Here is a 56,845-nt window from a genome sequence, read left to right on the forward strand (position 1 = left end):
CTAGTTGCATGTGGACGTTAAAGCAGCACCGTGCAATCACAATCAAAGACCTTATCTTATTCCCTCGAATTTACCTTAATCTCATCTTATTACTGTATTCAGAGGTAGAAAATAGAAGGTCTCTAATGTCCATCAATCAGAGCAACAATCGTGCGTAGATAGATATAACTAGGAGATGACAGCACATTCTATTAACCAATTAGTGCCAAAATCCCACGATCAAGACTTATAAATACATCTCCCATCTAAAGGCTAAACCATCAGTCATAGCATCAACAATATATAGTCATTATCCAGCCAGTTAATTCAATTTCCCTAGAAAAAAGTCATCCTCAGAACCATCATCATGGCGGAGGAGGAGAAGCACCACCACCACCACCTTTTCCACCACAAGAAGGAGGGGGAGGAGGAGAATATAGTTGATGAGGCAGCAGCTCATAAATATGAGAAAGAAGAGAAGCACCACAAGCATCTTGAGAAGGTTGGGGAGCTCGGTGCTGCTGCTGCTGGAGCCTACGCCTTGGTAATTAACATTTCCACATACTCAATTCATGAATGCTTGTCCCTTCTTTTTTTTTTTTTCTAAAAAAAATCATATACAACTTCCCCTCCCTTTTTTTTTGAATTTCGTTTTTGGGTTTTTTGTTGTCTGGGTTTTTAATAAAACCATATGGGGATTGATCATGAATTTTACTTAATTTGATAATTTCTTACTTTAAGAAATTTTTAGTTTTTTAATATTTAATCTGAGAGACACAAGTATATGGGATTGTCCAAAGAAATGGTGATGGGATCCTGTTGTTAATGAAATTGCGCCTAGCTTGTAATATGATCCTCTTTTTATTTTATTTATTTATTTTTGTTTCATGATATTTTTTAATTTTTGCCATTTATAGTAAAGTCAAACTCAAATATATTGATTGTATTAGCAGCAACCAAATATTTCATGATCTCTTTCTCGGTCAATCTACTGGATGCTAGGGTAGCGCAGGTTGGAATTTGTAACAGTTCTAAGAGATACATATAACAGATCAGTTAATTAAATGGGGAGGATATAACGAATTCATATACTCCTTCACAAATTTGGATCCTCTTTTTAACTTAAGATCCAAAATTTCCTTAATGTTGAATTCACCTTTTTCTTTCTTTTTTTCTCAATTGTTTATTGGTCTTAAAAATTGGATTTTCAAATTGACAAAAAAAAAAAAAACAAAGGAATTGGGGAGCGCGAAAATAAAGTGATAACTAATCGGGGTAGTAAACTCTAGCTGAAGATCAAAATTCAACCCCATTTTCCAATCAATTGATCTGACAATATGTGTGTAAAATCATTAAGAACTCGGTAAGAAAATTTTTTCGATTCTTGGTTAATTAATTCCCCTTGATGATTTGTAATTGATTAAATTAAATGGCAGCACGAGAAGCACGAAGCAAAGAAGGACCCTGAGCATGCCCACAGGCACAAGATAGAGGAAGAGATTGGTGCATCACTTGCAGTTGGTTCTGGTGGATTTGCACTCCATGAGCACCATGAGAAGAAAGATGCCAAAAAAGAAGAGGAAAAAGCCGAGGGAAAGCACCATCACCACCTCTTCTAGCTGCCCCGCCCCCCTTCTCAAAATATGCATTTCCTTTTATATTCCAATGTTATGTGTGTTTTTCTTGAAGAGGGATCCTGGCCTGAATAATTCCGTGTGAATATGCCTTGAGAATACCTTTATGAATTGGCTGAAATCTTTGGATTTTGGTCAATTTGATCTTAACTATTGTTGCTGCTATATATTTATGTGATGTATTGTTGTTCAGATTTCATACTTGTGATGGATTATCATCTCAACTATTGGACATGGTTTTTCTGCACTTTGTGATGACAAGCTTGATTAGCCTGTTTGATCTTTCTTTCAACTTTCTTTTTTTGGGTGAAAATATAATTCAATGGATAAGATATCTTAATACTAGAATTTTTGAGAAAACCATTTTCTTTGGTTTGATTAACCGTTTAACTTTTATGGCAAAAAATAAAAAACTTTTTATATGTGAAATTTGAACTCTAGTTAATTAGACATCATAACACTAGAATTTGACAATCTCAGCAGCTATTTGAAATTTTATTTTTATGTGTAAAAAACATCCCTATTTGTTAGAGAAAAACAAAAACTATCAAATACGTTTTGATTATGGTACTTTCTACAAGAGAATTCATATTCTCCTCCAATTTTTCTGACATCCTACAGCTTAAGCATATTTCTCCCTGTTTGTAATTAATTTTTTCATACTATCAAGGTTATGGAAAAGATGGGTTTTGGAATTCCCACTGTCTGAATTTTTGTTTTGGGTCTCTATAATACCTTCGTATCCGAAAATTAGCAGTTCCACTGGTTAGTCCTCCAGCCTCCAGGCCCCAAATAACTCAATTTTTCTCCCACGAAATTCACAATTTGGTTCTGTGGTCGACTTTTATCTGTGAATTGACAATATTTGAGAAGCCACGTATAAGGCTCTTCTTCTTTTGGATCCATATTTATGTCCATAAAAGTTGGATGGTCATCCTAATTGAGTGGTCGTAGGCTCATTCCCTTGTAGATGTCTAAGCTAATCTAGTGGCCCATAGATAGTACATAACTATTTTTATGTCCTTCAATTTTCTTTGACCAAAAAAAAAAAAAAAAAAAATTGTCTTGAAAGAGGGTCTTTTGTTGTCAATAGATTGTCCTATTTCTTTGTGCTTAGAAGAGATTGTGATTTATTTAATTAAGCAAACATGACAACAAGCAACAAAATGAATGTGGGCTGAGGAATGTCGTCAAGGCACTAATCAACATTGCTTGACCATATTTAACTAGTCAAGACTCTATTTACTTTTGAGTTCCTCGCGCGTTATTATGCTTATTGATGAGTATGATTCTCAAGTAATCACCAACCAGCCGCTACTTAGGCCTTGTTCTTGGTTGATTTAGATCTTACAAAATTTGATTATAGAAACTGATTATAGAGAATTATCAGAATAAGTAAAAGCTTTTCTTTGAATGATTATATAGATTTTAGCTTTTTTATCATTAAAAAAAAAATCTACAATTAGAATACAAATGTAATCGATAACACCAAAAAAAAAAAAAAACTGATTATCTAAAATTAAAATTTACAATCAGTTAAAATAATCAATCGAGAAAATCAGATTCACACAAGGAGTTACAAAGACATTAAGATGACAACGTTATTAAAGGATATGTACCATAGTTATTAAATCCGGTCCGATCCGACGGTTCAACCAGTCAACCCAGTGAACCAGCCATAAAACTTCGTTTCTACATTCAATTGACTTTTCAAGTAATTCTTGTCACAGTTTTTTGGGTAGGAGTATTTGATCATTAATGTGCATAGCTTACAATCTGAATTTGTTGAAGGATATGTATAATAATCTGAATTTGTTGTTGTTTCCTATGTTCCCTCAGAGTTTAAAGATAATAGTGACATGAATTGTAAGTTCGGCGTCTATACTTTTGAGCAGTTATCTTGATGAGAAATAAATTAACAGTGTTCCCATTTTGTGTATTGTAATTGGCCTTTGTTCAATATATATTGCAAAGTTTTACTGATGTTAATACAGAGTTATCATTTCGGAAAGAAAAATAGAGTATTATTTCTCAAGTAATGAATTCCTATTGGATAACATAGCAAGTAAACTCTTATGAATGGTGATCATCAACAATAAAGCTCAAAATCGAATCAAGGAAACCCGTGTTCAAAGCAAAATCGATTCCAAAGAGATCATCTAAGACTGGTTCATAAACCATTAATTGAAATAGAGTCGAACAATATTTGTTGTTCGTCAAGGTTTTAAACTGAACTTGATTACAACATGATATGCACAAAATTTGAAGTTTAGGCCTAAATAATACGACAATCCAAGTTCTGACTCTGCAAAATTGCAGTGGTATAGTGGTCAGGACCATGGGTCCTCTTTCAGCAAATCGGCTATGGTCCATAAGAAACAAGATATCCTTTTTTTTTTTTTTGATAAAACAAAATATCCATATTTGAACCCTATCCCAATAGATTTCACAAGCATTAAAGTAGTATGATTTAAACAATCATCCCATGCCAAATCTTAGCAGCCACAGACTTTAACCAGACTGGCCTACTCAAGTCCAATCATGCCTGTAGAACTTGAATGTACAACCAATTTTAATTTTTAAACCTCAATTTTGGTGGCGTTTCATCATTGGTGCAAAGATATTTTTGGCTCAATGTTTATATTCGTACAAGATAAATACGGAGTGGGGTTTCAAAAAAAAGAATCCGAATGCACGGTTGACAAGATGAGAATACCTGCAAAGCATTATTATAAGGGTTATTATCACTTTATCTCCTTAAACTATATTATATTATCAATTTCCCCCCTAACGTTATCTTTTAGTCACTTCACCCCCATAAGTAATTCAACTCAACATGTTAAGAAATTTTGGACAAAAATATCCTTTTATTCTATAGCATTACTACATTGTTATTATTACTCTATTCCTTTAAATTATAGTGATATAATTGCTTTAATTCCTAATATTATTTTCTAAGCATTTTATTTCATCGTTAATCTAACTAGTATGGTCAAAAAATTTTAAACATATTTACCCTTCTATATATAATTAAAAATAAAAAAGTTTGAATGATTATTCTTCTTTTTTTTCACTTTAAGAGATCCAAAAATATAAAAATAAAATATTTTTTCAAATTTATTTTTCACACTTATTAATACTAGGAAAAGAAAAAGATATAGGAAAGAAGGAGATAGCAAATTAGATTTTGCAAAGAAAAAAATAAAGAAAAATCTAACATTATTGCATTAATTTAAGATTATTGGGATTAGAATTGAAATCTGGTGGTAAACAGTAAAGTAAAATAATTTTAAAATAATAAAAGTATTTAATTCTTTCTTATTTGTATTTTTAAAAAAAAAAAGAATTGAGCTCTCTCTCTATCTCTCTCTCCCTCCACCTCACCATCTTTTTTTAAAAAAAATATTAATAAGATTGCCAAGAAGAAAGAAATTAGTACTTTGACTTTTTTTCTTGATACTAAAGAGGAGAAGAGCCACTCTAAATTTTTTATTATTTTTATTATACAAAGAGGAGGGTACTTTTTTCTAAAGTTTTTTAACTTGCTAAATTGGTTTAATGGTGGGATAAATTGTCTAAAAAATAATTTTACGGGTAAATTGATAATGAGACCATAGTTTATGGGGGTAAAGCGATAATAACTTTAAGGGCTAAACTTATCTTTTCACTTTAATTAACAAATTTCGTTAAATTTGACCGTTAGTTTTGGGGGTAAAGTGACTAAAAGATAACGTTAAAGAGAAAATTGATAATGGCATCTAACATTAAGGGGTAAAGTAATAATACCCCTCATTATAAGAACATTTTAAGCAATTGAAAAGTTCTGTTCGTCCCAAGAAAAAAAAAAAGTAATGTATTGTAAAGTATTGAGTTTGGATGGACCAATGATCAAATGAAACACTACTACCCAAGAAATTGTAATTTGTATCATCAATGCACATTATTTCTTGGTCACTGGTCAGGACCATCGGTCCTCTTTGCGCAAATTGGCTATGGTCCATAGGAAACAAACTACGTATATTTGAACGCTGTCCCAATTAGATATCACAAGCAATAAAATAGCAGTAGTATGATGTTACTGGCATTATACATACAGGCTTACCTAAATACATCGTTGAAGCATCGATTTAAAGTTTTAAAGACGCATTTCATGCCACATGTTAGCAGCCACAGCTGTGCATGACTTTAATTTAAACACATCGACCTAACCAAATAAATTATGAATAACATACCTAAATCCCATCTAATCTATCATATATACACACACATTAACAACTACTATCATTTCTTACATTTATACACTTTTTCTAATTAATTTTATTTTTTAAAAAATCTAACATTTGAAATACATCTTAATGAGTGCTCTTTGACACACCTAAATTCCATATCATATACATACACACATTAATAATTATTAGCCTTCTTTACATTTATACACTTTTTTTAATTAATTTTATCTTTCTAAAAATCTAACATCTGAAATACATTTTAACAAGTGTTCATTCAACACTCATTAGACAGAACCATAATAAATCATTGGTCATGCGTAGGAATTGGAGTAACACATAACATGACAAATCTTGACAAAAAGGAAGATAATTGAATAACCCATAAGTGCTATCAAATCATGCCTTAAAACCAATTTGTTTTGCACTGATTGAACACAACTTTCTTTTTCTCTGCAAAGTGAACACCAGAATCAAAGAAGAACCTTCCTCCCCTCCAGCAGTATAATCCTGAAACCTGATGATTGCTGTAGTATGTAGGCCAGGCTTATCTATAGATGTCAGTATTTAATTGCTTATATAGCATGCTATCTTGGCCGACACTTGAATTCGGACGCCTGTGGTCACTAACTGAGTAGGTATGATTAGATGATTTGGAATCATACGATCTGTAAGAAGCCTAGTTTTGGCCTTTATAATTTGTAGATGCTTTTTACTCTAATAATTTGTAGAATGAAAGAAGTAACAATAACTGCAGTTGGGTTTTAAGAAGATTAAGAACTAAAACCTCTTTGATCCGGGATGAGCCTTTCCTTCTAACCTATTATATAACTCATCATGAGTTGCTGGATTCCCTCCTTGTGGCCAATTTTTAAGTCTGCTCACAAATGACATAAGTAATAACTTCCTCTACAAGGGCACTCTAATTAGTAAGAACTATACCTGGCAATTGGGCGGGTTGGGCGGATTTTGGGCGGGTTAATGTTGGGTTTTCATTTAAATGGGTTACACCCAACTCGCCCAACTTTAGAGTGGGTTAATTTTGGGTTGGGTCATATTGGGTTATCTCAAACCCATGACCCAAATATGACCCAATATATTAATTAATATATTTTGATGCATAAACTCTCTCAAATACATTTTTACATACAAAAAAAAAAAAATTCACACACATAAACACATTTTCACATAGATACACATAATTTTACACACTAAAACACTCATAGACACAAAATATACTCACTTCTTAAGCTATTTTGAAATATGTTATTTTTACACATACAAACACATTACAATACACACTAATATACTTTCACAAATACACACACATACTAACTATTTAAACTACTTGGATGAACTCACTATTTTTTATACAAGTAAGGATTTTCAAACTGGGTATAGCTTTGGTCCAAACTAAGAGATATTTTAAAACTCAAATTCTTATTTATTATTGCATGGGACACATGTCAATCAACTAAATAATGTAACGAGTGTAACGGAAAAAATTATAACAAAGAATCTCTTGTCAAATAATTAGCTTTCAATAAACCATATCTTTATAATTTCAACATTTAGCATAAAAATCTTTAGTGAAAGGATTAACAAAAATTTGGCTATTACTTCAATATTTAATCGCTCCATAAACGAATTTTTACAACACTTGTCTCAGAAATGTTTATTGATATATATTTGCCATAGGGACGACTCTCGGTCAACTAGTCATAGGCTGATGATTCTTGCTCTACAATAGCAGAGGTCAAATTACGTTTAAATGATAATTGCTAACCCCTTTACTAAACCATCAAAAAGTCCAACCAAAATACAGGGAACTTACTCCAAAAATTAACACTTTTTTTTTTTGCCCCGGTTTTTTTGGGGGGGGGGGGGTGGTGGTAACACTTTTGTACACAAGAATGTCTTTTTCCATGTGTCAACAGGATGGGTTATACTTGCATAAAAAACATACAAAGAAGGAAAAGTTGGGTAATGGGTGCCCAACACAAATACCCAAACCGCCCAAAATATATATGGATTTTTATTACCCAACCCAAAATTTACCCAATACCCAACTTACCCAACCCAACCTCTTAAATTAGTGGGTGGGTTGGGTGGGTTGTTGGGTTTTGGGTATAATTGCCAGCTCTAGTAAGAACTGTGCATAATAATTAATAAGGTACTGGCATTAATAGAAGACCAAAAGAAGAAAATAAAAAAAAAGGAAAAAGAAGCAGTAAAAAAAAAAAAAGAACTATACAAACAGTTAGCAGCAAGCTTCATTTCATTAAATAATTAGATAAAACTTATCAACCCCTATAAATATGGCTTTCCATTTACAACCTAAACTACCAATTGCATGGTAGAATCAGGATATCAATCACCCCCATAATTGAGTTGCTGCAGTAGCTGTTAGTATATCGCTTTTTTCTATCAATCCCATGGCTGAAGGGCGCCGCCGCCGCCGCCGCCACCACCACCACCTTGGGGAGGATTTTGAGACCGTTGAGGTGAAGCACGATTTTTAAAGTCTTTCATTAACGAGTTCATAATACTTATTACAACATCTTAGAGATCAAATCATACGTGGATAATTACAACTCTAAATTAAGTTACCCATCTCTTTCTCCACCAGAAGTGGTGTCATTTTATACGATTATTAAGAACTGAGGATAACAATATAAATTAGAGTTCTTGAATTTCAGAGGTGAGATTTGCCGTCAAGTGACTATGTACGTTTGCAACTTTTATATGAGCTTAATTGCTATTCACATGTAATTTTTCGTCCCACAATAGATGACATTACCTCCGCCGATAAAATCAGAAGTTCCCAGCCATGGTGCTGGATTCCATTGTAATGTTGGAGATATGGATGTTACAGGCGAAAAGGTATCTAACTTATGAATACTAATATCGCATTCCCACTCTGATTAGAACTGGATATCTTATAAACAACTTGTCTTTGCAAATTCCATGTTTTTTAATCTATTATTTGTTCGTTTCTTTACCCTGTGGCCTGCGTTTATTTGCTTATAGTTGCTTATAATTTCTTACTGGCATCTAGTCACTTCAAGCTTGTCACTTGAACTTCTACCCTGTCGTTTCTTTAATTGGCTTAATTTTGAATGTGATTAATTGATTTGATGCTACTACAGAAATAGGAACCGAAAATCCAAAAACCTGGGATGCCTTGTGGGAATTTCCTTCTTTTCCAATTTCTCTGTTTCCACAAATATGATTAGATAAAAGGCAAGATAACAAGGATTTGTGTAGCTTACATTAGCGTTAGCGTTTTGCTTATAGAACACTGAAAATGTAAAACTTGGTTGAATAAAAATTTGAGCTAATCGGAAAAAGTGCTTCATGTTTAGATACTAATGCTTAGTCCAAAATCCAAATTCACCCAGCAATAGTCACTCATTTGGGAAAGTTCTGCTCAATCTCCATTGAGTAATGCAATTGTTTAAAAAAAAAAAGATCTTTACATTCGAAAAGAAAACCAAAAAAAAAAAAAAAAAAACACTTTTGTGACAGATCGTTTTATAGAGCACAGGACCTATTGTAACTTGTATTGCAAAAAAATGAACTTTTATTGGCGAAACTTTATAGGTGGGTGTGGTAACCTCGAAATTTTTAGTGTTGGCAAAGTCAACCATAGCTAGAATCAATTTTGCTTTCCCCAAATACCGATCAAAATGCAATCAATCATACTAACCAACTAATGAAAAAAAAAAAAAAATACTACTAAAGCAAAAACCTGCCCCAGTAAAATTATATCTAGCAGTAAAATAAAGGTGTTTATGGATCACCCAGAAGACAACGAGATATTATCACCATCACAAAAGGGGATGTACTACAGTATCTCTCTCAAAAGCTATGAGTTCAAGAGAATTGGGCTTCGGTTTAAAAGGATTTTACCAAATAAAAAAAAAATTTGTGGATATCAAAGGATAGATGTAAAGAGCTTGTTGAAGGCTTCGAAGTAGTCACAATTCTACCTTACATTATTTGCTTCTGTGGCCCTGAATTCCTATCAATACTCCTGCTTTTCAGTGTTGGCTAACGTTCTTGACAATTTTCTTGTATGCAACATAAAGATGCGTTCACTTATCCTTGCCATTGTTGATTCTCACTAATTCCAATCATTGTTGTATAGGGAACATTTTTTTGGTGAAGGAATTAGCCACGTTGAGGTACCAAGCACCCATCCTCACCAGTTACACGAAAGATTTGTTGGTGTATTATGTGGAAAATTTTTATTGTAGCAATAATCAGTTTAGATAGCGTGTTTTAGAAAAATTTTTGTGAAAACGATGTTGTAACATTTTTTATGACGTGATATGCTTGAGATTAAAAAGTCGTTTGAAAGATAAAAACAGTAATTTAAAACCTTGTTTTAAATTTAACGAATTAACCATCCTTCATTGCTTTCTAGTGAGATTATCTCTTCCTATTTGCAAAAGAACTTAATTTTTTATATACCCCTTCATTCTGGCCAGGCAAAAGATTATGATTATCGAGGGCGTGGACAATTTCCTGGAGTTTTTACAGTTCAACCGAGTCTGGAAACTTATGACAAGGTATTTAACATATCAATACACAGAAGCAGTAATTTATTCTTTACTGCAATTGCTGATTAATTAGAATTGCATTGTTATACACACCTTTTCTTCATTAATTTCTATCTTTTCGATCTATTGTTCATTTCTTTACCCTGGGTTACTGCACTTGCTGATTGATTAGAATTGCGTTGTAGTTTCCAACTTTTTAAAATTTTATGTTGGCCAAATTGTTAAGGATTTGTATAGTCAATCTAGCTGCAAGATTTCACGAATAGTTCTCAAGTGAACATACAGGTCACTGGTCACCATGACAATTTTGATAGTCTTTCTCAATTACCCCATTTTATTGACTGCTAATTAAAATATCAACAGGGGAAAGACGAAGCAGAAGAAGAGACAGATAATGGAGAGCACCAGTACAAAATAGGAGGAGATAATGTGAGCCCCAATATTAGCTTAACGTGTTTATTATTTTTATGAATTAATCTTTCCTACACTGCCAGTATATATACTCTCAGCATTGGATGAATGATAACTATGCAAAATTTGAATTTGAAATTTAACTTTTGCATACATATCATGAATCAAATGGTGATAGTGTATACACGGTCAGTGTATATAAGATTTACTCTATTTTTATTGCTTCACACACACACACATATATATATAAACAGGTTAGCTCCTCCATTTAATGCCTCTAGAAAGGGAAATTCAAATATTAAAGTTATTTCTTTCCAGCATTTTTGAATCTGTAAATCACAATTGCCTAGTTAAATTCTAGCACTATTCTCCTTTCAATTGTGAAACTGATACTTAAATTCGCTAAATCATGGTTTTAGCTTAATCAGACAGTCATCTTTTCATATATTCATGCCTTAGATTGACTTAACTCGTGGTGCTTCCGGGACTAGAACAGCAAGCCTCCCTTTTCATTAAGAAAATAAAGAAGAATATCAGCAACTTAATGGCTAAACATGAATTTTTCAAACCCAAAAATTATAGAATTAATCTTTTATACACTGACAGTGTATACACCATTATTATTGGATGAGTGACAACTCATTTGAATTTAAATTTAAAATTCAAATTTTACTTATGTGTCATGCATCCAACCGTGACAGTGTATACGCTGTCAGTGTATATAAGATTTACTCAAAATTATAAGGTACTCAATTAATTTTAGAATGGAAGTTACGTTTCTGTTCCACACCACCAATCAATCACTAGTATATTAAAAACGTTTTATTTGAATTTTAAGTATCAAATGGCATATTTTCTACTTTTTTTTTTCATTTTGATTTAGCAGTCTGAGAGCTGGTCATTTTCAATGTTCAATTTTAGACTTTTCTTAGACAGCCAAGTGTATATCCATGTAGCTAGGTCGCTAATATGGTCTGTTGGTGTATTATCGATTATGAGGATAAAAAACATAAAATCAGAATCTATAATCCTTTACTGATTTACTAGTAAATAATGTCTTCTAGTTACAACAAGAACTCATATTCTCCACATATTTTCGTGTCCTCCACCAGGTATTTGCATCTGGGCCGATCAATCCTCCACCGGATTTGTATACGTATGTAGAGGGTGGTGGACTTTCTGGAATAGACGCCACATATGCCGCTGCAACTCTAGACCAGAAAAAGGCAATTCTATGAGATCACCCACAAAATTTCTTCCTAAATTGAAAGCAATAAATGGCTGCTTCTGTTCGAATTTCGTTTTGTTTTCTCAGCAGCTCAGAAATTGTTCCTTGAGCTTAAACCAAACATTTATTCCAAAGACAATCTTGTGATAAAAGCCATCATGTCCTTTTTAAAACTTCCTTCTTCTTTTTTGTGAAATCTCTAAAAATGGAAAATTTTTAGATTTTTTTGAACTAATTAATCCCACAATTATTAAATTTTCGTCATCCTACTTGATATTCTTGTGTTAATTTATCTCTTTTGATCTATTTTAAAATCTAGTTCAAGCCCTGTCTTAATATGATTAGATTTGGTCACTTATTGATATTTCAATTCCTGTCATTTCCATAATATGAATCATGATAATTTCAACTTCCTCCTGGACTATCTTCCCTGATAGATCTTCTAGTTCTTGCTAATTTCCTTTCGCTGATTGAATTTTCACCAAAATTTTTGCAGTAGAAGGACGAAACAAGTGCAGCAGAAGGAAACCAAAAATGTACTTAGAGGACGATGCCGCATTAGTCTGCTAAGTTACCTGAGTAATGGGTGTGGACTTGGGAAGTAATATGGTATCGACTATTGTACTGCCAAGATATGTAACCAGGATGATGATGATATGATGTAGTGCTTTTATTTCTTGTCACGAATAATTATCTCTACTACTTCTAGTAAGTTTGTAGAGCTTCTGAGTCTTGATAAGTTATGCATGAACCTCGGATTCAAAGCAAATGACTGCTTTCGAATAAGAGTTGTAATTTCTTAAAATTGGCATTAGTAACTTTCCTTGATATTTTTGGGGGCCATTTTTTGTGGAGAATCGCCATTTTCATTTTGCAAGTGTTAAAATTTATGAATTAGTCTTTGTGGAGAATCACCATTAACTTGATAAGTTAAAGGAAATAATACCAAGTTATAGATAATTTCATGAATAAAAGGACAATATTATTATTGCACTCATATTTTTTTAGGTATTCCTATCCTTAATTAGTTTTTGTAGGGGATGAAGTGTATACATTTAAGATTGAGTGGCGGGGGATGGGGTAAACGTGACTACCTGAAGTTCACGGGGAAAAGTGTTGTTAACCTTAAAGAAATCTTTTCAGTTTTTCTCATACTATGAGTTGATAAATTCACTAGCCTTAAACTGGCTTCAACAAACATATGGATTACCATTTTTTAAATTTTATATATAAAAATATATTATAATGATTTGACATATATGAAATGTAAAACGGTATTTGAAAAATATAATTACGAAAAAAGTAAAAATCCTTCTTCCAAAAACCTCAATTCAAACGAGACCTTAAATTTCTGCAAAGAAGAATCTTCCACCGGCAGGATGCCCTTGAAAGTTGAAACTTGAGATGATCATTGTAGCCCTGGCCTAATCTTTTTCTTAAATATCTATTTCCTAATATAGCAGTCTTTGCCGACAGTTGGAATTGGCACTTGTGGCCCCAAATTTAACTACGTGCGCTTATTTGGTTTTGTACACACAGACAGACAAGGGGTCCAAACAGTTATCAGAAAACCGTTCGAAACGATTTTGTATAAAATATAAAAGATGTAACTTTGTACGCACATAGTGTAATTCACTTTCAACAATGTGTAATTAAAGAATAAAATTTTGTGAATCTCACACATGATGCGAAAAACGATGTACAAGATGAAACCTGTACCTTATATTTATTTATTTTTTGACCAAATCTTGGTCATAAATCTTTAGAAACAGTTGCTTCCTGCAACCATTCCTGCCCTCCTCCCACACACACACACACACACACAGATTTATATATATATATATATATATATATATATATATATATATATATATATATATATATATATATATATATATATATATATATTAGTTGGTTTTGGAATATAAATAATAATGGTCTGTAAGAATGCAAGTTGGCCTTTTAATATTCTCCAGAACGAATGCCACTGGATCGAACACGCATGCTCCTTTGCAGATTGTGCGAATAGTGATGTCAGATTGTCTTAAAACCACTTTTAGTACACACAACGAAACAGGATGTGATCCAGTTTAACTAGCAGAGACATTAACCAGATGATCTTAAAATTCTTGGCTCAACAAAGACAAATAATAACTTGTCTTCTAGAAAAATCAAAAACCATACCCAACGAGTATTATGTAATATATGCAAGTTTGCTCCTAAACAACGTAATTAGACACTTGTTCTAAAGCTCTGTAAGAAAGTGCTTGTTAATCAGCCACCTCAGTTTCTAAGAGGAAGAATTATGTGGAATTATCTATGACCCGTCTAACAATCAATTAAAATGCAATTAGATATAACCAGGAATTTAGTGTCATCTATACCTAATTGAGTTTACTTTTCATGGAAAAACAGTTTACAGACAAGTCTATGATTTTACATGCATAATTTTGTACAAAAAAAGAAAATCATTCTCAATTCATAACAGATTCACGACGCAGAAGTCAATCCAATTCTGCAATTTACGTTTTTCTTCGACAAGGTATTTAATATATCAATGCACAGTACTAATAATTTATTCTTTACTGCAATTGTTGATTCATTAGAATTGCATTGTTATACACACCTTTTCTTCGTTAATTTCTATCTTTTCAATCTGTTGTCGGTTTCTTTACACTGGGTTACTTACTTTCATATTAGCATTCCTTGATGATGTATCTATTTGGATGCTCAGGCTTAATGTTCCCCTCCAACATTTTCAAAATTAATAAAATTTGGGACTGATATTACTTCCCTTATACAGAATTTTCTCAAAAAAAAAAAAAACTTTCTTATTAACAACTCTTCATTTTGTGCTCTTTGCTGCTTTAGTTGTGAACTTCTACCTTGTGCTTTATTAAATTGCTTTATTTTTCGAACATGCTAGCTACTATCCTACCTCCTAATTGAAAAAAGAAAATTCTATGATTTAAAAAAAAAAAAAAAAACTGGGATGAATCTCAGTAGTAAAGAAAATAACAAATGAATAACATGGTTGTAAAGAAAATCTGTGCTACTATGCCAAAAGCAATATTTGTGGGAAGTTGTGTACAATCTCAACTAAGTAATACATTTTCACACAAAAAGCAATATTTGTGCACAAGAATTGAAGAAAATGACTTTTCATAGAGTCATTTTGTACATAGTCAAAGGTTTTCCACTATTTGCTTTTGTGCACCCATATTCCTACATGTCTATGTATCGTCATTGATGTTTTGGCCCCCCATACTCCTAAGTGACTGAAGTTCTTGACAATTTTCTTGTAAGCAAACATAAAAATGTATTCATTTATCCTTAGTCATTGTGGCTTCTCATAGACCACACCCTTTCTCCTTTTTTTCATAGGTATTTACCCTATGAAAGCACATTGTGAACATGGGTTTTATTCTATCTTATGAATTATTTAGTTGTTTTAGATTTTTTACCTCCTAACTGAACTATAAAGCTAAATCTCCAATAAACTTGGAGACTTGTGTTCATTAACAACTTTAATTTAGACTAAAATTTGCAAATTGTTAAGGATTTGCATAGTCAATCTAGCTGCAAGATTTCACGAATAGTTCTCAAGTGAACGTACAGGTTGCAGGTCACCATGACAATTTTGATAGTCTTTCTCAATTACCCCATTTTGTTCACTACTAATTAAAATATCAGCAGGGAAAAGACGAAGCAGAAGAAGAGACAGATAATGAAGAGCAGCAGGACAAAAAAGGAGGAGATAATGTGAGCCCCAATATTAGCTTAACTTATTTATTTTTTTTATTGCTTCATATATATATATATATATATATATATATATATATATATATATAATAAAACGTTTGTTGCCTCAGGAAAGAAAATTCAAAGATTAACGTTATTTCTTTCCAGCATTTTAAGACTTTTCTTAAACAGCCAAGTATATATCCATCTAGCTACGTCGCTAATATGGTCTATTGATGCATTATCAATTATGAGGAGAAAAAGCTTAAAATCAGAATCAAAATCCTTCACTGATTTACTAGTAAATAATGTCTTCTAGTTACAGCAAGAACTCATATTTTCCACATATTCTCGTGTCTTCCAGGAGGTTTTTTCATCTGGGGTGATCAATTCTTCAGCAGATTCCCAAACGTATGAAAATACTGGTGGACTTTCTGGACTTGACGACTTCGCATATACCGAAACAACTCTGCACCAGACAAAGGTGATTCTACCTAAATTGAAAGCATACGTTCCTCAGAAATTGTTCCTTGAGTTTAAACCAAACATTTGTTCCAAAGACGACCTTGTGATAAAAGTCATCATGTCTATTTAAAACTTTCTTCTTCTCTTTTGTGAATTCTCTAAAAAATGGAAAATTTTCAGGATTTTTCAAATTAATTAATCCCACAATTATTGAATTTTCGTCATCCTACTTGATGTTCCTGTTTTAATTTATACAAGTGTTATTTGGTAACCTCTGTAACTCTGTTTGGATCTATTTTGAAATCTATTTCATACCCCGTCTTAATATGATTAGATTTAGTCACTTGCTGATATTTCAATTCCTGTCATTTCCATAATATAAATCATGATAATTTCAACTTCCTCCCGGACTATCTTCCCTAACACATATTCCAATTCTTGCTAATTTCTTTTCATCAATTGAATTTTCACCAAATTTTTGCAGTAGAAGGACGAAACAAGTATAGCAGAAGGAAACTAAAAATGTACTTAGAGGACAAGGCCGCACTAGTCTGTCAAGTTTCTTGAGTAATAGGTGTGGACTTGGCAAGTAATATGGTATCGACTATTGTATTGCCAAGATATGTAACCAGGATGATGATATGATCTAATTATAGCTGTCAAACAAACCCATTTAAATAAATTTATCCATACCCGTCCATGAATAGATGGGTATGGGTATCTTAAATTTTTGCATATGGGTATAAATGGGTTATCCAATAATACCCATTTATTAAATGGGTATTATTGGGTAACCCATCAAACCTAATTAACCCATTTAAAATTGTCTTCCCCTAAACCTCCTCTCTCCCCCCACCCATTTTTTTTTCAAATTTTTCATTTTATCATGATGTTAACTACTTTTGTTTCATTATTATTATTATTTGTTGGTTTTATCTTATCATTTTATTTTCTATTAGTTTGTTAACTTGTTCATTTTTCAACATTACCAATTTATGACAAGTTTTAGTCTCTTTTCTTACTTTTCCAAAATGAAATTTTAAATTTACACACGAAAAAATGCTAGAGATTCAAAATTTTTGGATTAAGTTTTTATGTTAACTTTTATAGTACTTAGTTCAAATTTATATATTCTTATTGTTTAATTATTAAATAGTATGTAATTTTGCGACATAGAGTACGGATGGGAAAAATTGATAATTAGGCTTATTGAGCATTATAAGTAAATATTTAAAACTAATGATGGGTGCAAAGGATGGTATAAATTAATAACTTAGTTTGCAAAAATGAATTTAAATGAATTTACAAAAATTTAAAATAAATGAGTTATAAATGGGTAATTGGGTTACCCAATTCATTTTTTGACTTACCCATTTATACCCATCTAATTAGATGGGTATAAATGGGTTGACTCACTTATACCCATTACCCATTACCCATTTTACCCAACCCAAATCCGACCAAATCACCCATTTTGACACCTCTAGATCTAATGCTTTTATTTCTTGTCATGAATAATTATCTCTTCTACTTCTAGTAAGTTTGTAGTGCTCTGAGTCTTGGTAAGTTATGTACCTCGGATTCAAAGCAAATGGCTACTTTTGAATAAAAGTTGTAATTTCTCAAAATTGGCATTACTAACTTTCCTTGATATTTTTTAGACCATTTTTTGTGGAGAATCACCATTTTCATTTGCATGTGTTAAAATTTAAAAATTCACAAATTTGCCTTGCATAAAGTAAGAATTAAGACTTTTTATCCCACATCTAAAAGGGAATCTCATAATATGTTTGCACAAACTGCTATTCTTATAAACACAGTTTGGGCGGGGTTGGTTGGACCTGTTGAACCAAGAACTGGCTAAGCATCTGGTCCAAGCCTCCCCAAATATTCGCTCACCAAAAATTCGGTTGAATTTGATCAAAATTCAGGTTCAATCAGAAACCCATTAAACCAGTGAGAACCGGGTTTTTTCATTTTTCTTTTTTGAGTCATTTTTTTTTTGCTGCTGACTTTATGTTTTTTTACTTTTTTTATTTTCCTGAATTCTATTGAAGAAAAAAAATGAAATCAACCATAATTCATCTATCAAGCAAGATCTACTACAAATCTAACATCAAAATTCAAAAATCAATAGAAAAAAGTAAGAGAGAGAGATAGAGGATAAAAAGAAAAAAAGAAAATGTTAATTATAGAGGATAAAAAGAAAAAAGAAAATGTTAATTTAAGCTTTGAATAAAAACTTGAAAAACATGAGAATGTAAATAATAAGATGATATGATGTTTTTCTTTTGATGAAGGAAGAAAACAAGACAAAGATTAAAAAAAGAGAGGAAAAGGAGAAACAAAAAGACTCAGAAGAGGAATGATACAGAAAACCGAGAAAGACGGGAAGTCCAATACAATAGCAACTCTTTCAAACAAGTAAATGAAGCGAATGTTTAATAAACTTTTCTATTATTCTGTTTTGACCTCTAAATATTTTAAACAATTATAATTACTCTTATAAGCTTTTTTAGATTTTCAATTGTAGCTTCAATATCTTTACTTCTTCAAATCAATGTTTTTAAAATCAAATGGTTGAGTGACCCAACTGAGTGACCGATTTCGATTTTTGCTAGTCCAACCAGCCGGATCACCGGTTCAATGTTTTTCTTTTTTTTTTTGTATGAACTTTTATTTTAAAATTTATATATGATAATTTAAACAATTCACGTGCTGACCAACTTAAAGTCAAGCCCAATAGTTCCAAAAGAATGAACATTCCTCATTGGAATTGTCAATTTTCTAATTGGATCTAACCAAAAAAGCATTCCAATTAAACCCAAAGCAATAAAAAATTGTGTCTTTCCACACCAGTTGTTGGAAAAATAAAAATTAAGAGATTCACTAGAAAGAGTATTAGAAGAGAAAAAGAATTGCTGCGCCAAAAGAAATCAAGCTTTGCTCCACAAACACAATGAACAAAAACTGAACATTAAAGCTTATTAGAATAGGATGATTGATATATCTTAGTGTTGAAGAAAACAAGAAAATCATCAGAATTCCATATCAAAAAATTATTGAAAACCCTTAAAATTAAAGTAGAGTTTAGATATAAAAGAGTTTGGATCTATGAAGTTTATAAGTAGGGGGAGCTTGGATCTATGGACTTCTGGATTTGGAGATAAAAGAAGAGAGCGTGGCTACAATGGTGTTTGGTGGAGAGGTGAAGTTGCTTGATCTTTCGATATTAGTGTCGGCAGCAAAGGTGTAAATTAACTAAGTTACTTGATGTGAACACAATAATAGCTCAGTCAAAAGTTTGATTCGTACTCAGTGTTGATCGGGTTTGAATCACTTGATAAAATAATCAAGTCGAGTTTGAGTAGAAAAAACAAAAACTTGAGCACTCATCAAGCCTTATTGAGCAATGTCATTGTAATAAATTTCTTGATTATTTATTATAAAATTATAAAATTTACTGAAAAAACCAAACTTGAAAACTCAAGCTCGAACTTAAGTACTTTTACATGAGTAGAGTTCGAGTAGTACATTATTTAAGTTCGACTCGACTCGATAGCAACTCTAGAGAGTAAGTTGTAGTACTTGACAATTGACATAAGAAGAGGCGAAAAAGGTTTGAGGGTTTATTTGATTATTAATTTTTTGTTTGTAGACTAAAAGTTGGCGGTGAAGTTTTAATGTGAGATGAAGTAGAAAGTCTGATAGGTAGGCAGAAGGTCACGTGAATTAATGGGAATTGGGGGTCTTGGGATAAATTAAACATTTAGATTTGTAAAGAAAGTCAAAACCCAGCTTGATCAATTAATCACGTTTTCGCGGTTTTAACGGTCTTGATCAGTTTTATATCATTTTTCAATTTTAGTATTTAATCGGATCGATATCATGGCCGATTCTCGATTCAATCAGTCGAATTGACCAATCCAGTCTGGGTTACGAAACACTGCTTCAAGTATGTCTTACGAATTTAGTTCTAAACTTGTCAATTTGTATTTACAGCTTCTAAACATTAAACTTGAGTTAGGTTTAAAGGGTATTGAATTGTAGAATATTTGGAATAAAGTTTAATATATATTTATATAAAATTATTATATATTTATAATATCATGATAATATTATCTGGTTCTTAGATGAGTCCGAATCTGATCGAACACATTGACTCTTGACTATTAAACTCGGCCAAATCATGGCCCAGTCCGAATTTCAAATTATAGACAAATTCACGTACAGTTTTTTGGGTTTATGTTAATTTAGAAATCACAACCAAGAAAAATCCTAACAAGAGCAACAGATAGAGACAATCTCAATTCCTGTTCATAATTGAAGGGACCTCCTCGACTTGCCATTTAGATCAGTTGTGTAGATTCCTGTTAATGAAGGGATTTTTAGGTAATATTGTTGTATAAAATATCGGATATAGTATTCACTTGAATCTTCTAAGTTCTAAATGTCTAACTGCCAAACCTAAACTATTCAAACCTCGCCTTTATGAACATTAACTAGGAGTGGACAAAAAAGGACTGTCGGTGAATTAACATCCCAGCTTTCAAAATTCATCTTCCACCCCAAAAGTTTCACTAAATTGTGAGCGACACGCACATTGTTTGATATAGACTGATAGCCTGCAATACGAATTTTAATGCGTATTTGATAAAATGCGTAGTGTGTATTTTAGATTTAGTTAAACTCTCTTAGATGATTACTCAGTTAGCTAATGCTTGGAAGAAGGTGAATGTGCCTATAATATCACAAAACATGATAAGAGTGGCAAAACTAAGATCCATAGCTCCTTAAGTTTAATTTCATGAAAATTATTTGTTAATTATTGTGAATTAAATTTGTCTTCATATTTATGTAAGATTAATTCAAAAACTAAAATGTTTTTTCACCACTAACCCTTACCGGAGGTTTTTTCTTTTCTTAAGGTATTGACCCCAACCAGTTTATTGGAAACTGCTTGTACAATAGGGTTTTGAATGTGCAGAACCTGACCTCCGCAACAATCTTTAACTGCTGGAGGTGAAGATTGGTTTTAAGCTATGTCTCTCTTGTATGTAAAGCATCAAATTACTAACCCCTTTTCAAGAACATAAACACTGAAACAACTTCTCAACATCTTAATGGATGCATTTCCTGGTTTCCCATGTTAAGCCCTAGTTTCAAGTAGATTAATGACTCCAACTGGTGCCGGTCATATTCAGGTTTCGCTACCCACCGACCCACGTCTGAGTGTCCATATAGAAATAACCTTGGAATAAATGAGGGTTACCGAGGATAATTTCTTATTCCCTCAAACACAACGTCATTTGAATCACATTCCTCGGAAAAGGCAAAAGCATGAATTAGTGTCTCGGAGCAAGCAAACTGCAACAACAATCTTTGATGTTGCTTTTTTTTTTTTTTTTTTTTTTGGGTTAAATTACTTGATTTCTTTCAAGTACTTCTACTTTCCATAATTATTCGCATTGGGAATTACTGAAATGGTGTTTTCACTGTAAAATGTACGATCTCTCTCTCTCTGAGAAAAAAAAATGTATAGTCTCATTTGCTTCTTGATATAACTTAGGACTAGTGTGCATGATTTTATTAAAAACCAGTTACAAATTGGACTCTTTAGGTGATCAGATTTTGACCATGATTTTCCACAGAGGAAGTCCGTGATGCTGAAGCTATTTACTGGTCCAATGAAGAACTAATAAACCAATGAAGAACATACATGTGATTGCCAATCCAATGCACAAGTTGAAGATATTAGTTCAGCTTTAACACTAAGGACGCGCAATTCTTTCAGCCAGTATGCAAGCATGCAACACTGAAACCATTGAAATGCTTGATTGAGACAGCAAAATATGACTACGCAAGTGATATAATAATTTAATCCCCATTTATAATTTTCATTGCGTGGTCGTCTTCAGAAAGCGACCATAATTGTCTCTAGCTAGTCATCATAAAAGTTACAAAGAGGGGAAAAAAAAAAGATGAACATGCTTTTCCTTCTTTGTTTGTTTGGGAATCAAAAAAGATTAGTAGATGGTAAAAATGATGAACTTCATAAAGATATTAAAGGCTATAAAAGTAAGAGTAGAAAAGAATCTATCAATCTTTATTTCTTTGCGTGGCTTGCAAAATATCCCCTTGCGATTAACCCTTACTTCTTGATGGAATCTCATATATATCCTGCAACCTGTAAGATCCTTTATTGCCATGTCATAGTAAAGAATTTGATCCCACTATTCTCATGCCTTAAATCTTACTTCTTGCTTCCCTCCTTTCTCTATTTCTCAATGATTTTTTTGGTAAAAATGAAAAGGAAAAGAGGTGCTTATTCTAAAGGAAGAAAACAAAAGGCATATTCCGCGAGAATTCTATCCCATTTGGATTGATTTCAACTGTAATGCCCCCTCCTTTACTCAATGTCGGCAAAGGAACATGATATGAGTATTAGGAAAATCATGACTTTTTGTCAAAACAATTAATTATGCACCCCACTAGAGATCAACTCCACCTCCAAGATTTCGACACATTAGCATACATTCGCCTATAAAAACCACAGCCCACTGTCCATTCAAATTGCACTAATAACACTGTTATTTTTCCACACTCTAAAATTTCAATCAACCTTCTTTAGCATTCCATATTTTCTTTATCCTTAATTCATCATCATGGCTGAAGAGAAGCACCACCATGGCTTCTTCCACCACAAGAAGGATGAAGACCAAGATCGGCCAGGCTACGGTGGTGATGCACCCTATGACTCCACCACCGGTGGTGGCTATAACCAGTATTCTAGTGATACCACTGACACTGGATACAACAAGTACTCTGGTGACACCACCACTGGTGGTGGCTACAACGAGTACTCCTCCGGCGGTGATACCGGATATGGAAACAAGTACTCTGGTGATAAGACCACCACGGGTACCGCCTATGGTGGTGGTGGTGGCTATGGTAGTGGCTATGGTGGTGCTGAAACTGTGGGTGATGACTCTGAAAAGCCTGATTATGAGAAAGAAAAGAAGCACCACAAAAATCTTGAGCACCTTGGTGAAGCTGGTGCTCTTGCTGCTGGTGCCTATGCCTTGGTAAGTTTCTTTGCTTTTTAGTTTGTCCAACATTCAATTTTCTTATAATGACTGTTCATGTTATATAATTTTTTGGGGTCATTTCTAGGGGGTTTTATACGTATCTTTTAATTTATTTTACCTTTCTTTAGCATACTTGAAAAAGGGTAGTCAAATTATGGAGGGTTTTATTCTTACAAAGTGATAGTTTTATGCCTAGATATCGTTGATTTTTGTTTCTTTTTTCTCGTTTGATTAATTTCTTGTTTCTTTTTTTTTTTCAATGTCAATTATGTACCAGTATGAGAAGCATGAGGCAAAGAAGGACCCCGAGCATGCTCACAGGCACAAGATAGGAGAAGAGATTGGAGCGGTAGCCGCACTTGGAGCTGGTGGATTTGCATTCCATGAGCATCACGAGAAGAAGGAAGCTAAAGAAGATGAGGAAGAGGCCGAGGGGAAAAAGAAGCATCACTTTTTCTAATTCCCGTGATCACATATATATCAATATATATATCTGTATATGTACCTTTAATTTATGTAATCTTCTCGTGAGATTTCCTTTGCTTTGCAGTTGTGGCAACTGCCTAAATAATCTCGTGTGTGTGTAAGACTTTCGAGTTTGCTCCATCCTTGTTGTGTACCTTGAATATGTGACTGGTGCTGCTATTTATTACGCGCACTATTGTCAATAACATATTAGCCTGTTTTTGAGTCTTTGAAACTATATCATAGTTTGTTGCTTGTGTATGATGTGTTTGAGGCCTTCCCCTACATGAATCTTTTAAAAGTCAAACGCTTGTACCGTAGGGATTATCTCTTGGGATTTACATAATTTAATCAATTGTTAATTCACGTTTAGCGTTCAATCTGGGGTACCATTTGTCATCTTCACGGTAAATGCTGGCTAGCCAATTGCGGAGTGGACAATTGTTCAAACCATCTAAGTGGTAACCCCCCACCACCACCACCCCCAAAAAAAATAAAAAACTCTTTGCAATGTGACTACGTTTGCAAACTTTGGATATCAACTATCAAGGACTTAAAAGAAGAAGAAAACAATATAACTCGAAAAACACACACAATCTCAAATATAATTTATAAAAATAAAAAACTTAAAAATTACCAAATACTATCATATTTTCTTCTTCTGCCCACTACCACCACCTAAGAACCATACACCACCATTCACCGCCGCCACCACCTCTCCTCTCCTCCTCCACCTCACCGCCACCATCGCCTCTCCCCTTCTCTCTCCTCCCTATTCCTCTCCCTTCCTTTCCTTCCTCCTTCCTCTTCCTTCTCTCCCCTCTTGTTCCCTCCCCTTCCCTGCAACCCCTTCCTCCTCCCTTCCCCCATGGTCTGGTGGCGGGCTGCGATTAGATTTGGTCACGAACAGGGGAAATGGGAGGGAAAAGGGTTGCCAGAGAAGGAAAGAAAGAGGGAGGACAGAGAAAGGGGGAAAGAGGTGGGTGGGGTTTTTTATTTTAAAAGATACCCTAAAGAATTTTAAATTCTAAAAATATCTCAAAATGCATCCTCAAACACACTTTCAAGAACACTCTAAAAATATCTAACCATCTATATTAAAAGTTTTTCACATATATCACTGTAATAAAATTTTTTAAAAACACATTAAAAATACCTAAGTCATACAAAGCCATACAATAATTCAATACTGTTGTACTTTTGAAAAGGTTGAATCTTTTGTTTGTGTACGTCTGTTTGTTATAGTAAATTTCATACAACACCACCAAACCTGCAGCAAATGCAAGACCATGGACAAAGTATGCATCATCATCATAGCTTCTGGTAATCCGGTCCCTGTACCAGGTACGATTATTTATCTTGCCTCAGAAATAAGGACGTCGAGTTAAATTGCTGAAAGTAAATTAATAAAATAGATAAAGATATAAAGATATTTTCTTTCATTGTTATACCAACCCCAGATGGCCAAGGCTAACCTAAAATTCCACCATTGTAGGAGCCACTCGTAGGCATATCTAAAGAAAGTTGATTGGACCAGCTGGTGCATTGACGCTCACACTTCATAATATATATCTCTCTATTCTTTTTCATTTTCGGAAGAACAAGTCAACTCAGAGTTATGTGTAGGAAAATGAAAGTTCTTATCCAGGGTCGTACATATGAGACCTAGGAGGTAATAAAATATTAGTTTTAAGAGCCTCTAACTAAGGTCCAATCAGCTTTCAGGTTCCGGTATGCAAAAGAATTTTGCTATCAAAAAATTTTTAAGTTTTTTGTGATCATATTTTACAATCACTTTTTTATCTCATATATATTAAATTATTATAATATATTTTCTATAAAAACTCCAGAAAATTACAATTCAAACACAATATTCTGTGACACCTCTTTCCGTTATCCTCTCAGCTTTTGATCACATTGTAAACAAATATGAGATTGCTTTAAAAAAAAAATCGAGCATAGTATTACTATTTACTTCGTCATGTTGGTAATTTGAACAGGACCCTTTGAGATGTTACGATATCTAAATCTAGCTAGCAAAACTCGTACAAACTTCGGCCTGTTTCTCAGAGAAAACTGGAATGTTCACATTCACATGAATTATTGTAGATACTTTACGAAATAGTCTAAACTTCAGCATCAAATTGAATTCAGTATGGCAGGTTTTTTCAAAAGCAAGGAACTTTGCATCTTTTTTTCTTTTTAATCCTTCGATTCCTTCTCGCGCTTTTTCCTTTCTCAACTGTCAAGAATAAGATTTAAACCCTGAACCTAACAACGAGGAAAACTTTGCATCTTATCAAGCCTGATTGGTGAATTTTTGAAATTTTTCAAGGGTCCTTAATAGGAAATATAACTCAATTAATAACTGTAGGTTGAGATTCCAATATCGAGCATTCGCTCTTTTTCTATCATTATTCATGTCTCTTTTGACGTGACACTCAACGCTCCAAAATGGTAATTAAATTGTTCAACAACATATCCAAAACGTAGCCAACTAAAGAATTGAACCCCCAAAGACAAAAAAAAACAGGGGTTTGCAAATCCCATTGGGCAACAACCATTCTAGCATATTAGATCAAAATTGCAGGTAAAGAAAAATACTCGAAATTTTTCCTTTCTTTTTTTTTTTTCTCTACCCATTTTTTGTCGATAGTAACATGGACAATGATTCATGATGACTAACATGATTAATGTCCATTATGCAAAGCCAAGAATCCTCCCACCACTTGCCACTATTGCCCATGTGTTGCTCATATGAAAATCCAAATGTCGCATATATTGTCGCTTCTAAAAAATCTATAACGCGTTGGCCATTGTGAATGCGACGTCAAAATCTGCATCTTCAATTAACTAAGAAATTAAATCTTCTGCTGTGCCCGAAAGGGAATTTGGATGCCCAACACCGCAGAAATGGGATATCCTTTTCGGGTCACCACGTTTCAAGAATCTTTTCTAGTTGCAAGAAATAGTTAAGGGGGTCACTTAGTCTGAGGAATTATAAAGTTAGGTATTATAATATTGGAGTGGCTATTATTTGGCCGTCTAGTAATTTTTTGTCATAATTTAAAACTCTACCTTAAAAAAAAAAAAAAAAAAGACACTCTACTAATAGAGTACGTGTTTTTCAAGTAAAATAGAAAGAAATGCCAAGAACACATGTGTTGCTTGCTATTTATCACTTTTTAAGCAATTAAACTCACAGCTGTTATACAATCTGTTTTGTCTAAAATTTAGAAGAGTATCTATATTGAATTTTTATGCAACCTTTTCTTATTGTTCTTGATAAACTAATTGATTCAGATTCATTCTTGGTAGCAAAATGGCTACTAAAGCCTTCGATATGTAACATACATGGGCAATGTTTTGAAACCGAGTCCAGCTCATCCGGTCGAACCGATTGAACCATTGATGGATAGTTTTCTGGGTTGGATTGAGGTTGAAATCCAATTAATCAAAGAATCGCTTTATTTTAAAAAAAAAAATCAGTTGAACTGTCTGGTTCAACCAATGAATCAGCAAACCGGAATAGTTTTCACGAAACCGTCTAGATCTTGATTTCAATTAAAGAAACAAGGCCCCACTCCTGATGCGCATGGTGCAACTTTCATCTACTGTTCTAATATTTTTTATTTAATCCTTATATTTTATTTAGATTACAAAGCTACCCCAAATATTTGCAATATCTATTTTTGTGGCATTTTTGACCTTTTAAAAATTATAGTTTAGCTCTAAATTGTTTAAAACTTCAAAATTTCTTACTAAATTTTATATTTCTATCTAAAAATCATTTTTACAATTCTACTGTATACATTGAAGTTTAATTTTTGTGTAAACTTTTCAATTTTTATTCATAAATTCACAAACTTTTTATTTTTAATATTATTAAAATATCATGTTCTATCAGAGTTAGTTTTATTTTTTTAGTTCGTAATGATCTATATAATAATGAAAATAACATATTAATTAATTATGACACATCACAGGTCAATAACGACTCGATTACGATTGGCCCAACTGTTGAACTAGAAACCCTTAACCCAGCAAGATTTCTGGTTCACCGAACGGTCCGGGTTCTCGAAACCTTATACATAGGTAGTAATTGATTTTTAGGAATTTAAGTACCCTTTGTCTCCTAAAGCATAAATTTCAAGACTTTTAGTACTCAACCGAAAGTCTACTAGTGAATTCAATTGTGATAACATCTGATTACGTGGTATATCATTTTCTCAACACTTATTCGTGAGCCATGACAAAAGATCTTGCATGTGGGGCATTGAAGCAACTCGTTAAGCAACTAAGATCAAAAGGGTCACAATCAGAAGAAGCAGGATGACCCCGCTACAGCTACTACCCTGACGGACCTGGCATCTTTAACAGTGTGTTAATGGTGGCCTAACAATGAAGTTGGCCGACACAATAAAATACAAGCGTGCCCCGTGTGGCCTCTGTGTGAAGCAAGAGCTTGTTCCCACGTTATCTGAAATTGGATATACAATCACTCGATTCTATGAATTTTGACAGCATTTTGGATTAGATTCCAAGATGACCGCGTAAGAATTTGATGGTCCATATGACTGACTTTTAGTTATTATGTAGAGGGGCTTTCTTTTCTTTAGGATATGCATAATTAACCCCATGAAAATCTGTATTTGAAGTATAAGAAAAGAAAAGGTAATATTACAATCGTTTTCATCAAAAAAGTTACTCAAAAAGAGAACCGAAAGTTAACAAAAATAAAGGAATTTGATAAACATGCATATTTAAATGTTTGTCGTCCAAAATTACTTTACTAAAAAAAATATATGATGTGTAAAACACTCATCAATCCATGGACTAGCAATATTGCAATTGTATCTCAAACCTGTCACATGTGAGATAAAATTTTCCAAGGCCATGTTGGAAAATCAACTCCTAAAAGCTTTGGGCGAATAGATATTCTTTTATAAATTTACATAGCCAAAAACTTTTGATTATCAAGCCTTGCATTTGTATTGTAACGAGAAGTTGGGCTCAGACTTTCTTTTTTTTAAAAAAATTCCATGTTGGGTGATTTGTTTCAAATTTCTTCGTTGAACGACAAAAAAGATTATCTAATGAATGCAATGTTTCTTAGAAAAGTTTTTGGATTTGTCTTGACATTTCCTTTTTCTTTTTTACAGAACTCTTTCAGATATTGTATTATTTAAATAAGTCATTCACTCAATAGTTTTTTTCCCCAAAAACTCTCACAGTCTCACTATATGGAACCCTTTTCTAAAACCTATCATAATTTGGTAATTTCCTCTGTTCAAGTTGACTAAAGATGTGACTATCGGATTGGGCCAAGACATTGAATTAATTATTATTGGACATCTTCATTAGAAGTAACCCAATCGCAAGCACCATTACAATGTATTCCACCAATGACTAGCTGGGTGCACCCAAAAAATTGAAAAAGACATAAAGCCAATTACCGTATGAGGTGGGATACAATTTGACAGGCCCAATATGAATCCCTTAATTTGACCGTCTTATAGACCACCCAAACTAAGATGGAAGCCCAAGCTAGACTCACTAAACAAATTTATGGTGGATCGGCAAATTTAACCAACCGCATCGGGCCCAAACAATGTCAATCCCAATGTTGGGATTTTTTTAAAAAAAATTTCCCAGCCACGGAGGAGTGAGGTTTAAAAAATAAAAGAGAGTAGGGGAATTTGAACCCAAACATCCTGAGACCTCGACTTCAGCCATTAGATCAAAGCCAATTGGGTATGCAACGGCCTCATTTCTTTTGTAATTTGTACATGCATGTACATGATAAATGCAATTGAGAGAACACGCACCTGAGTATTGATCCTTACTCTTATAATGTTATTAGGTATAGTTATTTTTTTCTTTTTTAGGAATATCATTAGGTATAGTTCTTTTTTCAAAGTTTTTAGGAATATATGCTCGGATTTTAATCATAGAGTTCATGCGTATATGTTTATTTTGAAATTCAACTTTTGTACACATGTCATGAATCTAACAGTAATAGCATATACACTATCAGTATATATAAGATCTACTCTTAGAGTATTGAATTCAGAAATAAATTCTCAGATATAGAGAATTTATACAGCATAAACTAATTTTTATATGAAGTATTTTATAGCTTAGATTTTGATTTTTGCAACGAACATCTTAAATCTAGAGACCATAGTATCTGTAATCTACCTAAAAATCATATAATTATACTTGTGCAATAATTTCTTTCACAATTTATAATATGTAAATGATGGGTCCAAAAATTCCTTACTACGTGAACTAGAGACTAAAGTATTGCTGCATGGGAAGACAAAACAATTTTTGAAATTTAATAACACATGCAAACATCATAATTGTTACTTTTTATTTTTTAAGATTTTAAAAAACACGCTTGTCGAAAAAATAATAGGGGATAGATGCTTGTGAGACCTTGGTCAAGTGGGAATTAGAGAACTATATGTGAATTTGTTGTCACATTTGTGAGTTTATTTCTAGTATTATTGATTTCTAATTCTCACCTTTTATTGGTGAGTTGGTTGATTGTATTACTCCAATTCTTTGAAATCTTATAAAAATAATTGAAATAAAAATAGGAAGTAGATATAGCTAAAATTTGGAGACAAGGGAAATATAATAACTTATGTTTAGAAGAGTTGACGCTTAATTAAGAATTGCCTCTAACTATCAAAATCTCAACAAAAATGCTCCAATATGGTCATGGTAACGAAATAGGTTATATCTAATATTATAGGTTATCACACTTTTAACAATCATTTGATTACTTGTTGAATCCATCCACTCAAATAGGTGGATACGTCTACAATTTTGGAATTCTGTTGCTAGTTTTGGACCGATCCACTTAAATAGTATTGTTTTCTTTTTTCGTCTCAAAATTCACCATTTAATAGATAGCTTGATTACTTCGTAGAATATGGCTTTGGATAAAAACCATCCACAGCTGGAGATGTCTACAGTTTTGGAATTCTTTTGCTAGAACTCTTCACAGGCAGAAGCCTAAGACATGCAAGTTTCACGGAAGGATTAAGCTTAAAGAAGTGGGTAGACATCAATTTTCACACAAACATTGAGGAAGTGTTGGACCCGGAATTACACGAGGAAGGTGATTCCATTGACCAAGAAATCCAAGGTGATTGCCTGATAAAAGTCATGGGGATAGGCCTGTCTTGTGCTGCAGATTCTCCTGATAACCGCATAACCATGAGAGTTGCTCTGCACAGACTGAAAGCCATAAGAGATGCTCTTCTCATGCCTGATGGGCATAAGAATTTCAAGTCCTTAATGCACTATTAAGTCCAACAACATCATTGTCTTCCTGGAGCTCGTTATGGCAATGAATATATATAGCGTGATAGGGAGAAAGGATAATGCAGTTGGCCTAAATATTGCTTTGTATGTAGTAGTACTTAATCTTGAAAATGAGAATATGCTGCTAATTTTCAGTTCCATTCTAACTTCGAAGTTGGCCTCGTACATGTTTCTTTAGTTCTCCTGTTAATCGTTTCAGAAAGAAGAAGAAAAAACAAGCATTATAATTGCACTGTTGTTCTGAACCAACCAAGAAAAATCAAGCAAGAGGAAGGGGAACAAGTATAATCCCAAAATACCCTCTACAAGACAATGAAAAAACACCAATTCTGAGGCAATGAAAAAGTCAACAATTACCTTTGATCACTAACTTAGTAATATATAGGGTTAAAAACAAAAAATTCTCCTGTAGTATATCTAATACATAGAAAACGTGGTTTCAAAACATACAAAACGACACCTCATGTTTTGAACTAAATTGTAAACTAACAGAATTCATTAAACTTAACGAAAATGACGGTCTCGACTGTTAAACTTACCGGATTTCGTTAAGTTTACCGTTAATTTTACCAGATTCCGTTATCATTAGTATTCAAAGTAGTCAAAGTATGAACCTTTACTGTTAACTTTATTTTTTTATATGCCTAGTGAACCAATAAGCTATAATCCGTCTTAACAATCAGCTGCATTCAGATAGGACTTACCGGCACTAACGGTCCCCGACGCAACCAATAGTACAGCATGATATATATTCTTATATCTTTTTGCTTGCTTGAAATCTGGAACAGCCATTAATTCTTTGCCTCCGCGCCAAGCAGTCCCCCTCCCATACTTTTGTAAAATATTTCCAAAGCTGAAACACCGTTACATATCTCAAATTAGCCAGAACCGGTCGGTCTTTCAACGTCCAATATGCCTCATTTCTAGAAATCATCATACATCCAAATACTGTATATTTTCGAAAATTTGGATCTAGTGCCTCCCTATCCTGATCTCTATAATAGTCGTAACTTAGATACGCATTTTGAAAATATACTCCATTCCTTTGAACGTATTCGAACACATTTTCTAAACTATTTGCGTAACTCTCTTCATGCATCTCCTTTTCTTCGGCATCTCCGACGCCTTATCTACGAGCTATTGCTTCAACAGCGGCACTAAAATTTTATTCACGTGTTCCTCTTGTTCCATATAATAATAAGTTGCGATTATGTCAATGATTGAAAACACCCAACAAGTGTCAATCACGCCCTGATTAGCGACTGGCGTTAAACAATCTGGAAACTATCGGAGTATGCTATTCTCAACATCAGCCTGCAAAAAAAATGCGAAAAAACAAGTTGGAAATCGCTTGAGAATGCTATTCTCAACATTGCAGGGTGCTTGCGAGCAAGTTCGAAACTTATTGAGGGTTAAGAAAATCATTTACTATTGCAGGGTGCTTGCGAGCTTATTGAGCGATTTTTGCATCCCTGAGGATGTTAAGCTAATGAGCGATGCGGTTGGAAATTATGATGCGGTTGGAGATGTTGGGGGTGTTAATGATCCGGGTATCTCTTTACAACCTCAACTTATTACTGGCTTCTAGTAGCATGATTTTGAGCATTTTTAAATTAAATATAGATCTTCAACTTTTAGTGTTGGTATTGTTTTTCTCTATGGATTACTATACTTATTATCATTAGTGTTCAAAGTAGTCAAAGTATGAATTTTTACTGTTAATTTTATTTTCTTATATGCCTAGTAAACCAATAGGTTATAATCCGTCGTAACAATCAGCTGCATTCAGATAGGACCTAACAAACTATCAGGTTCTATGCAGTCTTTTTACTAAGCCAGAGGTGATGTTTGAGAGTTTGCCATCTTATTTTACATCTTGATAATGTATGGGGAATGATTTTATAAACGTTTCGCTGAAAACTGCTTAATAATCATGGACAATGCAATAGTGAATGCATAGCATGAGATTTCTTGGCATTTTTTGATACTTGTGCTTAATTATTTTTCAAATAAGCTGCAAAATTATCATGCTTAATGTTGGATTTTTCTCCTTTTTCATTTTTGTAGCATCTTTATTTTGTCCTTTTTCATGATAGGATTGTTCACTCAATATATTTCTTGTATCTGCAAAACAATCATATGACAGCATCCCAAATTTTAGTGTTTCAGATGCTTTAAATCTCACTGGCATGGGAAGAAATGAGTGTATCGACATTATGAATAAGTGCAGATCTAAGGTAATTTCTGGTAATAGTTCATACCTAATTTTATACTTTGTGTTATGATCTTATGTTCATGTTAGCACAGAAAACTGAATGATCAATGTCATGCCATGGAGCAGAAAGCATTGATGTGACTGCATGAAATAAATTACTATTATGAATTGTTGGGACTTTGTTTTCTGTCTCTTATAGCACAGACAGTTTTCAAGCAGCTTGTCCTCTGAGTAAAACATGATTTTTGTCAAGTTAAGAAATTTTTTCATTCAAGATATTGATGTTTGTCAAGGTACAATTCAGTTTTTTATGCAGCTAAAGAGAATTTTTAACTCGCTTACTACTGTGTTGGGAATTGTAAAGATGGAATATGAGAAATTGACAAAATGAAGAACTTTCTTATTTGATTATTCTCCTAAATATAATTTATATAAAACATGAGAATTGAGACCATTGTTCTATAAATGAATTAAGATTCTATTTCCCAACTTAACTTTTCTATCTCCTCAAACTGGAAGCATTCCCGGATCATTAACACCCCCATCATCTCCAATCGCATCATCATTTCCAACCACATCATCATTCCCAATCGCATCCCCCATTAGGTTAACATTCTCAGGGATGCAAAAATCGCTTAATAACCTCGCAAGCACCTTGCAATATAACCGAAACTTATTGCAGGGTGCTTGCGAACTTATTAATCGATGCTTATTGCAGAGTGCTTGCAAGTTTATTAAGCGATTTTTGCATCCCTGAAGATATTAAACTACTGGGGGATGCGATTTGGAATGATGATGCAGTTGGAAATGATGATGCGGTTGGGGATGATGGGGATTTTAATGATCCGGGTATTTCTTTCCAACCTCAACTTATTACTGGCTTCTAGTAGCATATTTTTGAGCATTTTTAAATTAAATATAGATGTTAAACATTTAGTGTTGGTATTGTTTTTCTCTATGGACTACTATACTTATTATCATTAGTATTCAAAGTATGAACATTTACTGTTAACTTTATTTTCTTATATGCCTAGTGAACCAATAGGTTATAATCCATAGTAACAATCAGTTGCATTCAAATAGGACTTACCGACACCAACGGTTCCTGATACAACCAATAATACAGCATGATATGTATTCTTATATCTTTTTTCTTGCTTGAAGTCTGGAATAACCATTAATTCTTTGCCTCCTTGCTAAGCAGTCCCTCTCTTATACTGTTGTAAAATATTTTCAAAATTGAAACACCGTTGCATATCTCAAATTAAGCAGGACCGATCGGTCTTTCAACGTCCAATATGCCTCGTCCCTAGAAATCATCCTACATCCAAACACCGTATATTTTTGACAATTTGGATCTAGTGCCTCCCTATCCCAATCCCTATAATAGTCGTAACTTAGATACGCATTTTGGAAATATACTCCATTCCTTTAAACGTATTCCAACACATTTTCTAAACTATTTGCGTAACTCTTTGCATGCATCTCCCATTTCATTTTCTTCGACATCTCTAGTACCTTATCTACGAGCTATTGCCTCGACAGCGGCACTAAAATTTTGTTCAAGTGCTCCTCCTATTTCATATAATAATAAGTCGAGATTATGTCAATGATTGGAAATGTTTAACAAGAGTCAATCACACCCTGATCAGCGACTGGAGTTAAACAATCTGAAAACTGTCGGAGCATGCTATTCTCAACATTAGCCTACAAAAAAAATGTGAAAAACAAGTTAAAAATCGCTTGAGAATGCTATTCTCAACATTGCAGGGTACTTGCGAGCAAGTTCGAAACTTATTGAGAGTTAAAAAAATCGTTTACAATTGCAGGGTGCTGGCGAGTTTATTGAGCGATTTTTGCATTTCTGAGGATGTTAAGCTAATGGGGGATGCGTTTGAAAATGATGATACAGAGGGGAATGATGATACGGTTGGGGATGATGGGGGTTTTAATGATCCGGGTATCTCTTTCCAACCACAGATTATTACTGGCATCTAGTAGCATGTTTTGAGCATTTTTTAATTAAAATATAAATGTTCAATTTCTAGTGTTGGTATTATTTTCCTCTATAGACTACTATACTTATTATCATTAGTATTCAAAATAATCAAAACATGAATCTTTACTATTAACTTTATTTTTTTATATGTCCAGTGAACCAATAAGTTATAATCCGCCGTAACAATCAGCTGCATTCAGATAGGGCTTACTGGCACTAACGGTCCCCTACGCAACCAATAGTACAACATGATACGTATTCTTATATCTTTTTGCTTGTTTGAAGTCTGAAACAACCATTAATTCTATGTCTCCTTGCCAAGCAGTCCCCCTCTCATACTTTTGTAAAATATTTTCAAAAGTGAAACACCGTTGCATATCTCAAATTAGGCAGGACCGATCGGTCTTTCAACGTCCAATATGCCTCGTCCCTAGAAATCATCCTAAATCCAAACACCGTATATTTTCGATAATTTAGATCTAGTGCCTCTCTATCCCGATCCCGATAATGGCCGTAACTTAGATACGCATTTTGGGAATATATTCCATTCCTTTAAACGTATTCGAACACATTTTCTAAACTGTTTGCGTAACTCTCTGCATGCATCTCCCATTTCTTCTTTTTCGACATCTCCGATACCTTATTTATGAGCTATTGCCTCGACAGCGGCACTAAAATTTTGTTCACGTGTTCCTCCTGTTTCATATAATAATAGGTTGGGATTATGTCAATGATTGGAAACGCTCAACAAGAGTCAATCACACCCTGATCAGCGACTGAAGTTAAACAATCTGGAAACTGTCGGAGCATGTTATTCTCAACATTAGCCTGTAAAAAAAATATGAAAAAACAAGTTAAAAATCGCTTGAGAATGCTATTCTCAACATTGCAGGGTGCTTGCGAGCAAATTTGAAACTTATTGAGAATTCAAAAAATCGTTCATTATGGCAGGGTGCTGGTGAACTTATTGAGCGAGTTTTACATCTTTAAGGATGTTAAGCTAATGGGGGATGTGTTTGAGAATGACGATACGGATGGGAATGATGATACGGTTAGGGATGATGGGGGTTTTAATGATCCGGGTATCTCTTTCCAACCACAGATTATTACTGGCTTCCAGTAGCATGCTTTTGAGCATTTTTAAATTAAATATAAATGTTCAACTTCTAGTGTTGGTATTATTTTTCCTCTATGGACTACTATACTTATTATCATTAGTGTTCAAAGTAATCAAAACATGAATCTTTACTGTTAACTTTATTTTTTTATATGTCCAGTGGACCAATAAGTTATAATCCTTCGTAACAATCAGTTGTATTCAAATAGGACTTACCGGCACTAACGGTCCCTACACAACCAATAGTACAACATGATATGTATTCTTATATCTTTTTGCTTGCTTGAAGTCTGAAACAACTATTAATTCTTTGTCTCCTTGCCAAGCAGTCCCCTTCCCATATTATTGTCAAATATTTTCAAAGCTGAAACACCGTTGCATATCTCAAATTAGTCAGGACCGGTCTGTCTTTCAACGTCTAATATGTCTCGTCCGTAGAAATCATTCTATATCCGAATACCGTATATTTTTTATAATTTGGATCTAGTGCCTCCCTATCCCGATCCCTATAATAGCTATAATTTAGATACGCATTTTGAGAATATACTCCATTCCTTTGAACGTATGCGAACACATTTTCTAAACTATTTGCATAACTCTCTTCATGCATCTCTCATTTTCTCTTTTTCGGCATTTTCGGTGCCTTATATATGAGCTGTTACCTCGATAGCGGCACTAAAATTTTGTTCACGTGTTTCTCCTGTTTCATATAATAATAAGCTGCGATTATGTCAATGTTTGGAAACGCCCAACAAGAGTCAACCACGCCCTGATCAGTGACTGGCATTAAACAATCTGAAAACAGCAGGAGTATGTTATTCTCAACATCAGCCTGCAAAAAAAATACGAAAAAAAAATTAATAATCGCTTGAAAATGCTATTATCAACATTGCAGGGTGCTTGCGAGCAAGTTCAAAACTTATTGAGAGTTAAAAAAATCGTTCACTATTGCAGGATGCTTGCGAACTTATTGAGTAATTTTTGCATCCCTGAGCATGTTAAGCTAATCGGGGATGCGGTTGGGAATGATGATGCGGGTGGGAATGATGATACTGTTGGGGATGATGGGGGTGTTAATGATCCGAATATCTCTTTCCAACCTCAGCTTATTACTGGTTTCTAGTAGCATGGTTTTGAGCATTTTTAAATTAAATATAGATGTTCAACTTTTAGTGTTGGTGTTGTTTTTCTCTAAGGACTACTATACTTATTATCATTAGTGTTCAAAGTAATCAAAACATGAATCTTTACTGTTAACTTTATTTTTTTATATGTCCAGTGGACCAATAAGATATAATCCTTCGTAACAATCAGTTGCATTCAGATAGGACTTACCGGCACTAACGGTCCCCTACGCAACCAATAGTACAACATGATATGTATTCTTATATCTTTTTGCTTGCTTGAAGTCTGAAACAACTATTAATTCTTTGTGTCCTTGCCAAGCAGTCCCCTTCCCATACTATTGTAAAATATTTTCAAAGCTGAAACACCGTTGCATATCTCAAATTAGTCAGGACCGGTCTGTCTTTCAACGTCTAATATGTCTCGTCCGTAGAAATCATCCTATATCCGAATACCGTATATTTTTTATAATTTGGATCTAGTGCCTCCCTATCCCGATCCCTATAATAGCTATAATTTGGATACGTATTTTGGTAATATACTCCATTCCTTTGAACGTATGCGAACACATTTTCTAAACTATTTGCATAACTCTCTTCATGCATCTCTCATTTTCTCTTTTTCGGCATTTTCGGTGCCTTATCTATGAGTTGTTACCTCGATAGCGGCACTAAAATTTTGTTCACGTGTTTCTCCTGTTTCATATAATAATAAGCTGCGATTACGTCAATGATTGGAAACGCCCAACAAGAATCAACCACGCCCTGATCAGTGACTGGCATTAAACAATCTGAAAACAGCAGGAGTATGCTATTCTCAACATCAGCCTGCAAAAAAAATACGAAAAAAAAATTAATAATCGCTTGAAAATGCTATTATCAACATTGCAGGGTGCTTGCGAGCAAGTTCAAAACTTATTGAGAGTTAAAAAAATCGTTCACTATTGCAGGATGCTTGCGAACTTATTGAGTAATTTTTGCATCCCTGAGCATGTTAAGCTAATCGGGGATGCGGTTTGGAATGATGATGCGGGTGGGAATGATGATGCTGTTGGGGATGATGGGGGTGTTAATGATCCGAATATCTCTTTCCAACCTCAGCTTATTACTGGCTTCTAGTAGCATGATTTTGAGCATTTTTAAATTAAATATAGATGTTCAACTTTTAGTGTTGGTATTATTTTCTCTATGGATTACTATACTTATTATCATTAGTGTTCAAAGTAGTCAAAGTATGAATTTTTACTGTTAATTTTATTTTCTTATATGCCTAGTAAATCAATAGGTTATAATCCGTCGTAATAATCAGTTGCATTCAGATAGGACCTAACAAACTATCAGGTTCTATGTAGTCTTTTCTCTAAGCTAGAGGTGATGTTTTAGAGTTTACCATCTTATTCTACATCTTAATATTATTTTAACGCCTGACTATGATCTTTTGTGTTGCCCGGTAATGTATGGAAAATGATTTTATACATGTTTAGCTGAAGACTGCTTAATAATCATGGGCAATGCAATGGTGAATGCATAACATGAGATTTCTTGGCATTCTTTGATACTTGTGCTTAATTATTTTTCAAATAAGCTGCAAAATTATCATGCTTGATGTCTGATTTTTTCCCTTTTTCGCTTCTGATACATCTTTATTTTGTTCTTTTTCATGATAGGATTGTTCACTCAATATCTTTCTCGTATCTGCATAACAATCATCTGACAGCATTCCAAATTTTAGTGTTTCAGATACCTCAAGTCTCACTGGCATGGGAAGAAATGAGTGTATCGACATTATTAATGAGTGCAGATTTAAGGTAATTTCTGGTAATAGTTCATACCTAATTTTATACTTTGTGTTATGATCTTCTGTTCATGTTAGCACATAAAACTGAATGATCAATGTCATGCCTAGGAGCAGATAGCATTGACGTGACTGCATGAAATAATTTACTATTATGAATTGTTTGGATTTTGTTTCCTATCTCTTATAGTACAAATGGTTTTCAAGCAGCTTGTCCCCTGAGTAAAACATGATTTTTTGTCAAGTTGATAAATTTTTTCATTCAAGATATTGATGTTTGTCACGGTACAATTTAGTTTTTTTATGCAGCTAAAGAGAATTTTTAACTTGCTTACTACTGTGTTGGGAATTGTAAGGATAGAATACGAGAAATTGGCTAAATGAAGAACTTTCTTATTTGATTATTCTCCTAAATATAATTTATATAAAGCATGAGAATTGAGGCCATTGTTCTATAAATAAATTAAGATTCTACTTTCCAACTTAACTTTCTATCTCCTCAAACTGGAAGTATTCCCAGATCATTAACACCCCCATCATCTCCATCCGCATCATCATTTCCAATCGCATCCCCCATTAGGTTAACAATTTCAAGAATGTAAAAATCGCTTAATAACCTCGCAAGCACACCGATACTTATTGCAAGATGCTTGCAAGTTTATTAAGCGATTTTTGCATTCCTGAAGAAATTAAACTATTAAGGGATGCGATTTGGAATGATGATGCCGTTGGAAATGATGATGCGGTTGGGGATGATGGGGATTTTAATGATCCGGGTATCTCTTTCCAACCTCAGCTTATTACTGGCTTCTAGTAGCATATTTTTGAGCATTTTTAAATTAAATATAGATGTTAAACATTTAGTGTTGGTATTGTTTTTCTCTATGGACTACTATACTTATTATCATTAGTATTCAAAATATGAACCTTTACTGTTAACTTTATTTTCTTATATGCCTAGTGAACCAATAGGTTATAATCCGTCGTAACAATCAGTTGCATTCAGATAGGACTTACCGACACCAACGGTTCCCGAAGCAACCAATAATACAGCATTATATGTATTCTTATATCTTTTTGCTTGCTTGAAACCTGAAATAACTATTAATTCTTTGCCTCCTTGCCAAGCAGTCCCCCTCTCATAGTTTTGTAAAATATTTTCAAAACTGAAACACCGTTGCATATCTCAAATTAGGCAGGACCAATCGGTCTTTCAACGTCCAATATGCCTCGTCCCTAGAAATCATCCTACATCCAAACACCGTATATTTTCGACAATTTAGATCTAGTGCCTCCCTATCCCGATCCCTATAATGGCCGTAACTTAGATACGCATTTTGGAAATATATTCCATTCCTTTAAACGTATTCGAACACATTTTCTAAACTATTTGCGTAACTCTCTGCATGCATCTCCCATTTCTTCTTCTTCGATATCTCCGATACCTTATTTATGAGCTATTGTCTCGACAACGGCACTAAAATTTTGTTCACGTGCTCCTCCTGTTTCATATAATAATAGGTTGGAAATATGTCAATGATTGGAAACGCTCAACAAGAGTCAATCACACCCTGATCAGCGACTGGAGTTAAACAATCTGGAAACTGTCGGAGCATGTTATTCTCAACATTAGCCTGCAAAAAAAATGTTAAAAATCGCTTGAGAATGCTATTTTTAACATTGCAAGGTGACAGGTGTCGAGCCTGTGCAATAATAAATACCTACTCGAGAAAAATGAATTTTCTGTGTATAGTAGTGAGTAGGGTCGAATCCACAGGGACTGGAAAAAATTCGATTCTTTTCAAGTTCGGGACACGGGGGATTTTTATCAGAAATAAACTAAAAATAATTAAACAATTTAACTAAAAATAATTAAATAATTTAACCAAAAATAATTAATTAATTAATACAATTGTAAATAGCAATTAAATAAATGATAAATAAATTCTAGCCAAGGATACAACTACGCAGACACAGTCCATTCATCCGATCACTGATGCAAAGAAGGTTCACTTAATTTTATTAACAGGTTAGTTATAGTCGCCGATAAACTCTAACGACCAGCTTTTCCTTAATTTATTGATAACCAAGGTACGACCGTTGATCACTCCTAACCAGGAAATACTCCTAGGTACGACCGTAGGAATTAATTTCCTAATTGCATTAAAAACTAGAAAAGCCTAACCCAAATTAATAACACGCTACGAGGGTTATTTAAATCAGATTGCATGTCCCCCTAGTATGTGAAAATACTAGTTGTCACTAATATTAACCAACTAAACAATTACGGATTTAATTGATTAATTTGACAAGAGATTAATAAGTCAAATTGCACATCGGGCCCTTGATATCCAATTAACAAAATAATCCCATGGAAATTAAAATAGAAAACATGCAAATATTAATAAATTAAGGAACACGTAAAATTAATTAGATCTCACAGATATTTGGGACTGCGTCTTCGCGTTGATCCTTGACTAGAGGAGAAAATTAGCCACGCCTCATAAGAAAATTCCCACGCAATTTAATTGAACTCAAAGACATTTATCTCTTACTAATAATTAAAAATAAGATTTGTATTCTCTGTAGTCTAATACAATAAAAATAGTCTCATGGAAGAAACGGAAGAAAACAAGACACGCAAGAAATCTTCACCCCAAAACTAAAAACTCCTCTTCCCAGACGGAAGAGAAGAAGAAAAACTGAGCTCTGGAAATGTGCGGCTCTCCCACACATAAAAACAAGCCCATTCGAAACTTCACTCCCCGCTTACAAAAGAAAACATTCCTTCCCTACCTAATCAACTCCACCGAAAACAAAAGCAAAGCCAACTATGGTTTGTCGGTTTCCTTTGACCAAGTGCACACGTTCACAAATAAGAAAGCAAACCAAAAATGTGTCTTTACACAATGGTCAAGTCTTCGCGGTCCCCACCTAATTGAGATGTTGGCCAGCCAAATGCAATTCAATTCCTTTTCATCATAGAAAGAAAAGGACGTTGGTTTACACCATGCATATGGGCCAATTGTATAGAGTTTCACAATAATCTTCTCAAGAAGGTTTCTGCTCCACTTTCTGAAAGTATATCCAAATACCAAATATAAATATATATTGACAATTAAAACAATATTTGGCAAGGATAAAGAGGAAAATTAACAATAAAATTACTAACAATTAACACCCTATCAATTCCCCCGCACTTAAATCATGCTTGTCCTCAAGCATGGGAACACTAAACTCAACAATGGCTAACTCTCATTTCATTTACTGCCAAGCTACGCTTATCCCAAAATCAAGTTTTAGTGGCTAAGTGTCAAAACATATTTCTCCCGGTTAGCTCCTCAAATCATAGACTCGTCCAATTCATAGCTAACTCGTCTAAGAAATTAAAATATTAAACTAGCAAAAGTTAGCAATTGGGTCAACTGAAAATCAAAATCTCAACATTGAAGAACAAGGATCGGCAGGCCAACATGATCATAAGCTTACTTATTATTTTCTTTTTCTTTTTTTTTAGGAAGATAATCAAAAATTTTTTTTTTTCAATAAATGCTCAGTCCCAAGCTATTCAAGTCTTTTGACGTGAACTTTGACATTTTTAGATGAAAGAGCCCAGTTACTCAACTTTTCACAGCTTCAGGACTACCTACTCATAGATATCGCCACTTTTTGACGCGAAAGTCGACACTTGTGGTGATGACTCCCGGTTATTGGGTGACGGCACTAGCGGAGTAGGGCCATTTATTAATCACAATTAAAGCACCAGAAAACCAGATAATTAAAGATCATGGCCCACGTCATCTCCTAACATGGAGAACTGAGATCAACAATTGCCCAATCCACACAACAATTGCTAGTAAAATATTTATATTGCTTAAACAAGTTAACCACAAATTGCACCAAGTCATAAAACTCATGGTATTCACCAAGATAACATACTTTTACTTGCCACTTAAACAAAATTCATAAGATAAACCACAACCAGCAATAAACGAATGAATTGCCATTTTTATTCATCAAAACACTAGTAAGAAAGGCAGCAAATTAAAGAAACACCAATCAAAACTAAACCCAAATCCCCCCCACACTTAAATCACACATTGCCCTCAATGTGATAATGAAACAGTAAAAATAAGAAGAAGGACAACGAAACTCCCCTGAAGCTGGTGCCAGCTATTAGCACCTGTAGTTGGAGGAGGCGGAGCGGAGGTCAAAGGGTCGGGATCGTGGTTTCACCATTCTTTCCAAATTGTACTCCAAATCACAATAGACAACAGTTGCTAACGAATAATGGAAACAAGAAATTCAAAGCACTAACAAATGAAAAATCAATTCAATGAACAAAATGCACACTTCATTCACTCACAAGTTATACAGATATCTCAACACTTATAACAAATGCAATTAATAAACAGTCGTGGTTCCAAACTTATCCAAATGTAATAATAATGCACCTCAAAATCACCCCAATCAATGTAGTAATTGAAATGCAAACAGACAAAAGGCTCTCATATAAGGCAATTGAAGGCAATCTACTTCAATAAGTAAATTTAAGTGTTAAAGGCACCTCCCAATTGAACAAACAACTGTAGCAAATTACCCACAGTTAGACACAAAGTACAGCAGATTAAACACAATTCGACCTAAAATATATATATATATATATATATATAATGATTAACGATTGGACATTCAATTACTACATTGATAGGTGTCGAAGTAAAATCAATAAGATATGCAAAACACCCTAAACTAGTATCATCGGTGCACGCATAAGGAATAAGTAAATCATACGACTAACCACAAGTCAATCTACTAAATAAATAAAAATCAAGCAAAGTAAAAAGAAACAAGCAAAGTAACACAGAAGTACCCAACTAAGGAGGAATAGAAATGTCAGGTAGTCCAAACACGCAAAATTTTCAAAAACGTACTGTAATAAAAATAATAAAAACATACTGCAATAATAAAATAAGAAAATAAAAAAAAATAATAGAAAGAGATTGAGGCAGGCGCGTGCATACGAAGCCAGTGGTGCGATGAAGGTGGTGGCTGTGAGAGAGAAGAGTTTGCGGCAGCTGGATCTGGTGGTGCGCGGCTTTCGGGGCTTCAGGCGGATCTTGGAGGCGGTGGCTATGGCAAGGGTGAAGGAGGTCAGATGAGCTGGTGGTCACCCTTGGCGAGGAGAGCCGAGGCAGCGGCGAGAAGAGCAGGGGTGGGCGGCGGTGGGGTGAGGTTCGCAGCCGAAGAAGAAAGAAAAAGAAAGGGACAGCGGCTTGCGGAGCTCGCGAGGAAGAAGAAGAAGCAGGCAGCGGGGGAAGAATAAGAAAGAAAGAAAGGAAAGAAAGAAAAGAAAAAGAAAGAGAGAAAACACATTTTTTTTTTTAAGAAAGAAAGAAAGGAAAGAAAGAAAAGAAAAAGAAAGAGAGAAAACACATTTTTTTTTTTTTTTTTACAATCCGGCCAGTTTTTGGCCGGATTTCAGGCCGGATTTATGGCCGGATTTGCTGCAGAAAAAGCTGTTTTCTGCAGTTTATCCTCCAAATTTGCTTGGCCAACCTTCCACATTCAACCTACTTCATGTTCTTTGAATAAAATTCAAATTTAACATGATCATGCATGAATATAACTTAAACATGAAACACTTTAAATGCATGAAATGCAGCAATTGAATATGAAAACTCCCTTTTTGCTTTAATATAAACACCCTTGCAATTGAGATCATTTGCATGAACTCTTGCCATTGCCACCTACAAAACACACAAAAACATTAATCGAAGAACTAAAACTTACGAAAAACAAGCCAACATGAAGAAAAGTAGAGTTGAAAAGTGATCCAAGCCGTCCTTTTTAAAAGGATCCGAGGTCAGATCATTGTGCTCAGAAAACGCGGCTCAAGAAAACGCGCCTCAAGGTGCGTTTTGTGAAGTCGCGTTTCTTCACCAAATTTGCAGCATTGAAAACGCGACTACGTGAGAAAACGCGACTTTAAGTCGCGTATTTGAAGACGCGTTTTTGGTTTCTGAACAGGCTGGAAAACGCGACTTGGTAGAAAACGCGACTTCCTGTCGCGTTTTTAAGGCGCGTTTTCTTAATTATAGGCGCAGATTTGAAAACGCGATTCTATGAAAACGCGATTCAGTGGCGCGTTTCATTAAAAAAAACGCGTTTTCTGCTGCAAAATTTAGCAGAAATTCAACTTTGGAATAATTACAAATGATACCCCAATTTCCCAAAATGTATCATAGATCATTTCTATGTCAAAATAAACCATTCACGCACATGTAAAATGATCTAAACATGCATTCTAAACCTCTTTAATGCATCAAAAACCACAATTACTGAATTTGAGGTATTGAGATCTTTGATCAAATTTCGCCTTTTTTTTTTTCTCATTTGGTCACTTTTCCAAAACCTTGAAGTTGGAACTTTAATGCGTGCCCTCTTCGCATGGGCACGCCATGATCACCTGTCCTGATCATAGTAGAGAAAAATATCAAATTTAAGCAATACCCAGATGAGAAACGACATATTTAACGAATCGCACAACAAAAACCAACAAAATCAAAAATTGGGTTGCCTCCCAAAAGCGCCTTTCTTTAACGTCTTTGGCTAGACGGAGTCCAGAATTTGCTTAAACTAAGCAAATCGGGTCTTCCAGTTGCATCATCTCCACCCGTTCAATTGGAAATCCTTCATAATACGGCTTGAGACGATGACCATTCACCACAAATTTCTTCTCCGTTTTCAAACTTTGAATCTCTACTGCACCATAATGAAAGACATTAGTCACAACAAAAGGGCCAATCCAACGAGAACGTAATTTACCTGGAAATAGTTTCAATTTGGAGTGGTATAGTAAAACTTTTTGCCCGCAGACGAATGTCTTCCTAGAGATCTGTTGGTCATGAAAGATCCGATTCTTCTCCTTATAGATCACTGCATTCTCGTATGCTTCATTTCGGATTTCTTCCAACTCTAGTAATTGTAACTTTCTTTGAATTCCGCCTTCCTCGATATCCATGTTGCATTGTTTGACCGCCCAAAATGCTCTATGCTCAAACTCGACCGGGAGATGACATGGCTTTCCAAATACCAATCGGTAAGGGGACATGCCAATGGGTGTTTTATATGCCGTCCTATATGCCCATAGTGCATCATCTAGTCTCACACTCCAATCCTTCCTATCGGGTCGGACCATCTTTTCTAGAATTGATTTGATCTCTCGGTTCGATGCTTCCGCCTGACCATTTGTTTGAGGATGGTAGGATGTAGAGATTTTGTGCAAAACACCATATCTCCTAAAAATTGCAGCGATCGTTTTGTTGCAGAAATGAGTACCCCGATCACTTACAATTGCTCGCGGCATCCCAAAGCGAACAAAAATATTAGACTTAACGAATTCTGCAACCACTTTGGAATCATTAGTGCGGGTAGCCTTTGCTTCTACCCACTTCGAAACATAATCTACAGCAAGCAATATATACAAAAAACCAAAGGACGAAGGAAAAGGACCCATAAAATCAATGCCCCAAACGTCAAAAATTTCAACAAAAATCATTGGGGTTTGAGTCATTTGATCCCTCCGAGAGATATTACCCACTCTTTGACACTTATCACATGACTTACAAAATGAGTAGGCATCCTTGAATAGAGTTGGCCAATAGAATCCACTCTCTAGCACCTTACGAGCCGTTCTCTTCGGTCCAAAGTGACCTCCACATGCAAAAGAGTGACAATAGGCTAGAATAGATTGAAATTCAACTTCACTTACACTTCTACGGATGATTTGATCAGCACCCCGCTTCCAGAGGTAAGGATCATCCCAAATGTAGAACTTTGCATCGCTCCTCAACTTGTCTCTCTTTGCCTTAGGCCATCCTGTAGGAAATTTGTCAGTGACTAGAAAATTAACAATATCTGCATACCAAGGCAAAGATGAGTTAATAGAAAATAAATGCTCCTCGGGGAATGCTTCTCTCAATGGGATGTCATCTTCGACGACTTGTACTCGACTCAAGTGATCTGCTACCAGATTCTCCGCCCCTTTCTTATCTCGGATCTCCAGGTTGAACTCTTGTAACAACAATATCCACCGTATCAATCGCGGTTTTGCCTCTTTCTTGGTCAATAAATACCGTAAAGCTGCATGATCAGAAAAAATAATAACTTTAGCACCAAGTAAATAAGACCGAAATTTTTCTAAGGCAAAAACAACCGCTAAAAGCTCCTTTTCGGTGGTTGAATAGTTCAATTGAGCTCCGTTCAAGGCTCGAGATGCGTAGTAAATAGCATGAGCTGCTTTTCCTACTCTTTGACCCAATACCGCACCAACTGCATAGTCACTGGCGTCGCACATGATCTCAAATGGGAGGTTCCAGTCAGGGGGTTGGATAATAGGTGAGGAGGTCAATAACTCCTTTAACTTATCAAATGCCCCCTTACATGTTTCATCGAATTCGAAGGATACATCTTTTTGTAAAAGTTGGAATAAGGGTGCTCCAATTTTCGAGAAATCCTTGATGAACCTTCTATAGAAACCTGCGTGACCCAAGAAGGAACGAACTTCCCGCACACTCGCGGGGTAAGGTAAAGTAGATATAACATCTATTTTTGCCTTATCAACCTCAATACCTGTAGATGATACAACATGACCCAAAACTATCCCGTGTTCAACCATAAAATGACATTTTTTCCAATTAAGCACGAGATTAGTTTCTATACACCTTACTAAGATCAATTTCAGGTTATCTAGACAGTTTTCAAAACTTTCACCATATACACTGAAATCGTCCATGAAAACCTCAATAATCTTCTCAACATATTCTGAAAAGATACTTACCATGCATCTTTGGAAGGTAGCAGGTGCATTGCACAATCCAAATGGCATCCTTCGGTATGCAAATGTTCCAAATGGGCAGGTGAAAGTAGTCTTCTCTTGGTCTTCGGGTGCGATGGCAATTTGAAAATAACCTGAAAATCCATCCAAGAAACAATAGTAAGCTCGACATGCTAATCGCTCCACCATCTGGTCAATGAAAGGGAGGGGGAAATGGTCTTTTTTCGTGACGGCATTTAGCTTTCGGTAATCGATACACTGTCGCCATCCGGTGGGCTTTCGAATTGGTACGAGCTCACCCTCTTGGTTTGATTCCACTGTCACCCCTGCCTTCTTCGGGACCACCTGTACTGGACTTACCCACGGGCTATCTGATATTGCAAATATAATTCCAACGTCCAGCAGTTTTAAAATCTCTTTCTTTACGACCTCCATCATGAGAGGATTTAATCTCCGTTGAGCTTGCCGTACGGGTTTAGCATTCTCCTCGAGTCGAATTCGGTGCATACACACCGCAGGGCTAATTCCCTTGATGTCGGCGATAGTCCATCCTATCGCCTGCTTATGTTCCCTAAGAACTCGAAGTAGTTTCTCTTCTTGAACCTTTGATAAACCCGCGGAGATGATCACTGGAAGTGTCTCCCCTTCACCTAAGTATACATACTTTAGGTGTTTCGGCAGTGGTTTTAGTTCCAAGACAGGTGCCTGCACCACAGATGGAAGTAACCTTTGGTGAGGTTTGGGTATGAAAATCGGTGCAAGATCATACCTTGTCTTCGTGGTTGGTAATGTTTGCAACGATCCAATCACGCATTTAAGCTCTTCACTCAACTCTACCCTAGAGGTCGTTTCGGACTCAAAGTGCCTGGTCAGGACGACCTCTAGTTCATCCCTGCCTTCAATTTCAAAAACCTCCTGTATAGCATGGTCAATAACATTTACCGAGAAAACAGAGCCAATATTTGAATCGGATGGATATTTCATGGTCTCAAAGATGTTAAAGTGAACAATCTCACCATCAAATTCCATAGACAAAGTACCCTTATTAACATCAATTTTGGTTCGGGCTGTGCTCAAAAAGGGTCTACCTAACAACAAAGGTGACGGATCACGGGAGTGTTCATCCTCCATGTCGAGCACATAAAAATCAGCTGGAAAAACCAATTCGTTAATTTTTACCAAAACATCTTCAATCAACCCGTCAGGGTATGCATTGGTCCTGTCAGCTAATTGGATTATTATCCCAGTCTCTTTCAAAGGGCCTAAGTTTAAGGAAGCATAAATGGACTTTGGCATGACATTAATTGAGGCTCCCAGGTCTAACATGGCCTTTCCAATCAAAGTATTACCTATCCTACAAGGAATAGTAAACATACCTGGATCTCCGCATTTCGGTGGAAGCTTTCTTTGTAGAATTGCTGAAACATTCTCCCCAACTATAACTCGTTCATCCCCCTTCAACCGCTTGCGGTTGGCACACAGGTCCCTCAAAAATTTTGCGTACCTGGGTACTTGTTTAATCGCATCCAGTAGGGGTATGTTGATCTCCACCTTGCGAAAGATCTTCAGGACCTCTTTTTCCTTGTCTTGCTTCTTTGGTTTCTCTAACCTGCTAGGAAAGGGAGGTGGATTAGTTTTAGATGTAGGAATTGGGTTCGAGGGTACCTTTGCATTTTTGTTGTCTGTGCCCTCCTCTTCCAATTCTTTCTCAATCCGTTCATCGTCCTTGTCTTTAGGAATCACCGGTTCGGGTTCTTGAACTTCCTTGCCACTCCTTAAAGTCATTGCACTTACATTCTTTGGATTTGCCTCAGGTTGAGATGGCAATTTTCCTTGAACTTGGGACTCCAAACGGTTGATTGTTATAGCCATTTGATTCATTTGATTTTGCAATGATTGTACCTGTCCTAGTTGATTTCTCATGCTTTGCAGGTCTGAATCCGTCTTTTGTTGATTAGCAAGTAATTGCTTCATCATCTCTTCCATGGACGGACTCGAGTTTGAAGGGAGTGGTGGTGGTGGGCGAGGATAGTACTGCTGTTGGTGTCCTTGCTGTCTATTTGGCACAAAGTTAGACTGCCTATTTCCTCCATAGCTAAGGTTGGGGTGATCTCTCCAACCAGGATTGTAGGTGCTTGAGTACGGGTCGTACTGCTTTCTTGGCGCGGGCGCGTGGCCAGCCATGTTCACCTGTTCTGCAGTTTCTTATTGAACCAGTGGACACATTTCCGTAGGATGACCCACGGCAGTGCATACCCCACACACTTTGACATGTGAAGCACTCCCCACAGCTAATTGTCTTACGAAAGATGTTAATTCGGAGATCTGCTGTTGGATAGAGGACGTTTCCACCTCATTCACCCTACGCGTCGGGATGTCCTCTCTTGAACCAAACTGCTGTGAGTTCTCAGCCATCCCTTCAATCAACTCCCATGCTCCTTGAGGGGTTTTGTTCACCAACGCCCCTCCACTTGCAGCATCGATTATGCTTCTGTCCCTGAAAAGCAACCCCTCATAGAAATATTGAATGAGCAGTTGCTCACTTATCTGATGCTGAGGGCATTTGGTGCACAGTTTCTTAAATCTCTCCCAGTACTCATAGAGAGACTCGCTAGGGTGTTGTTTGATACCACATATCTCTTTCCTCAGGCTCGCAGCTCGAGACGCCGGAAAGTACTTGTCCAGAAATTTTTTCTTCAATTGATCCCACGTGGTGATACTACCAGGCGGTAGGTAGTAGAGCCAGTCTTTTGCAGAGTCCTTCAAAGAGAAGGGGAAAGCCCTCATCTTTATTTGCTCTTCTGTAATTCCCGGAGGCTTCATACTGTTGCAAACGACGTCGAACTCTTGCAAGTGCTTGTAGGGCTCCTCACCTGGTAGACCATGAAAAGATGGCAAGAGATGAATTAGACCAGATTTTAGTTCAAAGGGAGTGTCATCATTTAAATGTGGAAAAGTAATGCACAAGGGCTGCTGATTTAAATCAGAAGCAGCCAACTCCCTTAGTGTTCGTGCATTTGCCATAGTGACTTCCTCTTGGTCTGAATCACTTGAATTGTCACCAGACAAATTTGTCGGCTCAACCTCTGGATCAAATTCCTGAGGAGCAATATCGTATTGCTCCTCCCTGAGCCGCCTGGTTTCTTTCCTCGTTCTACGTGCGGTCTTCTCTACTTCAGGATCGAAAATTAATTCGCCTGTACGAGAAGAGCGAGGCATAAACTAGAAAAATACCAGAAAATTAGAACAAAAATGAACTTAAAAAGAAACAAATAATTAACGCCAGTCCCCGGCAACGGCGCCAAAAATTGACAGGTGTCGAGCCTGTGCAATAATAAATACCTACTCGAGAAAAATGAATTTTCTGTGTATAGTAGTGAGTAGGGTCGAATCCACAGAGACTGGAAAAAATTCGATTCTTTTCAAGTTCGGGACACGGGGGATTTTTATCAGAAATAAACTAAAAATAATTAAACAATTTAACTAAAAATAATTAAATAATTTAACCAAAAATAATTAATTAATTAATACAATTGTAAATATCAATTAAATAAATGATAAATAAATTCTAGCCAAGGATACAACTACGCAGACACAGTCCATTCATCCGATCACTGATGCAAAGAAGGTTCACTTAATTTTATTAACAGGTTAGTTATAGTCGCCGATAAACTCTAACGACCAGCTTTTCCTTAATTTATTGATAACCAAGGTACGACCGTTGATCACCCCTAACCAGGAAATACTCCTAGGTACGACCGTAGGAATTAATTTCCTAATTGCATTAAAAACTAGAAAAGCCTAACCCAAATTAATAACACGCTACGAGGGTTATTTAAATCAGATTGCATGTCCCCCTAGTATGTGAAAATACTAGTTGTCACTAATATTAACCAACTAAACAATTACGGATTTAATTGATTAATTTGACAAGAGATTAATAAGTCAAATTGCACATCGGGCCCTTGATATACAATTAACAAAATAATCCCATGGAAATTAAAATAGAAAACATGCAAATATTAATAAATTAAGGAACACGTAAAATTAATTAGATCTCACAGATATTTGGGACTGCGTCTTCGCGTTGATCCTTGACTAGAGGAGAAAATTAGCCACGCCTCATAAGAAAATTCCCACGCAATTTAATTGAACTCAAAGACATTTATCTCTTACTAATAATTAAAAATAAGAATTGTATTCTCTGTAGTCTAATACAATAAAAATAGTCTCATGGAAGAGACGGAAGAAAACAAGACACGCAAGAAATCTTCACCCCAAAACTAAAAACTCCTCTTCCCAGACGGAAGAGAAGAAGAAAAACTGAGCTCTGGAAATGTGCGGCTCTCCCACACATAAAAACAAGCCTATTCGAAACTTCACTCCCCGCTTACAAAAGAAAACATTCCTTCCCTACCTAATCAACTCCACCGAAAACAAAAGCAAAGCCAACTATGGTTTGTCGGTTTCCTTTGACCAAGTGCACACGTTCACAAATAAGAAAGCAAACCAAAAATGTGTCTTTACACAATGGTCAAGTCTTCGCGGTCCCCACCTAATTGAGATGTTGGCCAGCCAAATGCAATTCAATTCCTTTTCATCATAGAAAGAAAAGGACGTTGGTTTACACCATGCATATGGGCCAATTGTATAGAGTTTCACAATAATCTTCTCAAGAAGGTTTCTGCTCCACTTTCTGAAAGTATATCCAAATACCAAATATAAATATATATTGACAATTAAAACAATATTTGGCAAGGATAAAGAGGAAAATTAACAATAAAATTACTAATAATTAACACCCTATCACAAGGTGCTTGCGAGCAAGCTCAAAACTTATTGAGCGTTAAAAAAATCGTTCACTATTGCAAGGTGCTGGCAAGTTTATTGCGCAATTTTTGCATCTTTGAAGATGTTAAGCTAATGGGGGATGCGTTTGAGAATGATGATACGGATGGGAATGATGATACGGTTTGGGATGATGGGGGTTTTAATGATCCGGGTATCTCTTTCCAACCATAGATTATTACTGGCTTCTAGTAGCAAGCTTTTGAGCATTTTTAAAATAAATATAGATGTTCAATTTCTAGTGTTGGTATTGTTTTTTCTTCTATGGACTACTATACTTATTATTATTAATATTCAAAATAATCAAAACATGAATTTTTACTGTTAACTTTATTTTTTTATATGTCCAGTGAACCAATAAATTATAATCCGTCGTAACAATCAGCTGCATTCAGATAGGACTTACTGGCACTAACGGTCCTCTACGCAACCAATAGTACAACATGATATGTATTCTTATATCTTTTTGCTTGTTTGAAGTCTGAAACAACCATTAATTCTTTGTCTCCTTGCCAAACAGTCCCATTCCCATACTATTGTAAAATATTTTCAAAACTGAAACACCGTTGCATATCTCAAATTAGTCAGGACCGATCTGTCTTTCAACGTCCAATATGCCTCGTCTGTAGAAATCATCTTATATCCAAATACCGTTTTTTTTTTATAATTTGGATCTAGTGCCTCCCTATCCCGATCCTTATAATAGCTGTAACTTAGATACGCATTTTGGGAATATACTCCATTCCTTTGAACGTATTTTTCTAAACTATTTGCGTAACTCTCTTCATGCATCTCTCATTTCCTCTTCTTCGACATTTCCAGTGCCTTATCTATGAGCTGTTGCCTCGATAGCGGCACTAAAATTTTGTTCACGTATTTCTCCTATTCCATATAATAGTAAACTGCGATTATGTCAATGATTGGAAACGCTCAACAAGAGTCAATCACGCCCTGATCAGTGACTGGCGTTAAACAATCTGAAAACAGCCGGAGTATGCTATTCTCAACATCAGCCTGCAAAAAAAAATTGAAATCGTTTGAAAATACTATTCTCAACATTGCAGGGTGCTTGCGAGCAAATTCGAAACTTATTGAGAGTTAAAAAAATCGTTCACTATTGCAGGGTGCTTGCGAACTTATTGAGTAATTTTTGCATCCCTGAGGATGTTAAGCTAATGGGGGATGCGGTTGGGAATGATGATGCTGTTGGGGATGATGGGTGTGTTAATGATCCGAATATCTCTTTCCAATCTCAGCTTATTACTGGCTTCTAATAGCATGATTTTGAGCATTTTTAAATTAAATATAGATGTTCAACTTTTAGTGTTGGTGTTATTTTCCTCTATGGACTACTATACTTATTATCATTAGTGTTCAAGTAGTCAAAGTATGAATTTTTACTGTTAATTTTATTTTCTTATATGCCTAGTAAACTAATAGGTTATAATCCGTCGTAACAATCAGTTGCATTCAGATAGGACCTAACAAACTATCAGGTTCTATGTAGTCTTTTCTCTAAGCCAGAGATGATGTTTTAGAGTTTACCATCTTATTCTTCATCTTGATATTGTTTTAACGCCTGACTATGATATTTTGTGTTACCCGATATTGTATGGAGAATGATTTTATACATGTTTAGCTAAAGACTGCTTAATAATCATGGGCAATGCAATGATGAATGCATAGCATGAGATTTCTTGGCATTCTTTGATACTTGTGCTTAATTATTTTTCAAATAAATTACAAAATTATCATGCTTGATGTATGATTTTTTCCCTTTTTCGCTTCTGAGACATCTTTATTTTGTTCTTTTTCATGATAGGATTGTTCACTTAATATCTTTCTTGTATCTGCATAACAATCACTGATAGCATTCCAAATTTTAGTGTTTCAATTGCCTCAAGTCTCACTGGCATGGAAAGAAATGAGTGTATCGACATTATGAATGAGTGCAGATCTAAGGTAATTTCTGGTAATAGTTCATACCTAATTTTGTACTTTGTGTTATGATCTTCTATTCATGTTAGCACAAAAAATTGAATGATCAATGTCCTATCTTGGAGTAGAAAGCATTGACGTGACTGCATGAAATAAATTACTATTATGAATTGTTTGGATATTATTTTCTATCTCTTATAGTACAAATAGTTTTCAAGCAGCTTATCCTCTGGGTAAAACATGATTTTTTGTCAAGTTGAGAAATTTTTTCATTCAAGATATTGATGTTTGTCAGGGTACAATTTAGTTTTTTTATGCAGCTAAAGAGGATTTTTAGCTTGCTTACTACTGTGTTGGGGATTGTAAAGGTGGAATATGAGAAATTGGCAAAAGGAAGAACTTTCTTATTTGATTATTCTCCTAAATATAGTTTATATAAAACATGAGAATTGAGACCATTATTCTATAAATGAATTAAGATTTTACTTCCCGAGTTAACTTTTCTATCTTCTCAAACTGGATGCATTTTTGGATCATTAACACCCCCATCATCCCCAACCACATCATCATTCCCAATTGTATCCCCCATTAGCTTAACATCTTCAGGGATGCAAAAATCGTTAATAAGCTCGCAAGCACCCTGCAATAAGCTATTGCAGGGTGCTGGTGCTTGCGGACTATTAAGTAATGCTTATTGCAGAGTGCTTGCGAGCTTATTAAGTGATTTTTGCATCCTTGAGGATGTTAAACTATTGGGGGTTGTGATTTGGAATAATGATGCCGTTGGAAATGATGATGCGGTTGGGGATGATGGGGGTGTTAATGATCTGGGTATCTCTTTCTAACCTCAGCTTATTACTGGCTTCTAGTAGCATGCTTTTGAGCATTTTTAAATTAAATATAGATGTTAAACTTTTAGTGTTGGTATTGTTTTCCTTTATGGACTACTATACTTATTATCATTAGTATTCAAAGTATGAACCTTTACTGTTAACTTTATTTTCTTATATGCCTAGTGAACCAATAGGTTATAATCCGTCGTAACAATCAGCTGCATTCAGATAGGACTTACCGGTACTAACGGTCCCGACGCAACCAATAGTACAACATGATATGTATTCTTATATCTTTTTGCTTGCTTGAAGCCTGGAACAACTATTAATTCTTTGTCTCCTTGCCAAGCAGTTCTCCTCCCATACTTTTGTAAAATATTTCCAAAGTTGAAACACCGTTGCATATCTCAAATTAGCTAGAACCGATCGGTCTTTCAACATCCAATATGCCTCGTCCCTAGAAATCATCCTACATCTAAACACCGTATATTTTCAACAATTTGGATATAGTGCTTCCCTATCCTGATCTCTATAATAGTCATAACTTAGATACGTATTTTGGGAATATACTCCATTTTTTTGAACGTATTCGAACACATTTTCTAAACTATTTGCGTAACTCTCTTCATGCATCTCCTCTTCTTGGCATCTCCGATGCCTTATCTATGAGCTATTGCCTCGACAGCGGCACTAAAATTTTGTTCACGTGTTCCTCCTGTTCCATATAATAATAAGTTATGATTATGTCAATGATTGGAAACACCCAACAAAAGTTAATCACGCCCTGATTAGCGACTGGCGTTAAATAATCTGGAAACTGCCGGAGTATGTTATTCTCAACATCCGTCTGCAAAAAAAATGCGAAAAATCAAGCTGAAAATCGCTTGAGAATGCTATTCTCAACATTACAGGGTGCCTGCGAGCAAGTTTGAAACTTATTGAGGGTTAAAAAAATCGTTCACTGTTGCAAGGTGCTTGCGAGCTTATTGAGCGATTA

The 56,845-nt window shown here is 34.9% G+C and overlaps 4 protein-coding genes and 1 non-coding gene across 6 annotated transcripts; 4 read left to right on the top strand and 1 right to left on the bottom strand.

Annotated features, from left to right (window-relative positions):
• Positions 1-226: 226 nt before the first annotated feature.
• On the top strand, positions 227-1,860 carry LOC113712262 (abscisic stress-ripening protein 1-like). Its single transcript, XM_027235593.2, has 2 exons — positions 227-523; positions 1,416-1,860. Exons 1-2 carry the CDS (start codon positions 347-349, stop codon positions 1,596-1,598), a joined length of 360 nt encoding a protein of 119 aa, XP_027091394.1. The 5' UTR covers positions 227-346; the 3' UTR covers positions 1,599-1,860.
• Positions 1,861-8,201: 6,341 nt separating this feature from the next.
• LOC113712638 (uncharacterized) lies at positions 8,202-12,215 on the top strand. Of its 2 annotated transcripts, XM_072068105.1 has the most exons (6): positions 8,202-8,343; positions 8,630-8,722; positions 9,990-10,026; positions 10,333-10,413; positions 10,768-10,833; positions 11,928-12,215. In XM_072068105.1, the coding sequence occupies exons 2-6, from the start codon at positions 8,670-8,672 to the stop codon at positions 12,051-12,053; spliced, it is 363 nt and encodes a 120-aa protein (XP_071924206.1). In that variant the 5' UTR covers positions 8,202-8,343; positions 8,630-8,669; the 3' UTR covers positions 12,054-12,215. The 2 variants fall into 2 exon arrangements, with proteins under 2 accessions (XP_071924206.1, XP_027091931.1); XM_027236130.2 differs by having other exon boundaries at positions 8,202-8,722.
• Positions 12,216-22,817: 10,602 nt separating this feature from the next.
• Positions 22,818-24,040, top strand: LOC113711806 (uncharacterized). The gene is made up of 2 exons (XM_027235015.2): positions 22,818-23,334; positions 23,615-24,040. The coding sequence occupies exons 1-2, from the start codon at positions 22,915-22,917 to the stop codon at positions 23,795-23,797; spliced, it is 603 nt and encodes a 200-aa protein (XP_027090816.1). The 5' UTR covers positions 22,818-22,914; the 3' UTR covers positions 23,798-24,040.
• Positions 24,041-46,024: 21,984 nt separating this feature from the next.
• On the bottom strand, positions 46,025-50,413 carry LOC140015264 (uncharacterized). Its single transcript, XM_072067201.1, has 7 exons — positions 49,492-50,413; positions 49,280-49,317; positions 48,825-49,144; positions 48,115-48,377; positions 47,492-47,559; positions 46,219-47,116; positions 46,025-46,155 (listed from the first exon to the last, which is right to left on the bottom strand). The coding sequence occupies exons 1-7, from the start codon at positions 50,411-50,413 to the stop codon at positions 46,025-46,027; spliced, it is 2,640 nt and encodes an 879-aa protein (XP_071923302.1).
• Positions 50,414-50,774: 361 nt separating this feature from the next.
• LOC113713115 (small nucleolar RNA R71) lies at positions 50,775-50,881 on the top strand. The gene has a single exon (XR_003453445.1). It is a non-coding gene; the product is annotated as a small nucleolar RNA R71 (small nucleolar RNA).
• Positions 50,882-56,845: the final 5,964 nt, after the last annotated feature.

The sequence above is a fragment of the Coffea arabica genome, chromosome 10e, assembly GCF_036785885.1.
Source record: "Coffea arabica cultivar ET-39 chromosome 10e, Coffea Arabica ET-39 HiFi, whole genome shotgun sequence".
NCBI lineage: Eukaryota > Viridiplantae > Streptophyta > Magnoliopsida > Gentianales > Rubiaceae > Coffea > Coffea arabica.

Bases quoted from the DNA above. Each gene is read 5' to 3' on its own strand.
- LOC113711806 (XM_027235015.2), top strand. From the start codon at position 22,915: ATGGCTGAAGAGAAGCACCACCATGGCTTCTTCCACCACAAGAAGGAT. The intron at 23,335-23,614 runs GTAAGTTTCTTT...ATTATGTACCAG, and splicing joins CTGCTGGTGCCTATGCCTTG to TATGAGAAGCATGAGGCAAA.
- LOC113712262 (XM_027235593.2), top strand. From the start codon at position 347: ATGGCGGAGGAGGAGAAGCACCACCACCACCACCTTTTCCACCACAAG. The intron at 524-1,415 runs GTAATTAACATT...ATTAAATGGCAG, and splicing joins CTGCTGGAGCCTACGCCTTG to CACGAGAAGCACGAAGCAAA.
- LOC113712638 (XM_027236130.2), top strand. From the start codon at position 8,670: ATGGTGCTGGATTCCATTGTAATGTTGGAGATATGGATGTTACAGGCG. The intron at 8,723-9,989 runs GTATCTAACTTA...ATTGTTGTATAG, and splicing joins TGGATGTTACAGGCGAAAAG to GGAACATTTTTTTGGTGAAG. The intron at 10,834-11,927 runs GTGAGCCCCAAT...GTCCTCCACCAG, and splicing joins ACAAAATAGGAGGAGATAAT to GTATTTGCATCTGGGCCGAT.
- LOC140015264 (XM_072067201.1), bottom strand. From the start codon at position 50,413: ATGGCTGGCCACGCGCCCGCGCCAAGAAAGCAGTACGACCCGTACTCA. The intron at 49,145-49,279 runs GTTAATAAGGGT...CATGCTATACAG, and splicing joins CAGCCCGAACCAAAATTGAT to GAGGTTTTTGAAATTGAAGG. The intron at 47,117-47,491 runs ATACGGTGGATA...TGTCACTCTTTT, and splicing joins AAGAGGCAAAACCGCGATTG to GCATGTGGAGGTCACTTTGG.